This window comes from Microtus pennsylvanicus, chromosome 10 (genome assembly GCF_037038515.1).
Source record: "Microtus pennsylvanicus isolate mMicPen1 chromosome 10, mMicPen1.hap1, whole genome shotgun sequence".
Lineage (NCBI taxonomy): Eukaryota > Metazoa > Chordata > Mammalia > Rodentia > Cricetidae > Microtus > Microtus pennsylvanicus.
In genome coordinates, this window is record NC_134588.1 from 59,196,460 (window position 1) to 59,268,548 (window position 72,089).

Sequence of the window (72,089 nt, forward strand, 5' to 3'; positions counted from 1 at the left end):
AGTAACAACAAAGGTAGCTGATAGGAGCAGACAGCTCCCTCCCGACTTCCCATTTCTCCTGTCCCTCCTCCCAACTCCTGAGATGGTCTTGTCCTAACTAGCAGGTGTAATAAACTTAAAGGCACAGGTAACCTGACTAGTCTAAGAATTATACCGAATGTACTTTATTTCATTTTAATTTTTAAGTACTTTGACAGCTGTAGCTCATCAGTTTTCTTTCATGAGCTGGCAAACCGTGGGGGTGAGATTCAGGTGCTGGACATCTATAGGAAAAAAATAGGCTTGGAGTTTTCCAATGGGAACAGGTTTGCTAAGAAAAAAAAAAGTGACTTTTATTTAGCCACTTAAAATAGAAGAAAAATTATACAATCTAGTTCCTCTATACATGTTAGGCTAGTGGTGGATATCTTAAGATCTATCATTGACTTCATTGTTTCCCCTGCAATGAAGTTGAAGAGATGGTTTGGGGAAGACAGATTTATATTTATATTTTTCTTCAATATATGGGACAGCCAAGGGACATTTATTACCAAGTGGTTTCCTTTAATATTAACCCTAGACTGAAGGTACAGAGAAGAATAGAAGGCAGATGGAGCCGTGTCTATGGATTACGAATCCTAGAATTCACTCTTCCAATAAAATAACCGACTCTCCCTGAGACTCAGGAACTGTCATCCATCACCCTCTGTGAGCAAGGGCAGGGAATAAACAGTGAAAATGGGACACAGCATTGAAGTTAACTAGGAATATGTATATTATATATAATGTATATGATGTAATAGAATATGAATAATACTATACAAATGGAACAGGTTATATATATATTTCTAGTTCATTTTAGTTCTGTGTTTTATTATATATATATATATATGCATTACAATAAAATTGTTATTCATTATGGTTTGCATGTAAAATATCTACAGAATCTCCTGAACTTGTTTCCCAGATAGTGGCGCTGTTTGGGGAGGTTGTGGGGTCTTTGGAGGAAGTGAATCTCTGTGGGTAGGCATGAGGTGGGAATGTAGTGAGGGTAGGGATGGCCGGGAGGCATACCCTCCTCCTGGACCTCTCTCTGCTTCCTGACCTTTCCAGATGTGATCCAGCAGCCTTGTGCCGTTGCTAATTCGGTTTTGGTTTTTGATCCTTGGTTTTAGATGTATTTGCTTTTCTTAGTGCTTGTGGATGTTTTGACAACACGCACGCATGTGCACAGTGTGCATTCCTGTTGGATCACCATGTAGGTTCTGGGAGTCACACCTGGGTCTCCTGCAAGAGCAATGAGTACCCCTAACCTCTAAGCCATCTTTCCTGCTCCCAGCCTCATGCTGCACCAGTGAGAGCTATTCTAGCCACCATGCCTTCCCCCTGAAGAGTGAATGCAGATAAACCGTCTGTCCCTTGAGTTACTTCTCATGAAATCCCTTACTGTAAGGATGAGGCCAGTGAGTCTTAGAGTGAATTTCTCAGCATTTGTGGTGAAGTGAGTATCTTAGTCTGCAATAATGCAGTGTGGTATCGTGTCCTGATACATCAGGTATCCTCTAAGCTCTAGGAGGGATGGTGGGACGAGGAAAGTAAACCACATCCTGACAACTCAGCAAGGATAGTCTACTGCCTCCTCTGCAGACAACAAGGTCTGATGTCATTAGTCCACTCGCTTGTGAAGAGCTTGCCCTCTCCTTCAGGGGTGGTGCCACATCAAAGCCGAGGTTGGCCTCTGTTCCCAGCACACTGAGCTTCCAGCAGGAGAGGAACTAGACCTGTGTGTACAGAAGGGGCGCCATTATTAGTTAGGTGGATGGGTAGCACCCAAGCCTGGCTCAATATTCATCGCAGATTCATTGTAATAACAAAAGGGTGGATGAGGAAGGAGACTACCCAGTGTGTGTGGCGGGGGAGGGGGGATGCACACATACCTAGTTTGTCAGCATGGTTATTAGAACTTAGCTTTTTCATCATACTATGGGTGTAAAGTGGACTCCATGAGGAGGCAGAGGAATAGAGGGGCTACAAATGAACATGCCAGACTGAATGGAGAAAAGTCCACGAGGCCTCAACACTACACAAAGAGCTAGGCAACTGAAGAACTCTGGGAGCAGGAGAGTGGTCCTCCCCAGGGAAGAGCACACCAATTTGTTGTCCAGTGCCAAACAGTCAGCTCTGAATATATATATATATATATATATATATATATATATATATTAGTATACAAATGGAACAGGTTATATTTATATATACATATATGCATGTGATAGCAACTAGTGAAGAAAGGAGGTCATGAACTTGAAGGAGAATAGGAAGGGGCTGTATGATAGTGTTAGGAGGGAGGAAATAGAATAGAAAAATGTAATCAAATTATAACCTCAAAAAGAAAAAAAAGGATGGTTATGAAATACCCTTACCAGGGGAAAAATCAGACAGATTGTAACAATATTACAACCCACCGCATTCCTGGAGCTTTCTTCCACCCTTCCCCCATCGTTATCTTTTTCAACATTACCTGCCTTCTACAATGTACAATTTGCTGCATAATTATAGTTTTTATACTATTTGATTTTATATATACATTTCTCTTTCCAGTACACTGAAAATATGATGCTTTATATTTCCCTTAAAATTCTAGCACAGTGCTAAAAGTTTAATAAGTGACTAAATGATTGAAACATCTGCATGATAGAATCACTAGCCACAGCTTTCATCTGCATGATAGAATCACTAGCCACAGCTTCCATCGGCAGCTCCATGACGCCTGCAGATGTGGATAGAACACGTTTGCCCATTATCATTTTATTGACATGAGAAGCTGCCCTTTTTTGTTGTTGTTTTGAGAATGTTTTATAGCCCAGACTGTCCTTGAACCCCATGGTCTTCCTAATGGTGCCTCTGAGTGTTGAGATTATGCACAAACATCACCATGCTTCTACTGAGCGAGTTAGTAAGTTCAGAGAACAGTTAGTTCTTAGAAGATCAAAGAAGGCTCCTTGATGCATTCAGCACATATCTGTGACATGCATACAGACACCCCTCCTGCCAGAGTGCACACAAATCCTGGGGTGTATTTTAATTATCAGAGAAAAGACTTAGCTATGATCTCGGTTTGGGGAAATCGCATGGTAGGAAGGCTACCACAAGCATATATCATCTGATTCTGTCATAATATTGGGGTGGAAAGTTAGCTTAGGTTTAGTCACACGGTGTCAAGATGCTGTATTCAGACTTTGCGTTTATCAAAACATCCCAGTCAGTGGTGACCAACATGTGCTTGGCAAATGAGACCACCAGGAGATAATTCCATTGTTTTTCCACCACTGGGCACCGTGTTTTTTTCTTTTGTTTTGCAAAGTGCATTCATGAAAGACTAGTTTTTTGATATAGTTATTAGAACTCAGCTTTCTATTATGCCAGCTTGTAAAACAGCCTGTAGTCAGATGCCAATGTTGGGTTCACTTCTGGTGAAGACGGTCAGGGTTGGGAGCCGCTGAGTTGCTCTGGTGGCCTAGGACCACAGCAGGTACTGCGCATGCTCCCAGAGGGGTTGGCGAGGCCTCTGAGGCCTAAGAGAGGATGCTGGAGTTCTCGGATCAGTCTGACTTGCTCACCGACCTTCAATAGAGACAGAGGAAAGATAAGTGTGTTTCCTTTCTCATTCTCCTCTCTCTAGTTTCGTAACTGACGCCCACATTCACAGCCACGTGTATAAACATGTAGTATGAGCCGGGATCAGATGTGAGAAAGTACATGCAGTACTTGCCTTTCTGAGTCTGGGTTACATTACTTCCTGTAGTAATTCCTAGATCTATCCATTTCCTCAAAGTTTCATAGTTTCATTTTCTTCATGGAGGAATAAAATCCCATGTGTCATGTTTGCATTATCCATTTATCTATAAACTATGATTTCCGAGCTTTGATCTGGCCATCCCTTCCCCACCTATCCAGTCCATATGGAACAGGGTAATAATAACAAAAAGACTTGGAATTGGATCCAGGCCCCTCACCCTTTACTAGATGAAGGGCTTTAGGCAAATTACAGTTTCCTGTCTGCAATATGGTTCAATACCACTTTGACTGCCAAGGGCTGGCCAGTGGCTGAAGTGAAATGCTGTTTGTAACTCTGCTTCCATGTCTGTGAGGACACCACCTTGCAATGACAGGCAGCTGATAGTCCCCTTACTTCTTACACCCCTTGCTTTCCTGGACAGGCCAATCTTCCTGCTGTTCTCAGATATGGTTTCCTCGTTCACACCTTTGGATAGCGAAGGACTTGGAACACATCAAGGAGACCAAATGTCCTTTTCTCGGTCTTCATCTATGAGACCACAGGACACCGGATTATGTCATGGACTTGAAGTGAATACCCCGGTGAATCTAACCCAACACTAGGCATGTGGAGATTCAGAATATTTAAGGATTTGAAGTAGAACTAACTCAGATAATGCGTGTGCATGCACATGCACTCACACACAAAAATTGTTTCAGTTAGCTATAATTATCAACTTGAAAGCCTGGAGTTGTCTGAGAGAAAAGCCTTGGTTGAGGAATTGTCTAGATTAGATTGGCCCATGAACATGTCTCTCTGTGTGTGATTGTCTAATATTTATTTTTTATGTGTATCAATGTTTTGCATGCATGCATGTTTATACACCACATGTATGTCTGATGTTCACAAGATGTCTGAGGCCATAAAAGGGAGTTGGATCTCCTGGGACTGGAATTGCAGACAGATGTGGGCTGCCAGGTGCGTTCTGAGGATGAGCCCAGGAACTCTGAAAGAACAGTCAGTGCTCTTAACTGCTGTTGATCATCTGCCCCTAGATGTTCACTCCAGACCCCACCTTGGTTATTAATTCACACAGGAGGTCCTAGCCCACTATGGGCAGCAGCATCCCTAGGCAAGTGGTCCTGGTAGCTAGGTAACCATGAGCCTGTGAATGAATGAACCAGAGAGAAGACAGCGAGCAATATTCCTTCGTGGTTCCTGCCTTGAGTTTCTGCTCTGACGTCCCCAAATGATGGATTGAGAATTGGAAGTCTAAGCCTTTTCCTCCACAAGCTGCTTTTGGTTAGAATGTTTTATCACAGCAACAGAGAGGGAACCAGAGTATACACACAACAAATAAATAGACGAGTAATAAAAGCACAATGCATGTCAAACAGAATTTGACAAGGCAGATTTTTTTCTTTCTTTTGTATGTGTTTATCTCTTTTATGGTTTTTGAGACAAGGTCTTGCTCTATAGCTCAGGGAGCCTGGAATTCACTATGTAGTCTAGGCTGGCCTTGACCTCCTAATGATTCTGCCTCAGCTTCCTAAGGGCTGGGATTCCAGATGAAGTCATCACCACCATGCCTGGCTTATACAATGTTTCCTATAAATCATTTGATTTATTTTAGCCATTAGAATACACTCAGTGGGCTTTCATTATGCTTTTTGAGGTGGTTCAGTTTGTTCCATTTTCAGCCATGATCTCGTGTGTCGGAGAATAGATACTCAGAGGCAGCAGACACCACTACTGGCCAGAACTAGCGAAGCTTACCAGCCTAGAGCTGCCAAGGGGGATTCTAAAATAGACTATCTGCTGTGCACCCTGGTGTCGCTTCTTCTGGTGTCCTTCCTCCTCTCACCAGGTCTCAGTGATATTTCCTCAAAATGGTGAAGCGCGTTGAGATACTTATTCAGGATCCTAAAATCAGGAAGATTTGAACACCTCCTGGATATTCCAATATCCGTTTACCGTGACATTGAATTTCGCAATGGCCACACCATGAGCAGCATCTGTCTGCCCAGCTATGACGACCGAGTGAGCCATTCTTAGCTTGCTCTCAGAGGAAAGAGGAACAGCTGTGCAGATCTGACTCCCTGGCCAGCCTAACATCCCTAAACGACAACAAAATGGGTCGACATGCCACGCTACATGGAGCATGTTAGAAATTTCTGAACTCGAAAAGCTGCGGTGCAGTAATATGTTAGCAACACATTCTTTTTCTCTGCATCTTTGTAACCTGTCTCTCTCTTTCTGTCTTTCTTCAAAGTTTTATAACTCTCAGAAAAATTTAAGTCTGGCACCTGCTGATTTAAACTGAATGGCGTTTATTGCTTTCTGACACTAGGTTTCAAAACTTGATCTAATGTTAAAAATGAAGCATTGCCATTCAAGTAAAATCAATACCACTTGCATTTAGGTAACTGTTTCAAAATAAAATTTCCTTCAAATGTCAGGTCTTGGCATAACAGATATATGGATAGATAGAAATGGACCAATATGTCTCTTATGTGTATATGCACATCTATATAAAACATAAAATGCTTTGATTATATTTTATGTGGTTTATTTTTATGATTTTAACATACACACACACACTGTGGTTTGAATGTATTCTCTTTGCAAAAATTCAGCTGTTGCTTAGGTGATAATGTTCAGAATTGAGACTTTTTAAGAGTCTATTGAAGCCGTACAGTCTTTTTTCTAGTTAATGGGGCAAAAGCCCATGGCAAAGACACTTCATTTAACATTTGTCTGGTTGGCCCTTCTGCCTACCACCATACGAAGGCACAATATCAAGACACTATCTTGGACGGGGGAGAGGCTATCTCCAGACAACTGTATCTGTCCACATCTTACCTTGGACTTCTCACCCTTCAGAACCATGAGCAATAAAACTCTGCTGTTTATGAATGTTTCAGCCCATGGCACTTCTGTTAGAGGAGCCTGGGCTAAGACAATACATGTATGATAGTCTTTAGTCATGGCATTCCATAGCCAGTGAGCTGAATGTGCCACTGGCTCTTCCCCACCGGGCACAGAACTCATTATTGGAGATGTCATCATCTGTGGTCTTAGTTTTGTTCATAATGCAGAGGGATCCATAGAAAGAATGCTTAGGGCTTTGTGGTCAGACAGCTCTGTTCATAATGCTGACTCTGCCTCTTACTAAAAGCCTTGTTTTTCCTGTTAGGAATGAAATGAACTTAGCACTCCCTATCTGTTGCACTGTTGTGCGGACTAAATGAAATATTCATGCAGAACGTTCGGTGCAGGACCCGTCACCTCTGGTAGTAATTATTGGTAGCATTACATCACTGTATCTTTGTCTTTCCTTTCAGATAATGTGTCTTACAATTTGGTGATGGATTTTCTATTCATCTTTTCCATAATTATTGTGCCCTTTCTTGCCTTTTGTCCATTAGGCAGTTTTCTGATATTCCATTTTCTCTTCTCTGTCATATTTTGGTCAAATAGGTCTACATTATTATCTTAGTAATTGCAGTTGAGATCACAACTTCCATTCTTGAATTTTATAGTTTACCCTCTGTGTCTGCATGTCGTGTCATGTGTGTGTATCTATGTTCTAATGTATGTGTGTGTATACATGTATGTGTATGCGCGTGGAGGTCCAAATTTGATGTTAGATGTCTTTCTATATTGCTTTCTATTTTGTTTATTGAGGCAAAGTTTCTCGATGCACCTGGAGCTCACCAATTCTGTCTATTCCTGGTAGTGAGCTTGTTCCAGGTATTCCGTCTCTACCTGCTGAGTGCTGGGGTGGTTAACTTCTCTGCCTGCCCGACTTTTACATAGGTCCCGAGGATCCGATTCCTGGTGCACATGCCTGCACAGCATCATTTTATCCAGTGAGCCATCTCCCCAGCTCCATTCTACCTTAAATTAGACATTTGTCACTTTCTAAACAAAGGGATGATTCTATAGTAGTTGATCTGTTTCTTTCCCTTCCACAGTTTGTGTTACTTTTTCCTTGTCTCACTTCTGTCCTTTTTATTTAATGCCACAAGAAATAGTTACTCTAACCGCTTTCCACGGTATATTACTTACTTTTCTGAGGATGTAACAAAATACCATGACCAAAAGCAACTTATTAAAGAAAGCGTTTGTTTTGGTTTACAGTTAGAGAAGATAAGAGGAGGAATGACACCAAGCGGCAGGCGTGGTGACAGGAGAAGGGAGCTGAGGGATGGCATCTTCAGTCACAGACGTGGAGTGCAGAGAGAACTGGAAGTAGGGCAAGGCTGTAAACTCTCAAAAGCCACAACATACTTTCTCCAGCAGGGCCCTAGCTAGATTCCTATCCTCCGCAGACAGTGCCACCTGCTGGGGACCAAGTGTTTACTACACCTGCCGGTGGTGGACGGTTCTCTTTCAAACCCTCACAGGCTTCAATCAGAATAGCATTGCTAAACTAATGAAATGCAGAGCAAATACTAGGATCCAGCTGATCCTCCATCAGGCCAGACATTAAGGGGTTTCGCAAAGATGTAAATCAATGCTAATCTTTTCATCAAAGTTTCTTTGTTCTGAACAGGAAAGTGTTTTCCTAAAGTATGTTATTTATGCCCACATACATTGCACTATTATTTTTTAAATGAGCAAGTACTAGAAAATCTTTAAAATGTCCACTTAACTTCCAATTATAGTACATATCAATGGGCATAAGTCACATAAAGAATGTTCTTTCATGGTCTTTGACAGCTTCAGGAGCATGAAGGAGTTGGAGAGATGTTGTTTACTAGATGGCTAAAAGTTCAAATTGGTTTTTATGTCATTTAGAAACCTTATATAGGTACATATATGTATATAGATAATGTACATTTCCTTTGTGCAGTAAATTGCTCTTTAATTAGTTTTGTAAGAAATATTACTCACTAGGGATAGCTTCTTAAGAATATGTTTAAATATTGATAGCGAATCACTACAAAACAAAACACACCAAAGCTAGGAAGGAAATAAAGTAATCTTCTCCATTTAAGACAAAAGGGAAAATAGACGCACAACATCCATTACCAAATTCCCAAAGGCAGAAATTCGGATTTCGATGACTGCAAGGCAGAAAATGCTAAGAGGGAATGTATGTGTTTTATATGAAGTGAACCTCTGTGCTCATTGAATGAAATCTGGGTCATTAACAACAGCCGTTTTACTGATTGTAATTGCTGCGATGGCAGAAACTAGGAATTTCTCGTCGTAAATATTCATGCTGTAATGTGTTACCTGCAGTTCAACTGTGCCAACTGCTCTCATCTGAACTGTAAAACTGGATTCCAGTTAGGGAATGCTAATGGGAGTAGCACCTTAAACTGGAGCTCAGTGGGCCCTCTAACATCCCAGGAGTCCAACTGCTGTTGTTACCATCCTTATGAGTCATTAATTAATAATAACTAGGTGACGGGGAAGGTTTTGATCTTCCTTTATTGCAATGCCATAAAGCAAACACATTTACGATGTGAACTGTAAGTTACACATTTACTGCCTTTACCACATTATCTACTTTTAGATTTTTAACACAATTTTATTTTTATTTTTATGACGTGTGTGTGTGTGTGTGTGTGTGTGTGTGTGTGTGTGTGTATGGGTTGTGACTGCAGGTCCTGTGGAAACCAGAAGAGGGCACTAGACACCCTAGAGCTGGAGTTAGAGGCATCTGTGAGCCGGCTGATGTGGGTGCTGGGAACTGAGCTTAGTTCTCTGCAAGAGCAGCATGCTCTCTTAACTGCGGAACTGCCTCTCTACTAACCCACACATATAGATTTAAAAAATCATGTGTGTGTGTGTGTGTGTGTGACAGTGTGAGTGTAGCAGTCAGAGGAGAACTTTCAGGTTTCAGTTCTCTCCTTCTACCATGTAGGTCCTGGGATGAGACTCAGGCTCTTTCTTGGCGGCCGGTGCTTTTACTACTGAATCATCTTGTCGACCCTATTTTTATATTTTAGAATGAACCCAAACCGATTTGGGGGTGACTTTGTGAATGTAATTCATCTAAAATTTCCAAAACCTTTTGGAAACATGTCTACACAAAGCTCATTTTACACCAAGGGCATCATGCAATTAATCTTGACTAGAAGAGAAATGTACTCCATTGTATTCTATTGATAAAGAATTGATAGGAATCGGAAACAAAGGGGTGAGGAAATGAACCGCGTCCATTGGATGGTGGCATGTGTGAAAATCGTTTAAATGGGCATTGGAAAGTTACTATTCACAGAGGACAGTGTGGCTGGAGGTAAGAGAATGTACCCAATTTTAAGAAATCTTCCTCTCCCTTGCAATGTACAAATCATCTGTCACAAACTAAGTAGGAAGGATATTATACAACTTGAAACAAATTATATCCAGTGTGTGATATATTACCCTTCCATGTTTATAGCTAAAGATACTGAGACATAGTGTGTTTCATGGCTTCTTCGAGGGAGCTGCTCGGATGGGGTTGAGTAGGGTTGGTTTTGGAAACTTATGTTCCAGAGTTTCTCCCTGGGAACGTCTTTCTTGATATATTACTCACACAGCTCTGTGATAGGGAGCTTCTGGAGAATTAACTACACGTCAGGGTAGATGCCCAGAAAGAGGATGAATGTGTGGTCCTCAGCTGACGGGACAAGAGGTGGTTAGATGGAGTTCATGTATTCAGTGTCACGGTCTCTCTGTAATGAGTGATGGAACCCACAGAGAAGATGGCTGTTTTTTTTCCCATTAGGTATTTTCTCTTTTATTATATTTTTATTTTTAAAATTTAAATATATGTTGATTATATTCTTTCCCTACCCCAACAAATAGCCCAGGAACCTATTGGAAAACTAAATAATACTAGCCTAAAAACATATTAATAAAATGACTTCTAATGATATTTCAATATACACATAGATCAGTGCCTTGTACAGCCATCATCAGAGAAGCTTCCTCCTGCAGCAGATGGGAACAGATACAGAGACCCACAGCCAAATAATATGCAGAGAGTGAAAGACCTTGGAACACTCAGCCCTAAATGAGATGTCTCCATGAAATTCATGCCCTCAGAGCTCAGGGAACCCCATAGAAAAGGAGGTGGGAAATAGTGTAAGAGCTTGAGGGGCTGGAGGACGCCAAGAAAACAAGGGGAGGACTGCTTTTAAATAAGGATGTAGACAACGCTCTGGCTATATAAATAGAAATTTATTCAAATAACAGATGTGTAGTTTTTGCCATATTTTCTCATTTGTTACTGGAAGTGTAGTTAGCTTTATCTGAAAGAATTGAGATTTTTATTTAAAACGACATCTATGATTTTGGATGGTTAATAACAAGAACTTTGAATTATTTGCTGGTCTTTGTGCATACTCTAGGACCGGGTTGTGTGCCCTTTGTTGTCTCTCAGCATCCCTTGAACACCTTAATTGCACCAAATGAACTTTCACTAAATGAGCATCCAGGTACGGGGCTAGGTGCTGGAAACAGAAAGAAGATGGTGATTCATTCTCTCCCATTTGTAATGGCGTGGCTATTTGGCTGTCTTATAGTTGCCCAAGGGAGGAGACAAATACGTCCGCGAGAAAGGGTTTATTTTATCTCAATTCTGTCAAAGCAAAAAAGTCAAGGTGGAAGGGACGTAAGAGAGCTAGCTTAATCACAGGCATGGTTAACAGCGGAATGAGTGCTTGCATGCTTCCGAGTCAGCTCGCTTTTTCTTTTCTTGCGCAGTTTAGGGATTAGTGTCACCCAGTGAGGCCTGGTTTTCCCCACCTTAACTAAGACAATCAAAACAATCCCCTACAGACACACCAACAGGCCAGCCTGGGCTAGGCAGTCCTACACTGAGATTTCCTTATCTTTTACTTTCTGTCAAGTTGAGAGTTGGAAGGAACATCACAAGAGACTAGCTCTAAAGAGCAAACTGTCTTGCTTGAGAGAAGCTCTGACACTGGAGGACAGCCTGACTACTGACAGGTTCCCGTGTCGTTAAGACACTCAGACCACGTCGGAGGAAAAACCGAAGGCTGCACAGAGAGACAAAACAAAGGACAGCCCTGTTCCTCCCCAGCTCTGCCCACCCTCTGACTGTAATCTAATAAGAAACTTTAGCCAGAGCCTTCTATTGAAATGAGGAGAGGTAACACAATTGTTTTCAGGTGCTAGGCCCTGGGTTGATTTATTATATAATAGCAGCTAACTCAAATAAGCTCTACTCATTTTTCAAACCTTGAATTATTTGTTTTTGTTTTTAGTCCACTGGACTAAAGATCATTTAGGAGAATAATTTTGGTTTCCGTGTCTTTTCCTTCCCTTTTTATTTATTTACTTTTACTGTACCTGAAGAGAGGGTGCCACATGGAGGGGAGAACTGTTGGATGCCCCACATAATTTGTCCTTATTGTCTCCGCCATCGACATGTAGAAGTGACTAGTTGGCTGCTGTCCCCGTCCTGAGGCTGACATGATGAGTCTGTTATGGTGAGAACGTGATATTAATCCCTGTGCAGCTGTGAGTCATTGTGGCTCCTGAGGCCAAACTACTCAATAGGTTAGTTTTATTGCTTCTGAGATGAGAAACAGATACCAGAGCTTGTCGGCATGTGAGGTCTATGATACAGGACAGTCCCTGGCACATATATAACTACCTCACGCATAGGAGCAGACTCTTTGGCAGAGAGGGAAAAACCACAAACTCACATTAGATCCAATGAGAAGGTTAGTTCCTCTAGGCACACTAGTCCAGCTAGGACTCATCTGGGCTCTTGGTGTTGTGGTGGGACATATGGTATCGTTACTGTGTACAGAACAAGGGACCCGTAGTTCTGAGTGGCCAGCTTGGAGAAGAAATCTCAGCACCCTCTTATGGAAATAATAATCACGGTAAAGACTATCTCTATGACTTCACAGTGTCTGGTGGGGTGAGGCCCCTTCCACAGCAGGGGAACACAAAGGAGAGGACTTGAAGGTAGGAGGGGGACTCTTAAAGAGAGGCCTTTTTTTCTCACTCTTGTTTCCTGTCAGCATGAGGTGAGCAGCCTCTGCCTCTAACCCTGCTGCTGTGGTGTGCTCACCATGGGACCAGGGCTAGTGGAGCTGAGGACCATGGGCTGAAACCACCAGTGAACACATGTCTTTCCGCTTTAGTTGTTTGTGTTAGGTCTTCTGTCAGAGGGACTCAGTCTGACTAATACCTCTGCCTTTTTCGAAAGTGTTCTTTTCCCAAGGCAGTGCTAGCCTCTCTGAGCACACAGAATGCTGTAGGTCAGCAGGTATGCAAGTAGAAATTTGGTCTTTGTACACCTGTCAGTTTTACCTAAGTAAGCTCCCAACAATCATTTTTCTTTTCACGCCAGATTTTACTTAAACATTGTAGTTTCCAGATCTTTCTTGTGTGGCTAAAATTGTATTTTCTTTTGTTTTCTACTTACCATGCCCTTTTGTGGTTGTATTTTCCTACCTTAGGATGGTTAATCTTTTAAAAAATTTAAACAAATAAAATACAGGTTTTTTTTATTATTTGAGAATTTCACGTATGAATACGATATATTTTTATCATACCTCTGACATCCTCTGTCTTCTCTCAGACCACTCAACATCCTGCTTCCAACTTCATACCATCTTTAAAAGCAGTAAACTATTGATTCTGGTTAGAGCTATCCACCTAGACACTGCCGTATCGTCATCCATGAAGAGTGGATAATCTAGAAGAGTCCACGCCCTAAAGAAAACTGACTCTCCCAGAAGTGTGATGCTTAAATTTGTCAGGTGGACTTTGAACCACCTAGAAACCATACCTATGAGCATTTCCTTGAGAGTAGGCATGTGTGTGTTTTTAAGAATATTTATTTATTTTTAGAGTACTGGTGTTTGGCCGGAATGCGTGTCTGTGTACCGTGTGCACACAGTGCCATGGAGGCCAGAAGCCATCACTGAATCCTTTGTAACTGGAGTTACAGATGGTGTTTAGCCAGCATGGCTGCTGGGAACCAAACCTGGGTCCTTTGGAAGAGCGATACGTGCTCTTAGCCTCTGAATCTTCTCTCCAGACCATTAAGAGTGTTGTTCAACAGGTTTAACTGAGAAGATCCACCTTGATTTTGTGTGGTTTATCCATGGTTTGGGGCTCCCAGGATGAATAAAAATGGAGAAAGGAGAAAAAGGCACAGATCAGTGTAGTGATGAGGCGAGCAGGTCTGCTTTTCATCCTGCTCAGCTCCCGCATGGCTCACTTTACACCCGAAATAACAACACACAAATTGTATTCACTTAAACACTGCCTGGCCCATTAGCTCTAGCCTCTTACTGGCTAACTCTTACATCTTGATTAACCCATATCTAGTAATCTGTGTATCACCACGGGGTCGTGGCTTACTGGGAAGATTCTAACCTAACCTATGTCCGTCTTGGGCCGGAGCTTCATGGCATCTGTCTGACTCTGCTTTCTTTCTCCCAGAATTCTGTTTGGTCTACTCCGCCTATCTAAGCTGCTGTCCTACCAAAAGGCCAAGGCAGTTTCTTTAGTTAACCAATGAAATCAACACAAAACAGAAGACCCTCCTACATCAGATCAGGGGTGTTCTCCTTTCTTTGCTTTGGGATCTATGTACAGGTGAGCAAGCTCTCATCACCACAGGTTCACATCATCAGCCCTCTGCCATGTGTTTTCTGTCAGAGTGGACCATACCCCTAAATCATCAGACAAGACAAATTCTTTTTTTTTAAAATATTTATTTATTATGTATACAATATTCTGTCTGTGTGTATGCCTGCAGGCCAGAAGAGGGCACCAGACCTTGTTACAGATGGTTTTGAGCCACCATGTGGTTGCTGGGAATTGAACTCAGGACCTTAGGAAGAGCAGGCAGTGCTCTTAACCTCTGAGCCATCTCTCCAGCCCCAAGACAAATTCTTCATCTCTAATGTTTTATGACAGGCATTTTCTTACAATAATTAGAAAAATAATTAATATAGAAAAAAATTGGTTTTGGGGGTAGGGCTATTGCAAGGGCAAATTGTCCGTAGAGTTTTTAGGTCTTTAGATCCAAAAATAGGAACTGTCATCTTGGCTTGGTCTATGATCAGTATATCAAGTGCCTGATCAGATCTACTTGCATTTCAGATATATATGTTTTGTACCTAAGATTAAACAAGAACAAACAACTAATTTCTATCCCAATAAAATTTTAATAATATTAAAAATAATATTAAAATTTGTCTTTATAAGAAGTACTATCATACTAAGAACTTACATGTTTATTTTTTGTAGGCATGTACGTGCATACAGGTGTGTTTATGTGCACATGTGTGTACTGATGTGAATGCACATGTATTTATTGTGGAGGCGAGAGAACTACTTTGGGTGTCATTTCTTAGGCATCATCCATCTTCTAAAAATACTATTTTTTTTGTCAGAGCCTCAATATGTAGCCCAGGCTGGCCTGGAACATGCTCTGTAGACCAGGCTGGCCTAGAACTCACAGATATCTACCTGCCTCTGTTTCCTGAGTGTTGGGATTAAAAACACACACACCAGACCTGTAATAGCCATCTTCTATTTTTGAAACCGGGTCTTTAATTGGCAAGCAGTCTAGGGTGAAAAGCTATCCCTTGGGATCTCCTGGCATGCATTTCCCCAGCACTCTGATCACAAACATGTTCTTGATTCCAGACCAGCATGGACTACATCATGAAGTCCTGTCTCAAAAACCATTTTTGAAAGATTGATAGTGTCCAAGAAATGACACCCAAAGTAGTCCTCTGAACTCCATGTACACATATGCACATTCACATCAATAGTCCATGTGTGCATAATTTGCACATGCCTGCACGTTAGCCTCAGGCTCTTAACCAACTGAGCCACCCCCAGACCCACACTGATTACATCATGACTCCTTTGAGACGGGAGACAGCTTAGATGAGGGGACTGATGACTTGGGGGACGTTAAATAAGGTATCACAATAAACATGGATTCAGAGGGCCATGATTAGGGCTTTTTTCTTTATCACATTCTCGCTGTGTGTCCTTAGGTCAACCAATGAATCACTCTGATTCATTGATCATGGCTTATCACTCTGGGGAACAGAGGCCCTCATGGGCTTGTCATTTTCCCTCGACCCAGAGGATTTTGTGGGTGACGGACACAGTAGGATGTAGACTTTGTGTTTCCTTCTGTTATCCTGCAGTGACTAAACTGCCTTTCAAGGGGATAGGAAAGCCTTCCTCCCACTACATCATAATGCTTTGTCTCCTTTAAGTTCAATGTGTGTTGCAATATATTTATTCCCAGTAGTAAGACGGGTTTTGTTCTCTTTTCCTCTTGGAACCACTGAAAAAGTGAAACATTTACCCTCTACGCTACCAGCTGGGCTTTCCCCTAGTTTCTGTGGATAATAGCTCCTGTCAACAGGGTCCTCTGAAGTAGAAAAAAACTGTTGGAGCAGCTGCCTGAGGAGCTCAGGGTCTGGTCATGGATAAAACCCTGTGATGGGTTCCTACCATCCCTGGACCCTGTGTCTGCTCTCTGTCTGGTCAGATTGTCCTATACCCACGGGAAATAGCCTAAAGCCTGTGGCATGGATGAGGACATTATTTTCATGGAATCTTGATGCTGCTTTTTTTTTTCCAGGCTAAAGGTCACTAGTACTGCCAATGTTGGAAGAGAACAAACAGCTTTCCCAATTTTAATCTTTTAAAGTAGTGTGGGAAAAAGGATTCGCATATCCATAATCCTGATTCAAAATGTCCTGGGCTTCAAATGATCAGTAGTGTCTTGGGATATAAGAATAATTAATAATTCCAAGCAAAGAACACCAACACAGAAACATTTTAATTGGTACACGGAAGGGCGGTTGAATATATAAAGGAACTAAAAGCCCAGGGGGATTACTTGTACAAAAAGAGGATGGTTCTGAAGACATGGTTTTGTGGATTGGATTTCAGGGATAGATCTACTTTTACAAGGCCTGGATCCTTGATGGTGAGAACAGAAATGTGGAGAATATAAAAAAAATGAAAACAAATTATGGTCAAGACAGTTCTGATTTTGTAGCTTGGGAGTGGATATATTATTCGATATTTATTTATTCATTCAAAAACTGTTATACATATGATGCATGTAATTGAAACTGACTCATTTTTAGAGCTGTTTGAGGTTCACAGCAGGTGCAGAGATTTCCACATATTTCTTGTCTCTACACATGGTTAACCTCCCTGATTGTGAAAAGCTCCCACTAGATATTGGATTTATGTATAAAACTGATGGACCACTATTCAACTCTGGAAGTTAAAACCATAGTATCAACGTACTGTAGCTATTGCCATACTTAGGGTAGTGCCATGGCAGGTGCTGTGTAAATATTGCATGTGACCACTTTCAAAGGACCAGTGGTTCTTGATATTTCACTCGTGATATGTAAAACAGTGATATCCTGAGGTGTCAACATTTTCCTGGCCCACTCATCCTCAACATGTAATTTACAATAATAATAAACAATTGACTTCTTGTCTCCCCATATGTAGAATAAAGCCTTGGGTTTCAGATATATATATATATATGTTCTCAACTTGAAATATTCTTATTATTGCATTTTTTTATTTTGTTTGAAACATTCTGAAGGCTAATTCTTTAAAGTATTTGACGTATTTCCAATGTAAGTTTTGGTCAATGGTTGTCTTCTAAGAATTCTGGTCATTTCTGTTTCCCCTGGATTATAACTATTAGTTAAGATTTCACGTATACTTGCTAGTAGAATCAATGCATAATAGTAGCTGTATAACTTTACAATCTATTCTGTTTCTATTCTAATATGATTCTCCCTAAACTTTGTGTATGTATAAAGGTATCTTATTCTTAACGTTTTCACTATCCTGTCAACTGATCACTGTGGCAAGATTGAGAGACTGTGGAATGCTCAGCCTTCAATGGGGCATCTGTCTCACACCCCTTCTACCGAAGAACCAGAGATTATAGCAGGACAGGTGGATGGAGAGATTTTTAAGAACCAGATGTTGGGGGGGGGCTGCTGCAAAGCTATTTCTGGACATGATGGGGCTGTTGCACATAGGAACTCATAATAATAGGGACCTGTACTGATGTAGGTGGGTCTTCTATCTATCTGTTGTTTCATTGGTTGATTAGTAAAGAAAACTTCTTGGCCTGATAAGTCAGAACATAGGTGGGTGGAGTAGTCAGAACAGAATGCTGGGAAGAAGGGAAGTGAGGCAGACGCTATGAAGCTCCAACCCAAGATGGACATAGGTTAGAATCTTCCCGGTAAGCCACCAACTCATGGTGCTATACACACTGATAGAAATGGGTTAATCAAGATGTGAGAATTAGCCGATAAGAAGCTAGAACTAATGGGCCAGGCAGTGTTTAAAAGAATACAATTTGTGTGTTGTTATTTCGGGTGTAAAGCTAGCCGTGCGGAAGCCGGGCAGGACGAAAAGCAGGCCTGTCTGCACCTCCTTCTACACTGTACAAGATTAAACCAGCCAAAAGTCCTCACTGTGGGTGATTTGGGATCTTCTGAAGGCCCACCTACCCCTAGCTGAAGAACCTATGGGCAATCGGTTGCAGCTGGTGAGGAAGGGTTTCTTTCAACTTGCTTCAGGGACGCCGCTCCTGATAATTTGCTCACGCTCTTGCGGATGGCATCTTGCACATCCTGGCAGCACTGAATGGACTCGGTGGGCTGAAATGTGTACAGGAAGTCGGGAGGGAAAGTGGTAGGAGGTGTGGGCGGATTTGACCCAAACATTCTATGCATATGTGAAATTCTCAAATAATAAATAAAAAGGAAAAACATTCAATACCTTGCTTACTGCTTAAGATTCTACACTTAAATTCCCTACGTGTAGGGCTATTTGCGTCGGAAGCTTAGAAGCAATACTTGGATGTGTTTCTTTCTCTCACTCCACCCTGTCTTGACCACTGTGCTAGAGCTATCGCGATACCGTGGGTACAATAGCGCTGACAGGCTTCCTTTCGTCTCTGCCAGCATCCACACCCTCAGAGCAGGCAGGTGTTGCTCGGGGCTCTGTTGGGAGGCAGCTGAGAGAAGATTAAGCGACACCCCGCTGTAGGAAGATTTCTTGAGGTTTTGTTTTGTTTAGGTAACCAGAAGAGACCAGTTTGGGATGTTATCTCGCCTGGTGATCTCAAGAGTCTGTGCAAGGATGCCCTTCAGGAATATCTTCAAGATAAAACATGCCTTCCGTTCTTAAAAAGCCACAGCTCCTATTTATTTTCAAGTTAGTTATTCTTCGAGCCAATTGAGAACTTATCAAGTGCTCTTTTAATTAAAATATGGTAAGTATAGATATTTCTCAGACCTTCTTATTCAGTGTGTGGGTCACTTTAGCTAAATCCCAAAATAGGCTTCCTTACAGAGATTCTTAAAGAAACACTCCCATATTTAATGTAGTTTCTTGGAAGGATGTGGCTTTTTTTTTCTAGTTAGAAGCATTTTATTTAAATGTGCCAAATAAAAACCCATATCTTCAGACCAAAAGATGTTAATACTTTCAACAAAAACAGTTACTTAACTGCTATGAATTTTACAGGGCAATAATCCAGATCCATTTTGATTAGATGGTTGATGATCCTTCCTAGGTTACATCTTACAGACATAACAAATCCCTTATAATAATGTAAACAAAATAACTTTTCCCTAAAGGGTGAACTTGAGAACTTCAGTACATTTTTTCAGGACTTGCACTTCTTCGTGGATTCCCTGATGAGGAACGGCTTCTTTTAGGTGACGGAGATCTGGATTTTGATCGGCTGCTTCTTGGCCATGAAATAGACCTGGATCTTGATCTCGACCTTGAACGGGATCTCGAACCTTTTATAGAACCAGACCTAGATCTTCTGAGTGAAGCTGATCTTGACCTACGAAGAGACACAGACCTTGATCTTCGAGGAGATGCTGATCTTGACCTCCTTCCCCGACTCCTGCTGCGTGAGCGAGAGTATCGCCTTCCCCTGGAACGGGAATGTGATCTAGACCGTGACCTGCTTTTTCTTTGAGGGCTATAGCAATGACAGTCATAAGCATAGCATCCCTTTTCACCACACTCATAGCATCTATCGTTAGGATCAAAGGGACGTCTTGCAGGTAGCCTATCAAAACGAGATCTCCGAGGCATGCCTGTTGATAATTCAACCCTCACTCGAGAACCACAAATCACCTTCCCATCCAATCCTGTAACTGCATCTTCTGCATCTGTAGGATCTTCAAATTCCAGCACCAATTCCCAGGTTACCAACATACACCTTGGTTTCTCCTCCATACTGCCCATAGCCCATAGCGTGCCATGATGGCGGGTTCGTGTACTCGGCTCTCGCTCGCAGTGCCTGCAGCTCCAGTAGTAGCATGGACGCGGCTGCACTGCTTCCCTGGTCGACACTCCCGGCGGCGCTACCGAAGTATGTGTCTTTTTGCTTTATATTTTGACAAAGCTATTTGAGTGACTTTTATTATCTTTTGGTTGAGAAGAAGCCAAGAGCTTTGGTCTCACCTATGGCCTATTTTCTAATGTCCTAGAAACTTCAGGGCAGATAATGCACAAACATACATAGTCTTCATATCGTCATTATTATCACTGGTGGATCTGAAAACATTTCGCCAGTGTTCTCTGACTTCAGGAAAAAAAGCCACCAATCTTTAAAACATTTAAACTCTGTGCCAGGTGGGAGCCTGCTGTCTCAAGTTAAGCTGCATCTCAGCTTCCAATAGGTACAGTGTGAAGGAGAACTGTTTTCATGGAAGGATTTTCCCGTTGACTTCATGCACATTTGTTATAGTGCTTGATTATGTTTTAACTATTCATTTATACATATCTTTCCATTGTTAGTCATTTGATTAGCCACAGCCCTGCTTAACTTTAGAGGGGATAATGCAAAGTGAAATTTTATTGATGTTTCAGTTGAAGCTATATAAAGGTTCTAAATTCAATGTTTGAATCCTGATGGCTGTTTAGGTTTTGATTTTGGTTTATCATCCCAGTGTAGATGTGTGTGGTCACGGATCAGAGGGTTCTGGTCCTCGGAAAGTAGCCTTCAGTGCCTTTGAAGACTTGTGCTCCTGAAACAGTCTTTTGTCTTACCTTTTGGAGCCAGGGATATTTTAAGCAGCTGGAAATTAAAGTGGGCGAATTTTCAGTACTCACTGGAATTCCCTCCCGATACTCTCCTGTATGTTTCTATGTTTTATTGTTTTCATCCTTGTCTTCATATTTACTATATTTCTAATCTCCATGCCTTTACCCTGGTGAAAGGTATTTTTGTCAAAGCTGGTCCCCGACAGCAGCTACCACTAATCTCTCTAGTTTATAAGACAGGTATGGCCAAGCACTCTGTGATGGCAGCGAGGATGGGCTACAGGTTGGTCCTGTGCGCCCTGGGCTCACAGAAGTTCTAAGCTAAGGCCTCTTCTCCACCCTCATGTTTATACACAGCTGGTTTTTTCCTCCTACCGCAGTTCTACCCACAGCTTCCTCAATGTGTTCCTCTGTGTGGATTGCACTTCCCCATCCAAGCATATCTGTGTCTGTGAATTCCAGTTCAAGTGAGGACCAGGTTCTGAGTCCACTCTGAACCCCAGGGTGGCACCCCTGTCCAGCATAGGAGATGAAGTCTTTGGGGTTTAAAGATGTAAAAACACATATCTTTCGTTGGCCCAAGTTTTGACTATAAGACTCTTAAACGGATCCCCATGTAGGGCGCCAGTAGCAAGCTAGGAAGTACAGGGCCATCCTTCTCCAGTTTCTGTTGGCTGCTTGGGAGGACTTCTAGGTCCTCATGTATTCTGGGATGACTTCACACTAGATAGTCAGTAAGGAGAGCCTGGTACACATGAGCTTGCTTGAATGTTCCAAGTGTTAGGACCACAGGCATACGCCACTATGACTGGCCACATCCTGTCTCAAACTTTACTTTTTCAATGTGTCAGCGTGGGTCGAAGTGCCTTGGGGCTTTCCTTTTCCCTTTTGCTTGAAGCCATGCTGAGAGTTATTCTTCTCTTCCCTTAATGTTTTGCTCAGTGCTTTGCTAGTGCCTGTAGTTTCTCTGCTAAAGGCAACCTGGTTTCTATTTCCTGTTGACTCTTTGTCTCCAGACTGTATGCGTCTCAGGTATAGTGATGCCTTGCTTCAGACTCATGGAGGTATAGGAAAGTAATGTTGTCTCTAATCCACTATCTAGTCCCTTGTTCTTGTTAATATTTTTACATCTTCATTTTTTTCCACCTCCATGCTTCTTTTATTTTGTCCATTTTCTGTGTAACAGCTGAATTATAATATGGCATGTCCCTGTTTGAACCTCTTCAAAAAGTTTCCATCACAATTCAAAGTGTGCCTATGTGATCCTTCTGTCTGTTTGTTATTACCTCATGTAGCTACAAAGTCCACTCCTTATTTTAAGTCTTAGCAGGGAGGCCTTTTCTATTAGATGACTCTGCTATTTTGAACCATATGCTTTATCTCTTAGTCCAACCAGTTTGGTGATGGTATCACATGGACTCACCTAGCCTCAGGTTGACAGAGTCTGCCTTAAATCCATCCATGGAGTCTCACTTTATCCCCAGGTTCTTCCTAGGACTCTCAGCTGACTCTCAGCTTTAGACAATGTGGGTGTAGGATTTGACACCCCCGTGGATGACTCTCATCTAGAAACAGATGAGAACCAATAGCTAATCTAGTGTCTCATGCTTGGTGAAGGTAATTACAGTTACACAAAACAGGTGACTGGAAGCCCTGGTACCCTGTAGCAATAATATACACTTACATTGGCATCTTCTGCCATCTTTTGTCACTTCGGTTGCCTTACTTCCTTCTCTTTTTCCTATTTATAAACTAATTAACTAAGAGTATATGAATGTGTGCATGCATGTGTGTGTGTGTCTGTGTGCATGTGTGTGTGCATGCATGTGTGTGTCTGTGTGCATGTGTGTGCATGCACATGTGTGTCTGTGTGTGCATGTGTGTGCATGCATATGTATGTCTTTGTGCATGTGTGTGCATGCACATGTGCCTGTGTGCGCATGTGTGTGCATGCATGTGTGTGTCTGTGTGCTTGTGTGTGTGCATGCATGTGTGTGTCTGTGTGCATGCACATGTGTGTCTGTGTGCTTGTGTGTGTGCATGCATGTGTGTGTGTCTGTGTGCTTGTGTGTGTGCATGTGTGTGCATGCATGTGTGTGTCTGTGTGCGTGTGTGTGCATGCATGTGTGTGTGTCTGTGTGCGTGTGTGTGCATGCAGATGTGTGTCTGTGTGTGTGCATGTGTGTGTGTCTGTGTGTATGCATGCATGTATGTGCATGTGGGTGCATGTTGGGGGCAGAGGTTGCTGTTGGGCATCTTCCTATACTGATTTTTTTGAGACAGGCTCTCTCACTGAACCTAGAGCTCACTGCTAGGTGAATGGCTGGATGCTGGTCAGAGAGCTCTAGGGATCTGCATGCTCACTGTTAGGTTTGCAGTCCTGTACCATGGCCCTTAGCTCTTATGTGTGTGAGAGATCTGAGTTCAAGTCCTCATGCTTGCACGGCAGGCATGTTACCAAATGAGCCATCTCTCCAGCCCTCCTGTTCCTCCCTAATTAACCACCTGCATACAAACCCTTGTTTTAGCCTCTGCTTTTGAGTGGATTTAAAGTGAGGTATCTTCCATAACCACCTCATGTAAATTATACTTAATTCTGTTTGCCCTTACATTGATTTGTTTTTAATCTAAAGTTAATGCACATTGCTGCTTGATAATATTTTTATTTCACACTTCAGCGGTGCTTCTCCTGTGAATAGCCCTTCATTTTGTCTGGCAAAGGCAATTTCTGAATTAACTCTAATTTAGTCACTGATGTATGACAACACAATGCACTTACATGGACAGTGACACTGGTTGGTTAGTTTGACAGTGTAGATGGCAGATCCAGTTAGTGGAGACCTTGAATAAAAAACTACTTCATGTTCAGATTCCCTGATTGAACCCCCTCCCGTAGATCAACTGTATTTGTGTAGTCTTTCATAAGTGGCTGTTCCTAAAAGCTAGACTTATCACTGGAGTGCTTAATTTGAGTGTGAAGTATTTTGCTATGTGAGCAAAAGCTCAGCTTAAAAAAAAATTGGGGGGGGGGGGAGACCAGCGCGCAGATGCGGCCGACGCAGGATGGTCCAAGCATGAAACAGTGAAGTCCACACTGAGAGCAGATCATCCCACTACAATTAAACCAAGTAGGTTTTTGGGGGGCTGACCTGCAGAGTAGTAGACCTTTTATTGGCGAGGTCCCTGGCTAACGGGGAGCCTGGTCTGGTCCCTGAAGACAATCGTGAGTGGTGAAAGTGTTCTTGGCCCATGGCAGGACCCAGGAAATAAAGCGGGGGGAGGGCATTCCCCGACCCCCTTGACTCTCTGGTCAGTCTGTGAGGGCTGCTCCCCTCTGCTGAGGCTGCTCCTCCTCTGCTGCGACCTCTCTATCCCAGGCCCATCCCAGCTTGCGCCCAGGGGCTTCCTTCCTTCTCCATACCTTCCGCAGGGCCGGGGGATCACCTAGTTCAGCCTGTTTGGGCACTGGGTCTAGTGCTCGGAGCAGAGTGCAGTGGGAATTTCTTTGTTTTGGTGGCTGTCCTGCAGAGTGGTAGGCCTTTTGTTGGCGAGATCCCTGGCGATCGGGGAGCCTGCTCCTGTTCCTGAAGACCCTTCTGAGTGGTGAGAGGGATCTTGGCCTGCGGCAGGAGCCAGGAAATGGAGCGGTGGCATTTTGTCAGTGAGGCCCCTGGCCAGCAGGGAAACCTGATCCTGTTTTGGAAGACCCATTAGATAGCATCGATAGGAGGAGATGGGCAGGCGCCAAGGCAAGAATTCACCCAATAATCTGAAAAACAACATGAAAACACCAGAACCCAATGATCTTACATCAGAAGGACTTGAACACCCTAACACAGAAGAAGTGGAAAAAATTGACTTTATGAAAGCAATAGAGTCCCTTAAACAACATGTAAAAAATGCCCTTATAGAAATGGATGAGAAGTATAACAAAAAGTTTGAAGAAATGAGTAAATACATAAATGATACCCTGGGAAACCAAGAAAAAGCAATCAAACGGGTAATGGAAACAGTTCAAGAATTGAAAACTGAAATGGAAGCAAGGAAGAAAACACAAACTGAAGACTGGCTGGATATGGAAAATCTAGGTCAATGAGCAGAGAGTACAGAAACAAGCATAATCAATAGAATACAAGAGATAGAAGAGAATCTCAGATTCTGAGGACACCATAGAGAAAATAAACGCACTGATCAAAGAAAACAGCAAAGCCAACAAAATCTCATCACAAAACATTCAGGAAATATGGGACACAATAAAAAGACCAAACCTAAGAATAATAGGGATAGAAGAAGGAGAAGAGTCACAGCTCAAAGGCCCAGAAAATATTTTTAACAAAATTATGGAAGAAAACTTTCCCAACATAAAGAAAGATATTCCTTTGAATATTCAAGAAGCATACAGAACACCAAATAGACTGGATAAATAAAAAAACCATCCCCTCGCCATATAATAATCAAAACACAAAATATACAGACTAAAGAAAGAATATTAAGAGCTGCAAAGGAAAAAGGCCAAGTAACTTATAAAGGTAAACCGATCAGACTTACACCTGACTTCTCTATGGAAACCATGAAAGCTAGAAGGTCCTGGATAGAGGTACTGCAGAAACTAAGAGACCATGGATGCAAGCCCAGACTACTATACCCAGCCAAGCTTTCATGATCCTAGAGAAGCTAAATAAGAAGGTGAACCCAAAGAAAAACATATAGGCATCCTCCTGAATATTAACCTTCATCAGGCGATGAAAGGAGACAGAGACAGAGACCCACATTGGAGCACCAGACTGAAATCTCAAGGTCCAAATCAGGAGCAGAAGGAGAGAGAGCACGAGCAAGGAACTCAGGACCGCGAGGGATGCACACTGAGACAATGGGGATGTTCTATCGGGAACTCACCAAGGCCAGCTGGCCTGGGTCTGAAAAAGCATGGGATAAAACTGGACTCTCTGAACATAGCGGACAATGAGGACTACTGAGAACTCAAGAACAATGGCACTGGGTTTTGATCCCACTGCACGTACTGGCTTTGTGGGAGCCTAGGCAGTTTGGATGCTCACCTTACTAGACCTGGATGCAGGTGGGTGGTCCTTGGACTTCCCACAGGGCAGGGAACCCTGATTGCTCTTCGGGCTGATGAGGGAAGGAGACTTGACCGGGGGAAGGGGAGGGAAATGGGAGGCGGTGGCGGGGAGGAGGCAGAAATCTTATAAATAAATAAAGAAAGAAATAAAAAAGAAAAAAAATTGGTTGGAGAGATGGCTCAGTATGTAAAATTCACACAAGCCTGGGAACCCAACAGTTTTTACTTTTAGATATTAAGTGTAAAGAAAGAGTTAAGGATGGTATCATTAAAACTTTATTCAATGAAGTCTAGAACAGAGTAGCCAAAAACATTTCAAGATATGCCACATACTGCATTTACTTTTGCTATAACATTTAAATATTAAAACATTGACTTTTGGATGACTAAAGACATTAAAATGAATAATATGAATTTAATTTAAATAAATTATATTACAAGGAATGAGAAATTAATAACTTGCCCAAGGCCTCTTGGAATTTGATGCTGGAGTTGAATTCCTGCTCTTACTCAGAGCTTACTCATTCTCCTTTTTGACGCACTGGCCCAGAGGCCTGGACACCCCAGCAGCCCTGACCTTGTGTCTTTGAGACACACTTTCCTTTGTCTATACTGAGTCATCAACAGTCGTCCTTGAAACTGGTCCCTGGGGTGTGTGAAGGTGTGATGTCAACTGGAATGGGGATGGTAAAGGGTCCACATAACTCAACAGCATGGGAAAACAGAAAGTAATGTAGGCATTGAGGCTCAGCTCATCAAGGAACTAGATACAGAGGTGTAAGCTCCTCGAGCCATGTGGCCAGGTCCCTCCTCCATGACTTCTGACTGCCAGGTCCCACCTATAGAATGCTCTAACTGCCATCACTGCTGGACCCTACCCCCACCCTGTACACTATTGCCCAATTGTGTGTGAGACCCAATGTAATATTGCCCAACTGATGGACTTGAAATCCCACCAGTCTCCATCCTGAAAAGGTCCATCCCCTTCCCAAGAAACTCTGTTTAAGCCCTGTATCCTGTTCAAAGGAAGCCACCCACCACCCCGTTTTTCCCCTACCAATAATTCTCTTGTTTGTTGAGTGTTGCAACTGATATTCCTTGGCTCTTGGCTGCCAGGATGTCTTTCCATTCGATCTGTAATGTTTACAGGAGGTAGAAGCAATGTGTCAAAGCAACCTGAAGTATAGGATGATAGCCAGAAGCTGGACCACTAACAGGAAACTGTAAACCTGGAAACTGTTTCTCAATTCTTCAGTAGGGCTGGAGCCCCACTCTGATATATATTGAGATAGGGAGACCAACATTTAAAACAGCAACCACAGGGCTGTAAGTATCTCTATTCCAGAGATTATGAGACTATGATCCTCTGTTCATTAAAATTTATGTTGGTTAAAAAAGATATATTGAAGGGTGCGTTTGTATTGGCCCACTATCCTAAAAACATTGATCATAATTAAGTTCACTGTAAGATGAGAAATCAGGTCACAATGGATGTGAGTGGCTTCATATGTCTTCAAGACATTCTTGCTAGACAGAATGGCTCATGAACCTCATCACTTATCTGCCTAGGTTTCCTTTTTACAGTTTGGCTAATAAAAACAGATGCTGAATTTGTGGCCTACGTGTGGCACACACATACATCATCACACGGGAATGCCTTTTATCTTAAAATGGCTTTAATTTTGAAATTCTCAAATTTACGAAAGAGCTGAAGGGATAATACAGTGAACATTTTAATAACCTAGGATCACCAGAATCACCATATATTTCCATTTTTACTTCCCTTTCACACCCCACAAAGACGTTTTAAAAATTAATCAACCATAATGGCCGACTTGTTTGGCCCATGGCGTCTTCTGCATATGAGAATCTTCACCTATAATCTTAGCACTCATCAACATGATCATCAATCCAGTATGATCACGTAAAACAGTGCCCATGAAGATCTGCCCAGTTGTCCTAAAACCAGCCGCCCACATTTAAACCATGCAGGTGGTCTACGCCTCCTTAGTCTCCTCTATTACAGAGTCACTGATATCTTTATTGAATGGCACCGACTTTCTCCTGGATGCCCAGTGAGATGCTCTGAGACTGCTTTGCTCTCTTTGTCTCTCTGATTATCTTTCCTGATCACATTCAAGTCTGTAAGACCACGCAGTGTTGACCTCTTATTGGATGGCAGTGAGGTGGAAAACGACAGACTGACTTTTCAGCTTTGTTTGACCAGGCAAAGTGACCGGTCAGATTTTCTGCTGGAAAGACACATTTCACCATGGACAGAGGTACACTGAGGCCATGGAACACACTTCTGAGTGTTACACCTGGCCTAGCCTTTCCCGAGCCGTCGTTTATTTATTGGACCGCACTAATTATTCTCCATACCATCTTGTTTTGGGTAAACATATAAGGCCTATCCTTTCACCTCTGAAATAAAGCAGAAATAAGCTATGATATATATAATCAAGAAAATAGGTTACCTTCAAACCTCTTACCTATAAAGCTCTTGGGAGATTCATAGCAGAGTAACTTGGTTTCATTTAAATCTTCGTGTGTTCCCTAGTTAGTCTAATGAACATTTTACATGCGTGTCAAATAACAATGATTGGTTCTCTCAAGCGCTTACCTCTCTCTAGGTCAGTGTGAGCTTAGGAATATATCACTTTCATGATAACTAACAAGGGAACAAAGAGAAAAATGACAATACAGATACATCTGACCCAAAATAGACTAGAGGGTGATGCCTCAGATTGTTTGAGAACCCGGGTTCTTAGGGGTTTGAGGATCCGGTCTCTCTGAGTGAGGATGGCTGCCCGAGCCCCAGCCCATTTCCCTGGCCCCTGGAGACGGTACTGGTATGGGGTGCAGGGTCCCCAGAAAATCTCCTTGGCCAGCTTTGTATCCCAGAGGAAGAGAGAGAGCAGGTTGGGTTTGACCCCTATCTCCGAAGCAATTTCGTCCATGTAGTCGATGAACTGCACTCGATGTACGCCTCTGGGACTCTCCACGAGCCTGGAACGAGAAGAAAATGCTCAAATGCCTGTGGTAGATTTCACCCCCGAGTTTCCGGCGAGTTTTTCCCTTACTTGGTGGCATGTTAATTCTCTTCTGTTCACAAATCATCTTCATTTTGTACATCTATACGCTTTACTACAGGTTTTGAGGAGAAGTCATATATTATTGACCTCTTTAACCTTCCCACAGGGCCCAGTAGAGTGACATAAGTATAGAAATTGTTGAATGAGTGATTAGATTAATTTTTGAAGAGAATGGGTCCTTTTTCCAGACAGAGTCCAGTTCTGTTATAGAAAAGTCATAGGCAAGAACCCCGAGCTGGGGAGAACGCTATGATAAACTCCACTGCCCATTTAACGCTTCCTAGCTATACACAGTATCTTGACACATAGTAATTTCTGGACACAAATTATGCCCTGGAATACTCTTAGGCATTGGCAACTTGTTCCATAGTCTTGGCTAAATTTTTCTTGAGTAAAAGAGAAACAAAGCCAATATTTTTTTTTTTTTTTTGGTTTTTCGAGACAGGGTTTCTCTGTGGTTTTGGAGCCTGTCCTGGAACTAGCTCTTGTAGACCAGGCTGGTCTCGAACTCACAAAGATCCGCCTGCCTCTGCCTCCCGAGTGCTGGGATTAAAGGCGTGCACCACCAACGCCCGGCACAAAGCCAATATTATAGACAATTTATAGACTATAAAAACTTTTCAAAATGTTTAGAAGACACTAATGAGTATTTTAAAAATGCCATAAAACGTGAACGAGGCATCTAACTAAAGGAAAAAGTAGTTGGGAACATGAAACAAGGCTTAGGAGAGCTGCCATAACCCATTAATTAAGGCAAAAATTAAATTCATGAAATCAGAAAAAGGGGAATTGATATATAATAAAGGTAGTTTCTTGAAAAAGAAAATCAAACAGTAAAATAAGTACATTTCTTAAAGTTATGAAGTTGTGATAAGAATATTTTATCACATATCCTGGTTTTCCTCAGGGTGCTCTTGAGGGACGTGCCCAGAGAAGCCGATAAAAAAATTCAAAATAACAGTGCATCTAGCTACCAGCTATTGAGTTAAAGTGTTTGTTTTCCCCCTAGGTTTTGAATTTAGCTATTTATTAAATATTCTGTTTGACCATAGTTCTTACTAGGAGTCAGTGACTGCTTCCTGGTTTTTGTTTGTTTGTTTGTTTGGACACTGCTATAGACTAGGGTGTTCCGGGGTGGTTCAGTTACTGTGGGAGCTCATGATCCATTGGCTGGGCATTTTTACACATGCACCCTGTATGTCGCTGAGCAAAAGCAATTAGACCAGATCATAGGCAGAAAGCCCGTGAAGAGAAAACTGAGTAATTCCCTCCAGACAGATTTCACTGTCTTTAACAACAGCAACCCAAGCCCCCCAAGCCCCCAACCAGGCTCCTTACTCCTTCTGCATTTTCTGCTTCCTTCTGTTGATGGCTGCCATCATGTCGCTCTGTGAGGGTAACTTTTTTAGTCCTGAGGAAACAAGACAGGCTTTGAAAGACCATCAGGAGGGCTGGGTAAGAGAAGCAAACAGGAAGGATGGCGTGGAGGTAGAACGGGTATAGCCGTAGAACCTCCATGGAATGCACAGTGCAAGCATGGTTAGAAAACTTCTCAGAAGGCCTTTCTCTCACCATCAGTTTTAGGCTGTCAGCAAGGGGAGTCAGTTTTCTCTTAAGAAAAATATTTTTTGGAGGGGTTGTTATTTTTTAGTTTAAAGCTATGCTTAAAATTCATGACTATAAACACTCATCTTAATATGGCTTTTTGAAAAAAATACATAATATTTGCATATATTTATTAAATATGGTATGATACTTTGATTCATGTATATATGGGGTAATAATAAGCTTGGAATAATGAACTTATCCATTACCTTAAACCTTTTCATTCCTTTAAAAAGTTTTTAGTTAACTTACAGAGTAGCAGGTTTTCCTTATGGCAGAACATCAGAGAGAAAGTAAAGTTGGGCTCATGGTGCCATAGTGATCATGGGGCAGACATGCAAGTGAAAGCCAGAAGAGGAGATGAAAGGTAGCTCAACAGTTAAGAACACTTTCTTCTCTTCGAGAAGATCCAGGTTCAGCTCCTAGCATCTACATTTGGCCACTTGTGGCCATCTATAATTCCAATTTCAGGGATTCCACGACACTCCTCTGGGTTCTGTGAGCACCCTCATGTACCTGGCACACATCCACACACTCAGGCACTCACACATACATATAATAAAAGAAAACAAAACATTAAAATAAAAAAGCCACACATAAAATAGTTTGCCACTATGAATAAGATACATGGCTCACAGGAGGGACACCTAGGATGTTCCTTAAAGTAAAGGGACACTCCCATGAAAAATTGTTAACCCCCAGCGCCCCTTTTCCAATAGAACAGGGCTATTAGCCATTCTGACAACAGAATCCCAAGTCAGCTGAGGGATTTAAAAGCTAAAGATCAACCAGAACTAGAATCACGGGGAACCAGGCAAGTGCTCTACCCCTGAGCTACACCTCTGGCCTTGGCAGAATAGGGAGGAGGTAGAAGAGAAAACCATGTGCCCTCACTACCTGAGTGTGTGGTCGGGGGCACAGTTGCTCCTAGGAGGACCACCGTACCTGTGAACACACGCACAACCCATCGGCTTTGGAGCTCTGACGTGGGAATGGTGGCTCCCACTGGCTGGAGGATGCCAATGAAAGCTAGTGTCGGCTTCTCTAACTGAGGAGGGAAGACAAATTTAAACATTGTGTGTTTGCTGTCCAGGATTTCAGAGTTGTCATCCAAGAAAGGGAAGGAGAAGGTGTAGCCTGTGGCAAAGACAACAACATCCACGGGCTCCTCAGTACCATCCTCAAAGATGGCGGATGTCGAGGTGAACTCTTTGACGTTTGTCTTGATCACCACTTTCCCGGTAATGATGCGATTTGGCAGGTCGTCACCGAAGATAGACTGATGGCTGAGAAATCTGTGTGTTCAGGAGCATAATAGTGCAGAATGAGAGTGAATATTTCCATAAGGAAGCTGAGGTTGTAAGCAATTAGAAAACCACAGCAGTATTTCAATCATTTTAATATCATTTATTACCCTCCCTGGATACCTATAGTGTTTATCGGTGAAGAACCAGATTTTGGAGGCAGAATGGACTTTATACTTATTCTGCTATTCCTTGCTGTGACTTTCTGGACAGGTCATAAAAACACCTTATCATCAGTTTCCAAATTTGTCAGATGGTCATAATGACTTAATCAAATCAGACCTCACTAATCAAATCATGATAACACTATATTTAGATAATGGGATTTTTACCAGAAGTAAAGTTCTTCAATGTTGGCTTTGGGCATTTGTGATTGGGATCATGTAAAAGCTGACATAAATTGGTTATCAGTCTCCTTCAAGGGTCTGCAAAGTATAACAACTGACTGGCATGGTGATTTTTTAAAAAAATAATTTGTTTTAAATTGTGTGTGTTTGTGTGTTGAGGGTTTGGGGGGTAGGGGGTTGCAGTGTCCTTGGGGACCACAAGAAGGCATCATATCCCCAGGACCTGGGGCTATAGGCAGTTGTCAGCCTCTAGATGTGGGTGCTTGAAACTGAATTCTGGTCTTCTGTAAGAGCATCAATGGCTACTAACTGCTGGACCATCTCCTCAGCCCTGCTGTAGCAGCTTAAAAAATATTTGCTTGTCTTAAATGCTGTCTGGATCTTACCTGTGTTTAGCCTGCAGTCCATAATTGGCATGGTTAAATCTTGCATTTAATTTATTCTCTGCCCATCTGTTTATCAAGAATGTGGGATAGAGCCTTCCCATGATTCTGTTATAACGAGTGAAGAGGGTGGTGTCCAGAGGATTTCCATTATCCCAAACTCGGTTCCATATCCACGTCCCTCGTCTTGTGCTGAGGAAAACCTGCATAGAGGGGTGGTCGCCTAGTAAGCCTCTTGTTTCTAATCATATTGATCTGTATTGATAATTTTGCTTTTTAATTACCAAGGAGGTAGGGTTAACTGCCCACATCACCTCACCCGGCCTACCTACTTCTCTCCTCTCACACTGTGAACAGGCCCAGGAACTCAGCCCCTTTTCAGTTCACTTACAGCTCGTCACGGGTCTTTCTTCCCCTACCTGTGCCCGATGTCTGAAATGTGTTAGGCCCCAGATGTGAAGACTTTATTCCCAACAACTGATTACCCTGGGAGTTAAAAGTTCACCCACCTGCTCCCTGTGTCATTCTGTAATCCACAGCGATGGAGAGAAAGAATACAAAGCACATAGTAACAACAGCAGTAAAATGGGGAAATTAGCACTGCAGATGCTCTCCTATTTGCAGATGGACAATTCATGTAAATAGTAAAAGGTCACAAGCCCAGAATTATGAGAATGAGCTCTGCTCCCTACTTTGAGTCATTTAACTGAAGAAGGCTGCAGCTTTTTAGCGAAGACACAATCACTCTCTTGCAAGGTCATAATCACAGAGATTTATGATTCATGGCTCGTATTATATATACAAAGCTTGGTGTGAGTCAGTAGACCACAGAGTAGGTGATTACAGTCTATGTGGGCAGAAAGCATCCGCTGTTTGAAAACTCACATGTTCCTGGTGGCTATCTTGAATGAATCTCAAAGACTCATTTTGAATGACAGGAAGCGACCTTCCACACTCTTCAGAAGTCAGCAGCATTTGCACTCGAGAGGGCTGCTTGCTTCTTCTTCCTCTTAGTTAGTAAGATCTCATGGGCTTGCTGCTCTGTGCTTAGCTATTCATTCATAAATCAGCAGAGTACTTTATTCATGCCCATGCATACCATTCTCTGTAAAATCATGTCCACTAGGAACACTTGAGATTTTTCTGTAGATTTAATTTTAGTTTTTAAATGCTTTTCTCCCTAGTGTAGCTACATGCAGATAATGCTGGTAATTGACCCTAGTTTGTTATCTTTTGCAGCTCATTTATTTTGTAGAAAGATATCATTATTTAGGTACTTTTTAAATTATTTCCTTCATATATATCCAGAAGAAAATAATGCATAATTGCCTTTCTCAGCTTTCAGCCCAAATGGGAACACCACCACAAAAGCCAGAGAGAAAGCCTAGACTCACGTTTCTCTGCAGGTATCAATGTTACACCCAGGAGCGGAAGCAGGGTAGGACACCAAACCTGTTCAGCAACATGACTGATCTCGCCTGCCACATCTGCTCCAGAGTTCCCAATGCCAATCACGACCACTCTCTTCCCCATGAAACTGTCTGGGTTCTTGTATTCCCAGCTGTGAATATAGCTGCCTTGGAACTGGGTGATTCCTGTGAAGGAAGAGCCAAATCCCCCAAGTCACAAGCAGAAGTGGTAAATGGACACGGGAGAAAATTTTATTCCTACACTTTAAGTTCCTATTTATGTAACCCCCTTCTCCGTTCTTGGCCATTTATTACCAATATTACAGCATAAGGTTATCCAAGGAAAGAAATATTCATTAGCAGCAACTCTGACCAAGTTCAGAATCAAAGCACAGGAATGCTTCGCTTAGAATGTCCGATTTTAAGTTTGCCCAATACGATCCTCACGTAGCAAGAGGAAGCCGTTGACTTTTCATTTCTCTCTGTCTCTGTATATGCAACTGTTCATCACTCTTCTGTGACTCTGATTATGCATTTCACAAATAAGTCAGACCCTTCCCATATGCAACAAAAACTGTTGTTCCAAAGAAACTAAATGCAAATCACATAATCGACTTTGTAACAGTCACTTACAATAGATAGAAATGATAATTTCTATTATTATTTTTAAGTTTTATTGTGTGTGTGTGTGTGTGTGTGTGCGCACATGTGAATATATGCAGATAAGTTCAGCTGCCCGGGGAATTCAGAAAATTGTGTTGGATCCCAAGGCGCTGGAGTTACAGACAGTTATGAGCCACCTGACATGAGTTCTCTATATTTATAATATAAAAATATGATCAGGTATCTTCTCCACACACAGGCAGTCAGTGAGACTGACAGACGACAGACCGACCGACACGCATCACTTTCTATCTCCCTCAATCGTTTTCCACAGGCCTTCCATACTCTTCTTGGCGAGCCACCTCAAACGTGTGTCATTCTCTAAGTTCATAGTCTCCCACCCACTGCTTCTCATATGGTTTCTTTTCCAGAACACCCCTTCTCCAGGCTTCGCTTGCTGGAGGAACTCTAGTTCCCAGTTTCATTGTTGTTTCTATTGCCAGATCTTTCCTGATTTTTAAGAAAGTGCCTTCCTCAATAACCATTCTGCATAAAAACAAAACAAAGCCAAACCCCCAAAACCAAAACAAAACCCCATTCGCCAATGTTTGTGACCATGTAGGCAATGCAACGCTTGCAATATCCTTGTACCTCATTCACTTAGATACCTGCAAAATCCTGTAAGGGCAGATGCTTCTCAGTGTAGTGACCACTGCAGACCATGACCCCATCAAAGATGTAAGCTTTCTGCTTCCCATCAGCTTCCACCACAATGTCCCATTGGCCAGAGGATGAAAAATCAGGGCGCTTCCTCACTGTGCACACCTTTGTCTAGGAAACGAGAAGCAAGCGGAACAGCTAATCCTACAACACTGCTTCCTGTCTTCTGCTTCTTTCTTATAACCCTGACTTTTTGTGTTTTGATAAATAAAACCATTATTACTTCTGCTCAAAGTTCCTGGTTCTTTGGGATTTTAATACAAAATCAATAAAAGTATTCTTTCTCAAGAGTTGGGAAATGTTGAGAAAATATTACACTACCTCCCCATCCCCCAATCCATCTCACATTTTACTTTTTGTAAAATTAATTGGAAACAAGACTTTAGGGACAACCCTTGCAGCAAGGCTTCTATGTAAGGAAAAGTTAATACTGAGATATATCTTCACTCATCGTGTGGGTGACAGAGACATGGATGGAAAATGCAGATGAAGCTGTGCCCCAGCTGGTTCTGGCAGTGCAGACTCTGCCTTGACCATTGAGCAGGCTATCGGTGGGGTTTCATGTCTTACCTGGAACTGGATGTGTTTTAAGAGCCCGAAGTGCTTGGCGTACATCCTGAGATACTCCATCATTTTGGAGTTGTGCATGTAGTTGGGGTAATGGTCGGGGATGGGGTAGTCGCTGAAGGCTGTCATCTCCTTGGATGTATTGCAGGTCAAAGATTTGTATATCCCAGGCTTTCCACTTTCTGGTATCTCCTAAAGGAAACACACCAACCCTTGGCTTCCAGAAATTGAGGAAACAGTGCACACTGAGTTTGGGGATGATGACAGTTGGGATGTTGGGTTTATATGCTATTGAAAATTCTTGTCATTGTTGGGTTTTGTAATACTGCTCAATTGTATGGCGGCATCAGATCCAAAGTGATACCAGTAATTCAGTCATTCTAAAGCTAAGATAATCAATTCTTGAAACACAAAAAAATAAAATGAAAACTGTAGAAGGGATTTGTGGTGAGAAACTTGCAAAGGATGAAATGAGTTTGATTGGCTTAGGAAGAACCTAGGAAACATCTCTGGTTTCACATGTGAAGGCATATCCAGAGAAGTTTAGCCAAGGGGAAGGCCTACCATGGATATGAGTGGACCTATTTAATAGGCTGGTGGCCTGATTGGAAGAAAGGCGGAAAGAGCAGAAAGCCCTTCCATGCAAGCATTCCTTTTGCTTTCTGCCTGCCTTGATGTGAGCTGCTCAACTCAGTCATGGCATCCCTGCCCTGATGGACCACAGTACAGGAAATCATGAGCCAAAGTGCATCTGTGCTCCTAAGTTGCTTTCCTCGGTTATGTTGTTGCGCGGACTAGAAAGCCACGGGAAATGGAGAACAATTCTTCATGTGCTGGAGAAGTTTCAAGTTTATCTGAATAGACGAAAATGCTACTTTGTAAAGAATAGTTACATTGTTTAAAATTTCTGTGGCCTAATTTGTGTTAGAAATTATCTTTCTCTCTCTGTCTCATGCACAAATATCATTATACTTCATGAGAATATAACCTATAAAATTACCTCGTATCTCCATAGTCCTCCAATATCACTGCTCTGTTCAAAGCATGTAGGCTCAAGTCCCTCCTCCAAGCAGCTCTTAATGGCGCCCAGTCCGCTGACTCCGGCACCAATGACTGCAATTTGTTTTACTTTCATGGTCTCTGGATGAAGAAGAGTTCTTTCAGTTTTGACTGAGGAGCAAAATCATGTTATTGACAGGTCAGTTCTCTCGTTAGTTTTAGCAACATTACCATTTGTTTTGATAGAGGTTTTATTTTTTGTTCTACCATGGCTTCTATTGTCTTGATTTGAAACACACACACACACACACACACACACACACACACACACACACACACCCTCACACAAATACTCCTCTAACACCAGATTGTTTGGTCATTTTATTCTCTGGATTTCTTCAGTGTCTGTTGTTATGCCCCATTTCTGAAGTTTGTGAATTTGGAGGTTCTCTCTCTGCCTTTTAGTTATTTTGGATAAGGATTTGTCTGTCTTGTTGATTTTCTCAAAGAATCAACTCTTTGCTTCATTGATTCTTTTTTTTTTCTTCCCCAAGACAGGGTTTCTCTGTAGCTTTCGTGCCTGTCCCGGAACTAGCTCTTGTAGACCAGGCTGGCCTCAAACTCCCAGAGATCTGCCTGCTTCTGCCTCCCGAGTGCTGGGATTAAAGGCGTGCGCCACCACCGCCCGGCTCATTGATTCTTTGTATTGTTCTTTTTGTTCCAGTGAGTTTGATTATTTCCTTCTGTCTGCCCCTCCTGGGTGAGTTTGCTTCTTTTTGTTCTAGATCTTTCAGGTGTGCTGTTAAGTCACTGGTATGAGAATTCTCTAATTTCTTTATGTAGGCACTCAGTGCTACGAACTTTCTGTATCACGATTGATAAAAACCCAGAGCCAGATATTGGGGTTCAGTCTGAAGACTAGAAGAGCAAAGCAGCCGGCCACTGACTCTTACCTCTACCTCAGCCCAAAAATGGTGATCCTTCCTCAAGGAATTCTTAGAATGAGACTGAGCCTGAGAGCTGTCTCCTCCCACCTTATATTCCTCTCTAGTGCTGGGATTAAAGGTGTGCACCACTAACTCCTGGTTTCTATGGCAAACTACTGTGACAACTAGGATTAAAGGTATGTGTCACCACTGCCTGGTCTGTAAGGCTGACCAGGGTGGCTGTTTTACTCTCTGATCTTCAGACAAGCTTTATTTATTAGAATACAAATGAGATATCACTGCACTTTCCTCTTAGCATAACTTTCATAATGTCCCATAAGTTTGGATATGTTGTGCATTAATTTTCACTGAATTCTAGAAAATCTTCAATTCCTTTCTTGTTTCTTTCTTGACTCAGGGGTAACTCCATAGAGAGTTGTTCATTTTCCATGAATTTGTAGGCATTCTGCTGTTATTGAAAAGGTCATTTTATTCTTATAAATTTTTTCTAATTTAAACAAAATAGAACTGCATGTAATTACAGATCACTGAAAAATACCTTCAATAATAGATATATGCAAGGTGTTTTATATTGCATTACATTTTGTCTTAAAAGATTTTATGCTGGGAGGTGGTGGCACATGCCTTTAATCCCAGCACTCAGGAGGCAGAGGTGGAGGATCTCTGTGAGTCGGAGCATAGCTTGGTCCACAGAACAGAACAGCTAGGGATTTTATGCAGAGAAACCCTGTTTTGAAAAACAAACAAAATAAAAAAATTATGTATATAATGAAAGTGACTATGGTATGACTTGCTTACTCAGGGCTGGCAGAAGGGTACATGGGGACACTGTAATTTGTCTCAAGAGGAATATATATATATATATATATATATATATATCTCACATATATACATATATATATGGATGTTATATATACTGAAGGAATATTTTGGAGAGTGATCTCTTAGTTTTGATGATATGGGGAGTAATGGTAGAAAAAACATTTATTTCTTATTTAGTCAGATCTCTGGGCTAACAAGATGTCTCCAACGGTAAAGGAACTTTCCAGACAAGCCCAGTGACCTAAATTCTGTCCTGGGAATCTACATAAAAGTGGAACAAGAAAACTGGCTCCATAAAGCTGTCCTCTGACCCCCACATGGTGCTGTGACATATGGCTAATACTAACAGGTTAAAACAATGAAACCAGCCCCCATGTGTCTGTCTCGCTTTCAGAGCCCTCCAGGAGCCAAGCTCCACCCCGCCATGTTTCTCTCACTTTACCTCTTCCTCTTGCATGCTCTTATTGCCTGCACAGAAGATGGTGACCTCCCTAGTCTGGAATTTCCTTGCTCCTTCCTCCTTTCTTCAGAATGTTTTCTCTTTCCCAGTGTATCCAAGTATATCATCAAGACTTAGTTCTGAGAGAAATATTGTCACTGGCCACCTTTTATCCCCTCTTTGACATCCTTTAGCTAGCTAACTGTAAAATCGACGGGACTGTGACATTTTATGTACACACGAAACATACTTTGTTCGTATTTGTCCCCATTACCCTCTTTTATTTCCCTGATCTCATCTGGATCCCCCTCATCTTTCCTAACAGTTGCCCCCACACTTTTTTATCTCCTAGATTGCACATTTGAGAGAAAACATGCAATGCTTGACTGAGTCTGGCTTCTTAGCTTAAGATGATAGTCTCAATTTCCTTCCAGATTTGGACAAATGACCCGATGTTGCTCTTCCTTGTGACTGAATAAAGCAGTATAGGACCCTTATCTACCCGTCCATCTATTGACCAGCCAGAGGGCTGACTTCATGACTTGGCTACTGTGAATGAATCCGGCTGTTCTTTGTGCTTCTCTCACCCACCCTCCGTTGTCACATTTAGGCTTTCATTTTCTCTGGCACTCCGTTTTGTCGGACACATCACATTCTTCTGCAGTTAGATGGTGAGGCATGATGGGGACATCACATTCCCTGCATCCCAGTGCCACGGGACAGCATAGAACTCAATGGCCAAAATGTGCTCAGTTCTTTTAGGACTAAGTCTTCCTTATCTATCTTGGTTCAATGGGAGTGGGGTTCCAGATTTACTCCCACCCTGGGGCTTTGCTTCTCGTTTTTCTATCCACTACACTGACGTTATGACTCACGTGGAAGGGGAAATGCCTCCTCTGGAGGAGCAGATTCTGGTACCTAGGACAGGCACTATAGCAAGCCTGGGACTCTGCCCTCTCTCTGAAGTTCTTTCTTCTGTCCTGGAATTGTGCAACATGAATTGTGGTCACCCATGCCTGCAACATAATGTGGTCTCTGAGAAACCCATCCTCCCAGGCAGTTTCCTGTCTAGACTCGAGAAGAAGAAATAGGAATTCTATTCAGGCTGCTGGGTAAGCTGCATTCTCCAACACAGCTTGAATGGGAAGCCTTGCACTTTGGGCAACAATCCCACACTGTTTTAATGCCTGGTTTCCTACAATGTTTTCTCTTCACTTGTAAGAATCAGTAAGTGAGACATATATTTAAATTTTAAGTTCCTCCATGTTCAAAACAATTGCATAAAATCCATTCTTTCATTTCTCAAAATACAGATTCTATGATTATGTCAAAGCAGTGTTTAGAATTCATTTAATACCATAATAAATGAACTCATACTATTTAAATTTTTATATCCATTTACCATCTAGAATGTTCATAGACAGCTATTATAGTTATGAACTGTTACATAGACTCAAGAATTTTGTTTATTCCATTTTCTATCTTACAATTAACTTTAACATGTTAATTTTGAAAAAAATTATGAGATATATAACAAAAAACAGAGTTACAAGTCCTATCAAGAAGTTATCCAGTATACTGCACATGGGTTTAGACTGCTATATTATGAATATGCTCATATCTAAGCATTGATACTCCCAAACTTTAATATGCTACATGCCACCTAATTTTCAGTAAAGAATATTGTAAATGTATTTCTATAAATATATTTTGGAGGTTTTCAGGAAATATTTGGTAAATGAATTGGTGAATTTTAATAGGTATAGGATTTTTCAATTGTGTAATATTCTGTTGCAGTTTAGAATCTTCTTGTTTGCCACTGTTGCAAAGAAACAAAGGCTACCTTACTTTTCAAAAGTTTTTTTCTGGTTGCAAAATTTGTTACTTTATTTTCTTTCAATGAAACTGGAACTGCTTAATAACCAGGTTATGAGACATAATTGCCTCTCTTGGATAGCGCCTGGAAGGTAGTACTTTCTCAGTACATGGGAGTTGGCATTTTAATGAGTACTTGGAATTTTCCATTATATAAAAAATATAATGGAAATGTAACAGTCTAGAGGAGAGGGTATATCTGTTAAATTCTTGTACAGTTATTGGTGGTTCCCTACCTAGTTTTGTGCAGTGTTACTTCATTTTCTCTAGTTTCTGCCTTTCCCTATATTTTAAAGTCACATGCCTATGGAATTTTGATTCCAGAGGAGCAGTGTTTTATAGGGAATAAGATTTGAATCTTCCCAGGAATTTTGTGTACACTGAGAGGACAAAACCAGTATAGTGAAGATATGACTCATGATTCCACGTGAGTCCTTAGATTATAATTAGGATCTTTCTGAATATAAAATCTGCATTTATTCTATTTATGTTTCAGTCTATGACAAACTATTTAAAATAAAACATCCCTGCACAAGCTCAGTCAAACCATTTGTCCACAGTGCCGTGAATATTTAAGGTCTGGTTCAGGACCACGATGCTACCCCTTGCCTTTAGCTTCTTTAGGGGCTCACAGCTAAATGGCCTCAGACAAGTTGCTTGATATGCTAATTATTCCTGTGGAAACCTTAAAAAAACCCAACAAAATAAAGCTAAACCCAATTAGAATGGAACTGTACATTCTCCCTTGGTCAGATACAAATATTTTTTTTCCAAATATGACCAAAATGGGTCCCTAAAAATGAGGTCAATGTAGTCTATCCATCCTTGACTTCTATTAACTGGATTCCACATCCACTTTACTGTTTATTGTTTGTAACCATCATTTCCAAATCGGCTTGTAGTAGCAACTTTAAGTTTATGGAATAATATGAGATATATAGTTCTTCAATGTATTATGCTAAGAAATGTCTTACCTTAGGCAATCTATTGTAAATTGCTTCAATATCCACTATATTATGTGTTTCATATGGTTTAGACTCCTTTTTTTTTTTTAGAGGCTTGGTCTCTTGGAAAATTAGAAAAAAAGAAAGAGAAAGAAGGGAAGAAAGAAAGAAAGAATGGGAGGGAGGAAAAGAGGGAGGAAGAAGGAATAAGGTAAGGAAGGAAGGGAGGGAGGGAAGTAGAAGGAAGAAATCCTCGTACTTTGGGGTTGTATTTCTAACTGCTAGAAAAGGGTGGTTGCAACCAACGAAACAGAAGTTTAGGAAGGGAAGACAGAAGGAAGCAGAAGGGGCAATTGCTTTTGCGAGCCACAATTTTTGCATGTCCCTGGGGACACCAGAAGCCAGAGGAAGGGCACGCCAACTCACAGTCTTTGAAAGGAAGTGTCCTCCTATTCCTGGAGTGAGCCGTGACCCCTGTGCTGCTGGTTCTCTGCGTTTGAGTCCTCAGGCAGAGTCGCTTATCACCAAGAAAGGAGATGCAGCCACCGTTTTATCTGCCGGGGTTTTCGGTGGATGATCTTCCCCTTAGATCCTGTTGCTCCCTAGAGGAGCTACAGTGCTGCTTCTCCCTGATCTCTTTTATAAGCATTTGGTCTCCCCTTGCCTGCCCCCCCCCCCATGGCCCAATTGGAGAGCTGCATCTTCACCTGCCACTAGAAGGACCCACCCATACTTCTTAAAATGTGTGATCACTGCAGTTAGAAGCAAAGTGTTTCCACACAATCACCACAAATCCCTTCTGAGGCTATAAGTCTTCAGCTTCCTGCCTTGGGCTCTCAAGCACAGAAAGTTGCCTTTTACAGATAATATCAGTACTTTTTCCAGTGACAATCTAGTTCTCACATTTCCAAAGCAATGCGTTCCATACTTCATGGATTATTTAGGGTTCTTCAGAGAAACACAATCCATATATCATCAATACATACAAATATAAATATGGTAGAAGAAATTTATTAGAGAAATTGAATGACAACCAAGAAGTCCTCAGGGCATCGGTAAGTCTGAGATTCTGTAGTGCAGCCAAGGTCTGATGGCTTCAGAAACAGGGACACTGATGGGAAGGAGGCCTCTGCATGAGGCCAAAGGACAAGAACTGAGGGAGCTGCAGGCTTACGTCCTGAAGTCCAGGCCCTCTGGACATCGGCATTCTCACGTACAGAGGTAGAAGAGGATCCTAGTTGCATAAGCGAGAGGAAAAGCTGCATTTCTTGTCTCTGTGCTCTGCTCACACACCAGCCCGCTGGATGGTGTCTGTCCATACTAACTGTGATTTTTTCCTTGCTCACCTTCTTGAATTGCAGCTTGATCTTTGGACACATTCTTACATACCTGGGTCACGACAAGTGTTCTAACTAAACATCAAGGTGCCTGGGTTTCCATCCAGGAAAAGAGGAATGGGCTCAGGGCCCACTAGATTTAAGTATAATGAATGTTTTCCTAGTCCTTCATCCAGTGAAGTTGACTTTTACAAAGAAGCATCACAAGTCCACCCTTGTTAACATGGCACCCATGCCCATCTCCTTGAAGCACACTTGATCTCCTACTGAAGAGCCACTAACTTGATGCAGGTATCTGGCATACAACTCAAAGGTCTAGCCCCTTTCCCACAGAGGAAATAAAAGTCCCAGGTGATGCTTTCCATCTTTCAATATGCTAAAACTCAAATATCATGGTGGAAAGTTAATAATACTTATATACCAATGTAAATTGAGTCTTTTTTATATGATTAAAAAATAATAACTGTGAAACATATATATTACACACATGCATACAAGACCAAGAAAGAGTACAGAGAAAATAATATTCTACCATAGCCATTATAACATAGTCTCAATGAAATAAGTAGGAAATATTGTTAACGATTAGGATATTAATTTCTGTAATTAGCCACATGTTTAAAACTGGTAGGAATTGATGGGTGGCCTGAGACAGGCTGGACTTGACTTCACACCGCTTTTCTTGTATCTGTCTCCTAAGCGCGGGCTGACAGGCATGTGCCATCATGCCTGGGTAAAGCTGGTAGTTAAAACTACTTTTTTGTTAATGGGGTCTTTCATTTGCCAGAGAAAACATCCTAAGTATTTAAAGATAAGTTTCAGATCCAAGCCCTAGTTACTCTAACCTGTGTGAGGCTGGTTTGGACGTGTTCAGACTTTCACAATCTTCTTGTATTTTCATAAGCTCCACTCTCGCCAAAAAAAAGACAGGGATGCATCTGTCACTCAAAGCAACAAAGATGGAGTTGTCTTACTGAATAAATCGTTCCTAATTTGGAAGAATCAACCTCAGATGATGTTAATTCAAAGAGAACTGGCAAAATGACGTCATGTTTCAGAGTTCAGTTGTTAGAGACACTGACAGAAGTGTGGTTTCAGGCATGGGCAAGCCCAAGTATTTCCCTGTGATTTTGGTTAGAGGATGGTATTTATAGAGCATTCAGGACAGAAGTGACCAAGCTTGAATGTAGAGCCATTTTATGTCACGCTAATGACAAAGAGTCAGGTGCATTTCCAGCGCCACAATCAACTCATAAAACTCCACACACCACGGTTCATAGTCTGCTGGGTAACTCTGCAGAGACAACTGATTAGGTTGGTTACTCAAGGGCTGGTGGGGCAACCACAGTGGTCATATATCAAGATGGCCACAAAGCCGAGTCAATGCTGGCAACTAGCTCTTAAAATCGTACAGTGTCACTCCCTACCACACACAGCTTTTGCAATACTCCCCAGGCCTGGAAGGGGTTTTACCTCAGTGTAGTAGAGTTCTGGGAGACCATTCATCTGGCCTGTCATCAGAGTCCATGTCAACAGGAGAGGCTCACGCACCAAAACACACAAGAACCCTAATGCAAGGGAAAATATCAACCTTCGCTTTCCCACGGGTAACAAATCAATGATCAACAACACCTTCCCTTTTTTAAGGAACAAGATCAGACAAGGAATCAATTCGAGTTGGACGGGTTCCAGAAAAAGTAGTATGAGAATATGTATATATGCATAGATATATATAAATGTAAAAATATTTAATAGGGATCCCATAAGATACTATTGGCAGCATTCTCAATATGCTAGCCATTAAGTGAGGCTGGTTCCTTGAGGTGAAAACCTCTATTTTAATGCACCGTCAAATGTCCTTTCCTCTTGTTTTTAGCCAGAACATTTTTGGGGGAAAACTGAATTCACCCCGAGGCATTTCTGTGTATCCTCTATGAAACAAGATGAATATTTCCTAAGGAGTTCCTGTCTGTCATTTCAACCTTCTGAACGTGTGCTCCATCATTCTAAGCAGAGCAGACCTCACAAAGGTACCCACCGTCTCCTCCTGAATTATGTCCTGAAACTGAGAATGCTCACAAATGTGTCCATTCCTAATGTGCTTCCCTACAAGAGTACAGATAATATATCTAAAACACTTCTTTTGTTTGGAGAGGTTGCTGCCCCAGAGAGATCACCTATGCTCGCCTTCCTTGCTGCAGTATATGTGTTTAAAATACTGTCCAATCTTAAGAACAACTGTCTAGTGGCCTGGATCTTATGATAATCATAGCCTATCAACTGATCTGTGTTGAGAGGAGCTGCTGGCCGCTTCCCACCGCTCAGCTCCTGGCCACCGGCTAGCTTTACCCAAAATAATTACACGGAAACTGTATTCTTTTAAACACTGCCTGGCCCATAAGCTCTAGCCTCTTACTGGCTAACTCTCACATCTTGCTTAACCCATTTCTATTAATGTGTGTAGCACCACGAGGTCGTGGCTTACTGGGAAGGATTCTAGCCTGCTTCCATCTTGGAGAAGAGAGCTATGGCAACTGACCTCACTGCCTTCTTCCTAGCATCCTGTTCTGTTTACTCCTCCTACCTAATTTTCTGTCCTATTAAAGGGCCAAGGCAGTTTCTTTATTTAACCAATGAAATCAACACAAAACAGAAGACTCTCCCATATCAGATCTGGTTGCTTTCCACTTCAGAACGGCATAAATAACAGATCATGCTGCAGTAGTGGTCCAGACATGTAGCCTACCCTCCTCAATGGATCCATGTATTCACCATATATTTTCACGTATGGAGACCACCTTTTCTTGTAGTTGTAGAGACAAAGATACTACACAACATCCCGTGCTGTGGGATAGTTTCATAGGTAACCAGGAACTGTCACATCCCCTAGCGCAGGAGTCAATGTGTTACATGGTTGTAGAGCTTATACCACTGATTAGAGTAGGGCTATACACCATGGTGGATTGTATTGACAAAATAAAATATCCACACCTCCCTTTATAGACTGGCTAGTTCCTACTGTCACTGTGTAAGTACTGGCCAATGGTTCTAATTGAGGCAGGACATTGCATACCAGTAGGAGCTGGTGTTCTAGGGAGGTCGTCTAGCTTCAGTGGCTTATAAAGTTTTGGCTAAAATTTTAGTCATTAGGCTATCTTTTTGTTGTTATTCTTGCCAGAGAGTCCACCTCATGCCATCTGTTATGCTGGTGGCATCTAACTGCACAGCATTCCTGATATCCCAGCTACCCCAATCCTTGACTTTTAGATGCTCCTTTCTGGGAGAAATCCTGTGTGCCTCCATCTTTAGTTGACAGTGTACTGGGTGTTGACATTGGGCTGACTAAGGAATAAAGGTCACCACTAACACAGAGGGTCCTACAAACCCATGCACATCATTCATCACATGCATATGGGGATATTTTGCTGTTGTTGTTGTTGTTTTAACCTAATGCTACATCTGGAATCAACTATGTCTTCACACAGACACTTCTAGGTACTTTTCGTGTAGTCCGCAGTCTGGGACCTCGTTGGGATTGAAAGCCCATTCTTGCAAGCATGGGTGAGTGAGCTGATGCTCTGCTCAGTCAGGTAAGAGAGTCTAATTCTCACAAATTACCATGCATCTGGATAATTGGACTAGAAAATCAATAGAGAATAAGAGCAGAGAAGGACCCGGGCAACCACGACACGACAAATATTGGCGATGTGTAGAGAACTGGTATACCCATTGTTTTTTCTCTCAAATAAAGGCAACTCGTTTTGTAATTTTGGCTGGAAAAGAATGCTTAAAGAGGCATTCGCTGAATCTAGAACAAACAGAGTTAGCAAAGTCAAGGGAGGCCGTTACAAATATCTGAGTGATGTTAGGCACTGTGGGATGACAGAGCCTTCCTACTCATCCTAATTTGGCAACCTGTAGTCAAAAGTCAACAGCTTTTGCAAAGCTCACCAAGGAGTTACAGACAGGTAGAATTACAAAATGTTCTTACTTCTGCGTACTGTCTCATGTCTCAATATGCCCATCTGGCAGCTTGCATGGCTTGAGGTTCACTCATGCAGGGCCCGGATGGCCAGCAGGGTGCTACACACCCCTTTAACTTTACCCTTGCTATTCAAACATTGAGTCTATATTTTTTCCTCAGGAGTCTGTAGTGTTTCTGAGTGGAGCAACCTTGCCCAGAAAGTTAAAGAAGGCCCAGAAATCAGTATCAAATATTGACTAGGGGGTCCTTTGTCTTTCCCCGCATTTTTTTCTTAGTTCTTTGGGAATCTCGTTCAATGTATTTGATCATCATCCTGGTCACTCCTCCCCAAACTCTCCTAGATTTGGCTTCTCTTCCCGACCCATCCAACTTTGTGCCCTCTTCTTTTGTTTTGTTAGACATGTCTTTAGATTTATTTATCTATCTTAAATGTATTAGTGTTTTGTGATGGAGGAAGGTTAAAATAAAAGAAGCTGCTTGGCTCTCATTGGTTAGGAGATAGGTGGGAGGAGTAAACAGAACAGAATGCCGGGAGGAAGAGGAAGTGAGGTCAGACTCCACAGCTCTCCTCTCCCGAGCAGATGCAAGAGAGACGCCATGCTACCTGCTCCAGGGAAGACACACGCTATGAAGCTCCGACCCAGGATGGACTTAGGCTAGAATCTTCCCGGTAAGACCGGTGCTGTACAGATGATAAGAAATGGGTTGATTGGGATATCAGAATTAGCCAGTAAGGGCCAGAGCTAAGGGCCAAGCAGTGATGAAAAGAATACAGTGTCTGTGCGATTATTTCGGGGCATAAGCTAGCCGGGCAGGTGGCTGGGGTTTTGGGGACGCAGCCCCGCCGCCCCTTATTACTACAGTTTTGCCTGCGTGAGTGTGGGTGTCCCGTAAGTGCTCATGGTGCCTGTGGAGGTTAGAAGAGGGTGTCAAAACCCCTGCAACTGGAGTTACTGATGGTTGTGAGCCACCAAGTGGGTGCTGGGAACTGAACCTGAGTCCTCTGCAAGAGCAGTCTGTGCTCTTAACTGATGACCCATCCATCTCTCCAGTCTTCTCTTTTTACATTTTACTTTAAGCATATCAAGTCCAATCAGTGCAGCCTATACACTCTTCGGTGTATGACCTTTCATGGGACTGTGGTCAACTCACCTGGGGCCACCCCTGTAGAATAAAGTGATTATCCTTCTAGAAGCTGTTAATTGTTGATAGCTCCTTAGCTAGGGGTGGGACTTGCTGCCCACCTTCCCTCTCAGTGCTGGGGTTTGGTCTGCCTGGAGCCTGCTCAGGTCTTCTGCCTGCATCTCAATTGCTGTGAGTTCCTGTGTGTTCTTTGTGTCTGTTCTTTGTGTCCAGAAGACAATTTTTTTCTACTCACTGACACCCTCTGGCTCTTACAGCCATTCCACTCCCTCCTCCAAAAGGACCCCCGAGCTTTGAAAGGAGGGGGTGGGCTACAGTTCTTTCCCAGTTCTGGAGGGGGCAATTCTGGCTTCACTTTGTTGGTCTCATAGTTCTGGGAAAACTAGTACAGTTTTTTGCTCTGATGGTCTTTTTGTTCTTGAAGGATCAGTAGCAGTGATTCTCCAGAGAGACTTCTCTTAAGCCCCTGTGTCCCTCATTCTGATGTGACGCTGGCCCCACCTTAAATAGGAGCAGTGGGGAGAAGCTGTTCTTCACAGCTGTGGAGGCCAGCTTCCAAGCTCTTCCTCTAAGAGGCCCGTACGGGAAGGGCTAAACTGTTGCTTAAGCCAAGGCGCCTTCCAGGAGTCTACCAAACTTGCATAAATAAGGCTTTTTTTTTTTTTTAGTTTTTCTGAGACAGGGTTTCTCTGTAGCTTTGGAGCCTGTCCTGGCACTAGCTCTTGTAGAACAGGCTGGTCTCGAACTCACAGAGATCCACCTGCCTCTGCATCCCGAGTGCTGGGATTAAAGGCATGTGCCACCACCGCCCGGCCATAAATAAGGCTTTTAATCTGACTTTCCTTCAGAGGGCCAGCACGAAGCAGGCCATGCCATGCACCTGCTTCTTATCTTAACCATCTTCTAATTTCTTTCGTTCCCCACTTTAAATTTGTTTCTTTCTCTTATCAGGTTTCGTGACAAGATACTTCCTAGCCCAAACATGCAACAGCCTCACCCATGTGATCAACATGATCTCCAACATTTTAACTGAGGAAGGAGAGAACAGGTCATATTATTCTTCAGGGGTGTTTCATCATAATAGTTTATTCTTATTATCTATCTATCATCTATCTATCTATCTATCTATCTATCTATCTATCTATCTATCTATCTATCTATCTATCATAAGGTTGCTTGTTTTGTGCCAGCCATGAAACCAGTCTTTTCACCTCCTGGAAATACTTGGGGATAAATGGCCTCTCACATGCCTCCAGAATACTCTGCCTGTTTTTTATTTTCTATGGAGTCCCTGTTCTGGTGGACTGCCAATGTCAATGTAGAGTTCAAGAGATATAGAGTTTAGTGTTAGAATATCTAAGGGCACAGTTTGAGAGAGGGGAAGAAGAGAGAGAGAGAGAAAAGGAGAAGAGGAGGGGAATAGAGTGGAAGGAAGGGGGGAAAGGAGATTATCTTCTGTCTGCTCTAAGTATCAAGGTGCCTGGAGAATGCCTCCTCTTTCTGAGTGTGGTTCTTCCCCACTCCATCTGCCTACTAACACCAGTTTCCTCGGGAAACATCTCTGCAGACCCACTGAGAAATCCTGCCCCACCAATCCTCTCAGATGCTTCCATATCACAGTCAGGTTGATATTCCAAATTAACCACTGTAACTGTAAGGATGAAACTGAAAACTCTCACAATCACCATGGACAAGGTTGTTTTACTGATTCCGGGAGTAGAAACACGCTCTAAAATAAACATGCTAGGTATTTCTCTTTCCCACATGCACAAATGGCCAGGTGATTGTGATGAAGAAGGCTGTCCACGACACTGAAGAGACTCCGCAGCCCCCAGCCACACTCATCCGAGAATGCTGTTTTCTCTTCTCCTTCTACTTCTTTCAATCATTATATTGCTGTTTTAAGACGGGAACACAGGTGGTTACATTACTTAATGTTTGTGTACAGATAGCCCACCTTTTAATTTTCTGCTGGCTATGAAACTATAATCAATATCACTTTTTTTTTTCTGAGAAAGGATTTCATGTTACCCATGTGGTGCAGGCTGGTTTCAAACTCCTCAGTTACCTGAGGATGACTTGAACAACATCATTTTCTCCTTCCTCCACTGCCTGAGTGTTTGGGATTGCAGGCACGCACCATCACGCCAGTTTTACACAGTGCTGGGGATCACACCCAGGGCCTTGCGTGTGCTTGATAAGTACTTTGCCAACTGAAACACACCTCTTACTCTCATGTCAACTTCTTGAGAGTAACATACTGTTGCTTCTGTCTTATTAAAAACTGTGGTTATGCAGAAATTTGGAGAATTTTATAGCTTATGGAATTAATAAATGATCTTTTCCCCTTGACTCTTCCAATGTGAACTAAACATTTTACTTGTGTATCTTACTAAAGGGGTCTGTGCTGGTTTATTTTTGTTAATTCAAAGTGGAGGAGGAGGAAATGCCTCCCTGAAATTGCAGGCTTGACTCTGGCCATTTTCTTGATTGTTGATTGATGTGGGAGGGCCCAGACCACTGTGGACAGCAACACCGGAGGACCTGGTTGTTATAAGAAAGGATAGAAAACGAGTCCTGGAAAGCAAACCAGTCAGTAGCATTCCTCTGTGGTTTCTGCTTTGTTCCTGCCTAAGCTCCTGGCCTGGTTTAACTCAATGATGGACCTCTAAGCTGGAGTTGGGGTAGTGTTTAGTCATGGAAACAGAAAGGAAATGAGGGCAGGGTCACTTCTAATTTACCATTAGTTACAATTCTCTCACTGGCATTGCTATGCAAAGAGCAAATCTTTTAGTGTGAATGGCTTGTGACCTCCCTTGCTTTCAGCCTTTGAGGTGAACAGGGCTTTAAGCTTTAGGAACTTCGGTTGCTTCTGAGAATGTAAATGGTTGATTTAGAAGTAAGAGGAGGCAGAGGCAGGCGGATCTCTGTGAGTTTGAAGCCAGCCTGGTTTATAAGAGCTAGTTCCAGGACAGGCTCCAAAGCTACAGAGAAACCTTGTGTCAAAACAAAAAACGAACAAAAAAATTAAGAAAAAAAAAAAAGAGAAAAGAGTGAAGGTGGCAGAGCTGCAAGTGTTTACAAGGTAAAGAGAGAATGGTTTTTATGACACCTTAATTCTGTTCACAGCAGGAGGGAATTCCTAACGCAGTAACCCAGACGGACAATGTTAAGGAAGAGAATCGATGTGGGGCTTCAAGTAGCAGGAGGAGATGGACGCCACAGCTTCCACAGAGATGTTGCTTTTGACCCTGAGGGGAAGATGGGAGGGAAGGACTTTGTGAAGGAAGGTTAGTCAGCAGTTTGAATCAGCTTATATCTCACTGCTTTAATTATCTGAATGATGTAGGAGACAAGGCTGTGTTCTGTGGGAGCTGAGGTTGGGGTCAATCTGGGATGTGAGAAAAATTTGAATGACTAGTCATTGAGAGCAATGTCACAAGGGGAAGGTCTGGAATGGGGCTGGTCCTGATAACACTAAGGAGTGTGCAGTATCCTCTGTATCTGCCTCCAGCTTTATCTTTTCCAATCTATTTGTCTGTCTATCTATCTATCTATCTATCTATCTATCTATCTATCTATCTATCTATCTATTTCTCCATCCCTCCATCTATTTCTCCATCCATCTATCCATCATCCATCCATCCATCCATCCATCCATCCATCCACCCATCTATCTATCTATCTATCCATCCATTTCTCCATCCATCCATCTATTTCTCTATCTATCTATCTATCTATCTATCTATCTATCTATCTATCTATCTATCTATCTATCTATCTATCTATTTCTCCATCCCTCCATCTATTTCTCCATCCATCTATCCATCCATCCACCCATCTATCTATCTATCCATCCATTTCTCCATCCATCCATCTATTTCTCCATCTATTTATCTATCTATCTATCTATCTATCTATCTATCTATCTATCTATCTATCTATCTATCTATCTGATATGTATATATATATGTGTGTGTGTGTGTGTGTGTGTGTATGATGTGAGATGTCCTTCTTTATATGTGTTGCTTTTATTGGTTGATGAATAAAGCTGTTTTGGCCAGTGGCTTAGTAGAGTAAAACTAGGCGGGAAGCCCAAACAAATAGAGAGAGTAAGAGAGAAGAGAGAGAGAGAGAGAGAGAGAGAGAGAGAGAGAGAGAGAGAGAGAGAAGGTAGAGTCAGAGAGACTAGCCACCTAAGAAGCAAGATGTGAGGTAATAAGCCACGAGCCTCATGGTGAAATATAAACTATAGAAATGGATTAATTTATAGTTAGAGCTAGCCAGCAAAAAGCCTAAGACACTGACCAAACAATTGTAACTGATAAGCTTCAGAGTGGTTATTTTATAAGCAGCTTTGGGAACAGGCGGGGGAGGGGGGAGAAAAACTGGTCCAGGGGACCAGTGGGACAGAAACTCTTCATTTACATGTGTATACATGTATGTATGTATACATGTATATGTATGTGGTATGTATGTATGTATGTATATGCATGCACAGTTTTTATCACATTGTGTTTAACATCCTATTCATTTCATTCTGACACTCATCTTCCTCTCTTAGAACTTAAACTCCACACTGTTCTGATTTCTGATGCGGTCCTGCTGCAGACGGGTACAGAATAGGCCCAGGTGCTCTTTTGCTCAATACATGACCTGCTAAGTAGCGGTGAGAGTGAAAATGGGAGCCTCTCAGAGGTCCCAGAATCCAGAGATGTGGCTTCACTCATCAGTACTTAAAGAAGAAAGTGAAGACTGATCTGAGTCCTGGGTAAAGAATTTACTAAGTGGATACTGCAGGAAAACAGGGCCTGGGATGATATTGGAGTTGTTAGGGTCAAACCTGGGCCCTGGTGGCCTTAACAGGCTATGCTTATAGTTTCTCATCCTCAATAGGCCAATGAAAGAGACAAATGATAGTGAAAAGCAGAATGGAGATTTAGTCAGTGCAGACACTTTAGAAATGGGACAAAGTAAAGAGGCCCATTGACCTTTCAAGTCTATCCTCAGGACCTGGCATGAAGATGAGGTTTAAATAGAGGGCAAGCACTGGGTCTAAACCAGAAGCGCTGGTCAGTGCTTTGTCTGGCTCATCACTGTCTGCTCTCCAGTCTCCCCCACGAAGTGGTCAGGACTGTAAAAATGTCTCTGTGGCACTTTACTGACTTACCCACTTCCCAACCCCAGATCTTAAAATAAGACAACTAAACTCTAAAGCAGCTTGAGGAAAATAGAGAGGAAATACTTCAATACGCATGGATAGACAAGAAGACTTTCTGAGAACCCCAGTGACTCAGGAAACAATCTTAAGAATTGACCCGTGGAGTTGCATGAAATTGGAAAGCTTCCGTATAGCAAAGAAAAGAACTAAGAGAGGTAGGAGCCAGAGTGCAGAATGGGAGAGCGCTTTTGTACATCTGAGGGCGGCTAGTATCTAAATATTCAAAATAATAAAAAGGTAATATCAACAAGAACAAATAATCCAATTGACATGTGGGAAAATAAAATTACAGGTCCTACTTAAAAGATAAAGAACAGAGAACCAATCGACAAATTAAAAGCCTCACCATCAGGCACAAGTGACATGCAAGTAAAAGCTCTATCGAGATGCCATCTTGTCTCTGTCAGAATGGCTGTCATTGCAAACAAACAGCAGCTGGCAAGGCTGTCAGAGATACAGCACTGATTAGAATGTAAAGGAGTGCACACCCCACGGAAACCAGCTTAGAGCTTCCTCAAAAAGTTAAAAATAAAACTACTGTTTGATTATGCACACCACTTCTGGGAATCTACTGAGAACCACCTAAGTCAGCAAACTACAGAGACAACTGGTTATTCATGTTAATTGAAGCAATGCTCACGAAAGCCAAGTCACAGCATTAGCATTAAGTGTGCATTAAACCATGAACAGGCAAGAAAAATGTAGCATGTGTACACAACGGAGTTTTGTTTAGTCATAAAGAAGAAAATTATGTCATTTTTAGGAAAGTAGACAGAAGTTGGTACCGTATCAAGGTAATTAGATCAAATCCAAAAAGACACATAGCATATATTTTCCTTCATACATGGTAGCCAGGTTTTACATACATACACAGACAAAGACACACACACAGACATACACACACAGACACACATACAATGGAAGTATAAAGAAGAGAATTTGAGAAGAGTTAGGAGTGCTAGGTAGGTATACAGGCACTAGCAAGTTTTGGGTGCCACTGAAGATGGACTCCCTCTTGCCAAGAAGTGCCCTTTTTGTGCCCCATGTGCCGCCCCCTTTTTTGATAATACAACAATTTTAAGAAATCAGGGAAGGTGAAACACAAATGCCCTTCTCTGAAATTTAACACATGTTATCAAGGGGAGGAAGATGGGGCTTTATTAAGCCCCACCAGGAGAAAACCATTGCCTCATGGTAACATACGGTTATTTGATAGACTTATTTTTGATTTTTAAAAATTCTCTTTAGTATGTTGTTCTATTTCATGAGTTTTGAATAAAAGAATGAGATCTGAGGGTTTTTTTTCTCAGACTGAGTGGAGATATATTTTTAATTGCCCACAATCTAAGATTTCAAATACATATATTTCCTTTCCTTAAGAGTTCATCCATCTGGACCTGTTAATCACACAGCCAGAAGACCGCTGCTCAGGAAAGCTGGTGCTGCTGAAGACTGGTCAAGAAAGTGAGAGGAATAATCATCCCCTAGTGAGATAATGCAGTCAGGCCCCCCAGAGGCTCCTCTCTCAATGCACTTGCTTACAAGTCTCCACTGCTAAATATTTCTCCTTCCTGAGTTCTAACTCAGGAAATAGATATTTTTTTTCCTTTACTCCCAGACTTCTCTTCTTTGGATACCTGCCAAAATCCTAAGCATGCTTGCCTTGACGTTCTGGGCAGTCTCGCTGTATAGAGACACCTCCCACCATGTTGCTGTTACCATTTTCATCTCTAATTCCAAGAGCATGGCCTTCTCTATTCCCCTTCATTCTCTTCCTCTTCCTATGGAACTGCTGAGACTTATGGTTTCTTTGCTTTGCTATTTTTCTCTTAAACTTCTTGACCTTCTTTTTGAGTTAATTTTTTTAAAAAATAATTCCACTTATTTATTTATTTCTAATCCCAGGTCCCCCCTCCTCTCCTCCTGTTCCCCCTTTCCTTCACTCCACTTCCCATCTGCTCCTCAGAGAGAGTAAGATCTCCCCTGGGAAGACAACTAAGTCTGGCCCATCACCTCACTGAGGCAGGACTAAGCCCCCCACCCTCTACCTCATTCTGTTTGGTAGGCCGAGCAAAGTTATCGCCCCATAGAGAATGTGCTTCCTAAAGTCAGTTCATGCATTAGAATTATATCCTGGCCCCACTGCCAGTGGCACCATATACTGCCCAAGCTACACCGAGTTCATTTTTAAATTTTATTTTACCTATGAGACTGAGCCTGGAAAAGGAGACCCATGTCCCCCAGTGATACAGGGAAAGGAGGCGGGCAGGCAAGGGTAATGGCGAATGAACATGGTCAGTGTACTTTATACACCTTGAAAAAATTCTCATGAAACTCACTACCTTGTATTATACACTCACTACTTTATATTATATGCACAAGAATGAATTAAAGAAAGAATAATAGAGAAATGAAGTTTTGAAACAGTGAAATCCTAGCCAGGCAGTGGTGGCATATGCCTTTAATCCCAGCACTCGGGAGGCAGAGGCAGGAGGATCTCTGTGAGTTCAAGGCCAGTTTGGACTACAAGAGCTAGTTCCAGGACAGGCTCCAAAGCTATAGTGAAACCTTGTCTTGAAAAAAAAAATCCAAAAAACAGCAACAATAAAAGCAAAAGCAAACAAATGACAACAAAAACTGGTGAAATACTATTATATCACCTGTCAATATTCTTTCCTTGTTGGGATGGGTGACAGCTCTCCTACCCCCGAGTTATCATTTTCAACTCACTCTGCTGGTGGAGGAGCAATCACGTGTATCTCTGAAGTTCAAAAGTATTGACCAGATAAGACTATGCCAGGCTGCCTTCTCTCTTCCTTGCTGTCATGAATCACTGAGCAGGAACAAGCATCAATATATTCTTCTGTATTGGATAGAGGTCTCTCTCATTCTCAGCATAGGGTTTTTCCAAAGTGGAAGATGCCCACTGTGCCAGCTACTATCTTCCATATGTTCTGGGTGAGGATGGTGTTTTACCGTCTGTGGATTTTAGTATCTGAGGTGCTGACCTCATTTTGTATTTGCACCTACCTCCTTAACATGTTTTCATGTGCTTGTTGTTACTTTGCAGCTGGATATTGCCTTACCAGGGCTCAGCTGCTCTTCTGCCAGTGGCAGTAGTCTTTGCCTGGGGATATTTGCTTCCACTTGGTTGAGGGTAGTTCTGTGATTCTCAGGGTTGCCACATGCTTTGTCAGTGCAGGGGGTGGGGCTCTGAGGTTGTAGCTGTAGTAGTACTGAACTGAACTGTCTACACTTTCTGGCAAAGTGATTTTTGGGATTTCTTCTTCTTTTTCTTTTTCTTCTTCTTCTTCTTCTTCTTCTTCTTCTTCTTCTTCTTCTTCTTCTTCTTCTTCTTCTTCTTCTTCTTCTTCTTCTTCTTCTTTGTCTAATCCTCCTCCTCCTCTTCTTCTTTTCTTCTTCGTCTTCTCCTCCTCTTCTTCTTCTTCTTCCTCTTCCTCTTCTCCGTCTCCTTCTTCTTCATCTCCTCCTCCTCTTCCTCTTCCTCTTCTTCTTCTCCTTCTTCTCCTCCTCCTCCTCCTTTTCCTCTTCTCCTTTTTCTCTTTCTCCTTCTTTTCCTTCTCCTACTCCTTCTCCTCTTTTTCCTTCTCCTCCTCTTCCTGTTTCTCTTCTACTTCTTTTTCTGATATAGAGGGAGAGAGATATATTTAGGACAAGATATAAACCTCAAGGACACGTCCCCAGTAACTGACACCTATCAACAATGTCCCACATCTTAAAGTTTCTATCATCCTCTCACAATAGTCCCAAGAACTCTGTCCTATATCCTCAAAACATGAGTCTACCCTAGACATATTAAAATCTAACAATATACTTCAAAAACCTTAAAAACTCCTCTCGAAGACTCAGGTTTGATAAGCAAATTTGGTAAAGTAACTGAAAGTTATAACAATCAAGCCAGCACTAAGAGAGATTTTAAAAGAATATTACACAGAAAGGGAGAAGAAAGACAACCTCCTCCATAAGAACACATGGAAGTGTCTACTCTATGGTGGGAACAGATGAACAAAGAAGAGCCAGGAAATAATCAACCGTCTCTAACATAGCAAATAAGGGAAAAGAAGAAAGGAAATAACAACCAGCAAACTGGAACATAAATGATCACATCGCAAAGAGCAAACCCCTTTCAATGATGACATTAAATGTAAATTGCTTTTACTTACCAATAAGAAGTTATAGTCTAACCAACAAGCTTAAAACACAAGAACTATCCCAAACCAACACTAATCAAAAGAGGTAAAATTGGACACAATATATTAATAAAGGAAGCAATTCATCAAGAAGATGTAAAAACTGTAAACATTTATGTACTAGTGAAGCCTTCAATTTAATAAAAGAGACATTGACTCCACCCAAGCCAAAATCATTTGTTTCCTTTTAGTTTGGAAGACATTTCAAAATATGGGAGTGGGGATATGATTTTGGCACAGGTAACTTGTCAGGGCAGAAATGATTATAGGGTTTGTATTAAAGAAAATAATCGGGGGCTGGAGAGATGACTCAGCGGTTAAGAGCATTGCCTGCTCTTCCAAAGGTCCTGAGTTCAATTCCCAGCAACCACATGGTGGCTCACAACCATCTGTAATGAGGTCTGGTGCCCTCTTCTGGCCTTCAGGCATACACCCAGAAAGAATATTGTATACATAATAAATAAATAAATAAATATTTTAATAAAAAAGAAAATAATCTTGGAATTAGAAGCTTAATATTACTGTACAAATTGAAACATACAGTGCAGATCTGAGGACTGTCCCTGCTCCTGTGCTGTCCTCAATTACTCTGGTCTGGTTCACAGCAAACCCCATTGCTGCTTCCCACACTTAATAAAAGTGTTCTCTGAGCCTGTGGCTCCTCATTCCTTTGGGCAGTTTATGTTTCTGCAGTACATTTTCTTTCCTTGCTCTGTTAATGTGTGATACGACAAAGTGACACAGGAATAGAACACAACCATAAGGTTATATTCCAATTTTATTTCCTATATTTTGTGTCTGTCTCTCTGCATCTGCCTCCATTTCTCCCCACTCTCTTTTTATATCTGTGTATGTTCTACAAATATTTATATATGGATATTATATTCTTTCATTTCTATATGTTCTACATATATTTTTACATATGGATATTATATTCTATTTCTTTTCCATGTGTTTTACATATATTTATCTGCATATTATAATCTATTTCATTTATATATGTTCTACATATTTTATATACATGGATATTATATTCTATTTCCTTTCTTGAAAGATGACGTTCTGAAGTATAGAAGGTATATTATTCATCTATGTTATAGTGATATAGGTGATGAAGTAGAAGTCAAGAAAAAGAATGGTAAGCAAAGTATTATGGCATGACAGTTGGAGTTTAGAAGAACTAAGCCAGTATCCAGTCGGCACACATTCTAATCAAATTTCCCTATATCATAAGCATGATGTAGTGTGTTTGGTTTCTTGGTGGAAAATAGGCCCACTTGGTCTGAAAAAACCTGGGATAAAACCGGACTCGCTGAACATAGCGGACAATGAGGACTCCTGAGAACTCAAGAACAATGGCAATGGGTTTTTGATCCTACTGCACGTACTGGCTTTGTGGGAGCCTAGGCAGTTTGAATGCTCACCTTACTAGACCTGGATGGAGGTGGGTGGTCCTTGGACTTCCCACTGGGTAGGGAACCCTGATAGTTCTATGGGCTGACAAGGGAGGGGAACTTGATTGGGGGAGGGGGAGGGAAATGGGAAGAGGTGGCGGGGAAGAGACAGAAATCTTTAATAAATAAATAAACGGAAAAAAAGGGAAAAAAGAGAAATGAGTGAAACATGTATTAGAAAAGCAGAGCTAGCTCCAAGTCTTTGCATGCCAGGGTTTTTGGACTAGTGCCTACCCTGTGTTCGTTCGTGCTATCATATGTTACACAGTAAGGGGGCTCTTCACAATCAGTTTAGGCAAAACTCTGCACTTCTGCGGTTAAGGGTTGCAAGCACAAACGACACTTACAGCTTCATCATGCTCAGGAAGACATCGCATTACCATCCTGCTTCTATCTCACCTACTTCTCTTGAGAATTTTCTACTGAGGACTGTGAGGGGTATGGGTTCTCTTCCAATCAGCCTTTCAGCCAGGCAGAGGCACACACAAGTATACAAAGCAATAGAGAGCAGGGCTTCTCAGCTGCTTCCACAGGGCAATGGAGGGTGGGTGTGTTACGCCTGTGCTGCTGGAGGACAGAGTCCTGGAGCCGCTACCTCACTGGCTGCACTAACTGACAAGTTTCCTCGCTGCTCACTCACTGAGCCAGAGATATGTCGTTCAACTTGTTAATGTGTCTTTAAGTCAAACTAGTTTGGAAGCACTAGTGTGGGATGCCAGGAGACACACTAGCCAAGTAAAGTACCAGCCAGAGCTCGCTGCTCTTCTCACCCCATCCTTCCTTCTTTCTGTTCCCCCAGCACCACTCTCCTGGAGGTGGGCTCCATCTCCTTGGGCATGTGTAGTGGTGTGATTGCACAGGGAGATATGTGTACTTCATGTTTTGCATTATGGAATACCTCTTAGTTTTGCCTATACTATGTAGTTATTTTTCAAAAGCTAGTTTCTAATTAGGTAACAATTTTTTGTAACTGAAGTTTGATTTAGGAGGAGGAGGAGGAAGAGGAGGAGGAGGAGGAGGAGGAGGAGGAGGAGGAGGAGAGAAAGAGAGAGAGGGGGGGGCCTTGCTTGGAACATGCAACTCTAAATGGGATGTCTCCATCAAATCCTCACCCCTCTCAGAACTCAGGGAACTTCATGGAAGAAAAGAAAAGAGTGTAAGAGCCAGAGGGAAGAGGGCACCAGGAGAACAAGCCCACCTAAATCAACTGAGCAAAGCTCATATGAACCCACAGAGAATGAAGGAGCAAACAGAGCTTCTGAATGAGAGTGCATCAGGTTGTCTGCATGTGTGTGTATATATATATGTGTGTGTGTGTGTGTATGTATATATATGTGTGTGTGTGTGTGTATGTATATATATATGTGTGTGTGTATGTATGTATATATGTGTGTGTATATGTATGTATATGTGTGTGTATATATGTATATAAAGCTTTCAGTTTAGTATTTTTATGGGATTCCTGAGTGCTTGAATGAGTGGGTCTTGGGGCTCTTTTCCTTCTGTTGGTTTGCCTTGTCCAGGTTGGTGGTTAGTTTTCTCCTTTGTTGGTATGCAAAGCACCTTCCTTCTATTACCATGAACACTAGTCCATGGGGCAAAGGCTCTAGGTAGGCATCTGCTCAATTTCTCCATGTTTTGTGAGTTGTGTAGGTGTTGTTTTCCATAATAGGACCTTGCTGTCAGTTTGTGGAGAGCAATCGGTAGCCCTAGCAATAGCCTGGGTTGTTTAAGGGAGTTCCATGGTCCCCTGGTCAACAATTCAATTAGGTGTAACAATTCCCAGCACTGGAAATTCCATTTGGTGATGGCAGATGTCCAGCTGGGGCTCTGTTTCCCCTTATTTGGCATCCCATTTAGATTACTTTCATACATGTATGTATTTTATGAATCTTCTACTGTATTGTTTCTATATGGCCCCTCAAATAGCCCTTAGTTTTATTAGTTTCTCCCCATAACAAGGTAAGGAGCTGGGTACTTTGTGGAATATTATTTTAAGATGTATTACATTTATTTATGCTATGGAATATTTGTTTAGCGATGCAAAGGTATGTTGCATTCTTTTATGTTGCATTTGTTTAACTCTGTGAAGCTGAGTTACTTTGCCTGTCTAAAACACCTGATTGGTCTAATAAAGAGCTGAACAGCCAATAGCAAGGCAGGGGAAAGGATAGGCAGGGCTGGCAGGCAGAGAGAATAAATAGTAAGAGAAATCTGGGAGGAAAAGATCAAGGAGCTATAAAAGAAGGGGCCAACCACCCAGCCACACAGTCAGACATGGAATAAGAAAGGAAAAAAAAAGATATACAGAAATAGTGAAAGGTAAAAGCCCAGAGGCAAAAGGTAGATGGGATAATTTAAGTTAAGGAAAGTTGGCTAGAAACAAGACAAGCTAAAGCCAGGCATTTATAAGTAACAATACGCCTCCATGTGTAATTTATTTGGGAGCTAGATGGTGTGCCTCCCAGAAGAGCCAAAAGAGTAAATGAACAACTACTTCAGGGTACCCTTTTAATTTTCACTTACTGAATTTTCCATTTTCTGCCTTTTTATTTTCATCTACTAAAAGTTGTTTATTTTCTACAGTTCTATAGACTTACTGCTTTTAGTTATATCTCATATCCTTTTGTTCCTGTCTTTGCTAAACTTCTTCTCTGAAGCCTGTGCCTTAGACTTTTTTCTATGAGGTCTGAGAAACCATAAATTCCATCTTTGTAAAAACCAACAACTTCATCACCCAACAAAATTATTTTGTCTTTATCAAATTACTCTAGCTTTTTAACACTAAAGATATTTTCCCCCAGTAGAGATGTTTAACTCCTTTATATTTTTTTCTGATAAAAGATGTTAATGTAATCATTGCTTCTTTAAGGATCATTTTCCTTGATGTGTACTTAATAATTTTGCTTTATCCTTGGTATTTCAAATTTTCATTATATCTTAAAACTTACTCTGCTCAAAATTATGCATGAACCTGCAGAATCAGGTTTAGAATAATGTATGTAAAATACTCAATCACGCTGTTTGATTACTGTTCCAGGTTGCATCCTCCATCAGGATCTCCCATCACCTGTGTGGTGATCACTCACCCTCTTAGGAAGCTCTCTAGGATGTGGGATTGCACAGCTTCCCAAGCCAACCTATTTGATTATGGACGCTCCAATCACTGGGATGCTCTTCAAGGCTCAGAGCAGAGCTCAATTTCTCTAGAATCCTCTCTCATAAACCCTAATTTTGTCTTCTTAGATGACATGGGATTAGTACATTTCTTTAAGTGACAATTTCCAGATGTTTGAATAGCCAATGTTGAGTTTTCTTTTCTTGGTGAAAATCTGAAGTAAAAGCAGGAATAAGTTCAATGTGTATCTTTAAGAAATTCTCTTGGCAACAACACAGACCATACGATAATCGATTATCATGCCTCGTGACAAAGATGCTCCGCAGAGATTACAGGGGTCTTGGAAGGTGGTGCTTCTGGTGGCTGAGAAAGGAAGATGGTGAATTCTTATTGAGACATGACTAAATTTAGTCACACAAAGGTAGGAATCAGCTTCATATGATTTTATGCGACAAAAGTTGGTAAATTTGCTGAGGGAAAATATATTGAAAAGTTAAATGAGTGGGTATTTAAGAAAAGTGTTGACAAAGTACTTTAACCATATTACTTTTTATGCAGATATACATTTCTTGTAATGTTATGTTACAAGACAATGAAAATGTAGAGCAGGCCAGAGGCAGAAGCATCACACTGTGAACACTCCCAAAGACGACAATAAGGATTAATGCATGTCATTCCCTTCAGAACAGGATCAGGGTTCGGGTCATGCTACACCTGCAGGTGCCATTTCTTAGTGACTGCTGCTGACTTGAGAAAGCAGGACAGAGGAGAGCAAGAAAGAGCTTCCGGCAAGTTCTAATTAGTACAGCTTAGAATGGAAGATTATCTGTGATTTGATGTTGGGGTTGGCCTTAAGTATTGTCTACTTGTATGTCAGGTTTCTGATCTTCAAAGAAGGGGCCAATGTGCTGTGGGATAATGTTTTTGTACGATGTAAAAGTTTGTCACTCTTCAGTTTAATAAAATGCTGATTGGCTGGTAGCCAGACAGGAAGGATCCATGGGGCAACCAGACTAGGAGAATTCTGCGAAGAGGAAAGGCAGAGAGTCAGATGCCAGCCAGTCACTGAGGAAACAAGACATGTAGAAAATGAGGTAACGCCATAGCCATGTGGCAATACACAGACTAATAGAAATGGTTAATTTAAGATGTAGGAGCTAGCTAGAACTGTACCTGAGCCACTGGCGACAGAGTGCTGTAAATTAATACAGTTTCTGTGTGATTATTTGGGTCTGGGCAGCCAGTGAACGAATGTGCAGACTCTGTTTATGCCAATGAGTAAGGCTGTTCATGGAGGGGAAGGAGACGGTATTGACTTGCACTAAAGTTTTGTTCTGAATCTAAAGAGTAAGCAATGCATTGTGTTTCAATTTACTTAATATATGTTGTGATGTTGACACAGGTCCAGTGTCAAAGGTCCAAGGCAGAAGCCATTTGTTGTGGCTCTAAGAAATGATGTTTGGACTGAATACTCCGTTCAATTTTTCCTCAGTGCATACCTAGGCTGGGGTAGATTTACATCCTCAGTGCATACCTAGGCTGGCTTAGATTACTGTAGCTCAGTAAAATGATTTGCTGCAAGAGGTATATGTGACTTCAAGATCATTGCCTTGAAATCCTTAACTAAAGGCATTGATAATGAAACACAGGCAAGAAGGAAGTCTGAGAAGACACTTTTCTGGTTCTCAGTGTGAGTTCAGTGACAGAATTAGATATAAACAGAATTTGGCAATCCCCTATGTAGTACTTTCCCCCACTGCTATAAGCCAGGTACATCGAATTTCTACCAGTCCTGAATCTGAGATACATTTGAGGCTTCACCAAACAAAAGTCTATCCTAGTACTGTTGATGCGTCTCTGGAGCTTTCTGCCCAGCTTGCAAGTATTTCCACTGGGGTTTCCTTTGTAAAGCTCTTGTTTATGGCCTTTCCAGCCAGGACCAGGGCCTGCCTGGTGAGTGCCATTCTTTGCAGGAGCTTCCTAATCTTGCAAGTTTTACCATCTCCATATTCTCCTTGTGGCGTTCCCTTCCCTCCTCCCCTCAGGAAGGAATTTTTCAGTGTGCAGGAAATAGCTGCACAACAAAAGGACTAAAGAATGATGGGAAATGGTTTCATAGGGAATGGTCTTCTGCAATCTTCGTGTCCCAGAGCATCAAGACCAAGGCTGTCATGGGAGATATTTTCACTACTGTGTATGGTCACTGATTAGAATTTCCCATAGAAACCTCTTCCTCATTTTAGTACATAAATTATTGCAGAAGATTTTTTAAATTATTATTTTTTATTTTCAATTTCTTAAGTCTACATAAGGGCTGAAAGATTACAGCTATGAACAGCTGCACAACTTTTAACCAGAATCACAAGTGGTGGCAGTTCCGCCCCTAGCATTTTCCTTCTGTGTCCCTTGCTCTGTCCCTGTCCGTCCCTTACATGCAGATAAACTTATACATCTATTGCAAATAAAATGTACATACCACGGTACTTAACTCCTACTTTTGCCTACCTCTTAGAAATAAGAATATTCTGCTACATAAATATAATATTATTATACCACACAATATTATCAGTAATTCAATAAGACCATATAATAGTATATCTTAAAATCCCCTCATTGGTATTAGAATCGTCATCCAGGGTTCCGATACTTTCATCTGATCATTATGGCACTGCAGTTCAGCTTTCCTTTGGAATGGAGCTAAGATTTATTGGGAATGTCGGCCTTTCTTCGTTTTCTCAGGTTCTTCTTCAGTTTCCTTCAAGCCCAACCTTCCGGCAGCAATGCTAGACAGTGGCGCCGGCCTTCCTAGTGCACCAAACCAGGAGCTGCAGTGCCGCAGGTTGATCTGCAGCACGTTTGCAAGTAGAGCAGTTTGATTACGTGACGAGTTGATGAATTTCCTATTTCTCTATTGAAGATTCTTTGTCAAGAGGGTCCAGTGCCGGGCACTGGCTTATAATCCCCACACATTGTAGTAAATTGCATGGATATGAGGCCATTCCAGACGACATGCACATTGAGACCCCGTCTTAAAACTAACAACCACGCAACCCAACACAGCTCGAAACAGCTACGATTTTCGGGGTGGGGGAGGTCAGACTGTTTTGAGACCATAAGATGTACTTTTAAGGTTTATTCCTGGTTACATAGTCTGCTCTTTTATTAAGTAAGGTTTACTCCTGGTTAAATAGTCTCTCTGATCTTTTATTAAATCAAATTCATCTCACTTTTAATTATTATTCATGGCCACGTTATAGATAAACTTCTCCAAGTACTTTTGGAATGAAACGGTAACAATCTGCACCTTTTCACACCTCCCCTCATGAAGTCATTATTGAAAGAATCTTGTTCTGCGTCTGAAAATTCATTTGTGAACTAGTCTAACAGACACGTTTCTCCATATTTAATAGACCCTATGACATACAGTTTAAATAGCAATAGTTTACTCTCTGGCTTCATAAATATCTATGTCAATACGAGGTTAACGACTTGTGATTTGCACGATAGCTAACAGGGAAACAAAGAAAAAGAAGACAACACCGATACTTTTGACCCAGAAAAGACGAGAGAGGGAGGCCTGAGAGGGTTTGAGAGCCCGGGTTCTCAGGGGTTTGAGCATTCTTTCTCTCTGAGTGAGGATGGCTGCCCGAGCCCCAGCCCATTTCCCGGGGCCCTGGAGACGGTACTGGTAGGAGGTGCAGGGACCGCAGAAAATCTCCTTGGCCAGCTTTGTATCCCAGAGGAAGAGAGAGAGCAGGTTGGGTTTGACCCCTAACTCCGAAGCAATTTCATCCATGTAGTCGATGAACTGAACGTGACGAAAGTCTTTGGGGCTTTTCCTAAAGCTGAGGTGAGAAGAGAAACATAGAAGCATCAGGTCTCAGTCACGGGGCTGTTCCCTGACTTTTCAGTAGAATTTGCTTTTACTGGCTTGTTGATTTCACTATTTTTCACTCATTAAATCTTAATTTCATACATTTGCCTCCACTCCCTTAGCATACTATGGCCTCCCAATACCTGATGTAAAATCCCTGACGGCTTTAAAGTTCCCAAGTGTTCAGGAGAGTGACTGACATATATAAAAAGAAAACACTTAATGAGTGGATTCCCCTCCTAGTCACAGAATCCAGATCCATGGTACAAATCAAATTAACAAAGAATATATAAATCACAGTGTATGTGACTCCATTGGTCAATTTATGTTTTTAAGTTACATAAACTATCTTCTCCATATACTGATTCTGTGCACAAATTCTTTTTTAAAAAGTATTTATTTATTTATTTGTTATGTATACAATATTCTGTCTGTATGTATGCCTGCAGGCCAGAAGAGGGCGCCAGACTCCATTACAGATGGCTGTGAGCCACCATGTGGTTGCTGGTAGTTGAACTCAGGACCTTGGAAAGAGTAGGCAGCACTCTTAACCACTGAGCCATCTCTCCAGCCCCAAATTCTTCTTTTGAATATCCCTAGATAGTCATGAGTTACTATTTTCAGAGAACCAAAGGCTTGAAGACTAAAACCCTCTCTACAAGCAGGCACAGTGGCACACATTTGTAGTCACAGGACTCAGGAGGCTGAGGAAGGAGAATCACGAGTTCAAGGTCAGCCTGGGCTACATAGCGAGTAGGGAACCATAGGGAATGCCAACATCTACCTGCCAGGCAAGCTGTGTCCACCGGCCTAATAGCGGCAAGACTTGTGGGGGTGACTAGGGGCCCTCTGAATGGATCTGAGGCCTGCTTCGCAGGAAGACGTTCATACCTCCTGCTATAAACCCGGTAAAAACCCCGCGGCTAAAGAGGCAGCAGGAGAGAATGCGCTGTTGTGTAGTTAAATTTGCGTGACTCCAAACTGCCTTCTAAACATTTACGTTTCCACCATAAACAAAGGCTGCTGCTCTCAGCCTTAATTGGACAGTTTCTGTAACGAGGTGATGAATTCAGGGACGCGTGGTGCTGAGAACCACAGGATGCTCGGTGCTCTGCCCTGAACAGGGCGTTTGCATTATCCCCTCCAAGGTTAGGAGAATATCAAGGGAGAGGGGGCGGAAAGAATGGGAAACCAGCCGATGAAGAGAAGGGCTGCAGAATGCTGTCTTCTGGATCTCATGAACCCTCCTTCGTTTGTTCTGCCATTTTAATTTCTTTAAAATTATCCAGGGTTACATACGTGCCTTTTTTTCTTTTTTTTTGGGGGGGGGGGCGGGTTTCGAGACAGGGTTTCTCTGTGGCTTTGGAGCCTGTCCTGGAACTAGCTCTGTAGACCAGGCTGGTCTCGAACTCACAGAGATCCTCCTGCCTCTGCCTCCCAAGTGCTGGGATTAAAGGCGTGCACCACCATCGCCCGGCCATATGTGCCTTTTCATGCAAATATATAAAGCACTTTGGGCATGACTCCCTGACCTCACTGCCCTTCTCTTTATTCCCTATACTGCACTCAGTCCCCTCAGCCACCAACAGTGTCTTGTTTCTGTTTTCACGTCACCAGCACAGATGATTTTACATATCTATAATATCTAGGACCCACAAATGAGAGAAAAGTACAAAACAATGTCTTTTTCACTTACGTCCGTATTCTTGCCAATGAAATAACTTATTTGTGTTTAAGGCTAAAAACTCCATTGCGAATATAATGCACTTTTCCGCTATCCCCCTGGACACAGGCATTGTTTCCCTAACCTAGCTACTGTGACTAGGGATGCAGTTAATATGCTGTGCAGTTTGGCTCTGTGGTCTGTGGGCCTGGGGTCTTTGGGTTAACACTGAGAAGCGGCATAGCTGGTCGGTCTAGGTTTAGGGAGAATTGCATTCTCCTCATCATGCAGACACAGTGCTCTGTGGTATTTTAATACGTCACATCTGATTTATATTTCACAATAAGACCCATGTTTAGAAAAACCTGAACACGATCTCACTGAACTAAGATTATCTTCTTAGGGCTCAAGTAGGTGCGAACTATAAAAAAAGAAAACAAAATCACATATCTCCCCCGGAACAGGTTTTGTTTGTTTTAACAAAAAATTAAGTTCCTTACTCTTTGGCTATTTTCCGTCTCTTTCTGTTGATGTCAGCCATCATGTCTTTCTTTGAGGGCAACTTTTTCAGTCCTGAGAAAACAAGAGATTGACATGAGGACCGAGGCACACAAATAAAGAAAAAAATGAATTAGAAATAGAATAGAATCATCAGGCCTTTATACAATTTCTATTTCTATTTCCATCCATTTGTATGCAAAATTCAAGAAGTCCTTGTTTTTTACTGCTGAGTAATACTCTAATATGTATATAATCCATACTTTCTTCATCCATTCTTCCGTTGAAGGGCATCTAGGTTGTTTCCAGGTTCTGGCTATTACAAACAATGCTGCCATGAACATAGTTGAGCATATACTTTTGTTGTATGATAGGGCCTCTCTTGGGTATATTCCCAAGAGTGGTATTGCTGGATCCAGGGGTAGGTTGATTCCGAATTTCCTGAGAAACCGAAACACTGCTTTCCAGAGTGGTTGCACAAGTTTGCATTCCCACCAGCAATGGGTGAGTGTCCCCCTTTCTCCACAACCTCTCCAGCAAAGGCTATCATTGGTGTTTTTTATTTTAGCCATTCTGACAGGTGTAAGATGGTATCTTAAAGTTGTCTTAACAATTTCTAATCAAAGTCTTAAGTGTAAAGAATTTCAAAGGAAGAGAATTTCCTCTCCACCGTAATGTCCAGGATGTCAGTTAGGGAGACCAGCTTTCCCTTTAAGATAAATAGCTGTTTAAACTTTTCTTAGTTTAAATGTACACTTAACATCCCTAAATACTATGAAGGATGCTTAACATGTCTTGTAATCTTCCAAAGATGCCCAGGCTATACTGGAACCTGACTCAAAGTTTCTCTTATTTGAATGTTGCTTAGCATTGAGCTTACATCCCAAATGCAATGTTTCTGTCTTTTGAGTTAAGAACATCTCTCAGTTTTCACAGTGCATTCCTGAAAGTAGACACTGATGGAAAATGTCTCCAACAGCAATGACTACATTTTGAAAGGAGAACAAGTAATTGCAGATGGGAATTCTGTATGTGTAAATGTGTCAGGGACAAGGAAGAGTCAGCAAACAGAATGTTACATAACACTAGGGAGGCAGGACAAAGAGTGGTAGGCACGCTGCTTATAAACTATCTGCTTGGTGCCTCACGGATCGCACAAGTACCCTCAAATATTTCAAAATACGTTTCAAACACAAGCATGCAAATCATGAAAGGGGCAGAGCTGAAGAATTGAAATGTCATGTAGGACTTTCAGTCACTGCCAGACACTTATGCACACCTTGTGAAACAGCAATTATTCTCCGACAATATAGGAAATGGAAAGGTGACGCACACTCAATAAAATACACGTGCAAGCTTGTCCAGACGTTACTGCCTATAATAATTGTAAGTGGCCATCAATACAAAAATGCTGTAGATATGTATGTCCATATGTCCGTATGCATATATTGAGTAGAAAAGAGTATGGAGTGCTATGTATTAAGTGAAGAAAATGGCCGTAAAATAAGGGTTCAGTTCACACGATTGTGAGAGAAAGGAGCCACACACTGCACAGGGCACATCTCCCAGCATTCTCCTCCCGTTCTTCCATGTTCTACTGCCACGGTACTATACTTTTCCTTGTGTTGCAGATCACAGGCTCCCATTTAGCTTGTTCCTGCACACTTCATTTCGGCCAACCCTTTCCCCACCCACCCTTTCCTCCCCCGCATCACTCCACTGTCTGCTTGAACTTTCCTGTCCCAAATATTCTCATAATCTACTATTCTATTTGTGCAAAGGAAGAAGACAAAATGGCTTCACTACACTTCCGTGGTCAATGTATATTTCCGTAAACCTCGCCCTAAGTTGGTTTTCTGCTGAGAAGCAGTAAATGAATAGACAGTTGTATTAAAATATAACCCCATTATAATTTTTTTTGCTTTTGTAAATTTTACTGTTTGGGTGTTTTCATTTTTAGTAGAATTTTCTTAAATATGAAATATAAACCTTCAGGAGAACCCAAAATCATTTCATTTATTTATTTGTTTGTGTGTTTATTGGTTTCTCAAGACAGGGTTTCTCTGTTTAGCTCTGGTTGTCCTGAAACTCTCTCTGTAGTCCAGGCTGGCTTAAAATTCACAGGGATCCACCTGCCTCTGCCTCCTGAGTGCTGGGATTAAAGGCGTGCGCCATTACCGCCTGGCTATAGTAGTTCATTTTTAATGGTCAAATTTCAGATAATTTTATCTAATGAGAGAGATCAACGGAATAGAAGACCGCTGAGTGAGTCTTAAATCACAGAGCATTTGGAACACACTGTAGTCGTGGGAGATCAGTACATACCGGTGAAGACTTGCACAACCCATCGGCTTTGGAGCTCTGATGTAGGGATGATGGCGCCAGCTGGCTGGATGATGCCAATGAAAGCTAGAGTCGGCTTCTCTAACCCAGGAGGGAAGACGAATTTAAACATGGAGTACTGGCTGTCCACGACAGTTGGTTCGTCGTGCAAGAAAGGGAAGGACAAAGTGTAGCCCGTGGCAAAGATGACAACGTCTACGGTCTCCTCAGTTCCATCCTCAAAGATGACCGATGTTGAGGTGAACTCTTTCACGTTTGGTTTTATCTGCACTTTTCCAATAATGATGCGATTTGGCAGGTCATCACTAAACACCGTTCGGTGGTCAAGAATTCTGTGTATTGAGAGATGAATATACGACTTCTTAATTAAAATGTAGTATAGGCAAAAGCTCTGGAAAGGGTTGCATAGCTTACACCATTTTTATTCTTCTTTTCAACATCCTCAGAAGGCAACGCAGTTCATTAGGAAAGACCCGATTTTCTGGTTCAGAACTGAACCTCGATATTTGCTCAGTCTCTTACCCCCTACGGGGCCTCGGACAGACCATAAAACAGTTCCATCTCACTTCCCTAGTGCTAGAACACTAATGATGATGCAAGACCATATCAGATTTTACCTTTAGATAATAATATTTTTATAAAGAATCAAATGTGTTACTTGTTTATCGAGACAGAAATGTACTATGCACTCCTGACTGACCTGGAACTCACTTTGTAGCTCGGGTTGCTCTTGTACACACAGATACCACAGAGTTCTGCTTGTCTCTGCCTCCTACGTGATTGAACTAAAGGTGTGCACTACAATGTTAAATTTGATGTATTTATTTATTCTTGATACTATGTAAACTAGGTTGACATTAGTTAGTCATTAATATTTCCTTGCATTTGTTGGTTAATTATATTTATTTGCTTATTTATGTGAGTGTGCATGCGAGGATGTCGAGGTCAGAGGACAACATGTGGAAGTTGAGTCTCTCCTTCTACTACCACGTGGCTTCGAGGTCCAGATTGTCAGGCTTGGTGGCAAGTGTCTTTATTTGCTGAACTCCCTTCTAGCCCCAGTTGCTAATAACGTTAAAGACCTAAGGAATGAATCTTCAATGAGAATGTTGGTGATCAGTGACAGTGAGACCGTTCATAAATTTCAGTTTAAGGTTTGAGCTATGAATTAGCTGTAGGGAATCAGAGTCCTATGGCACATTGACACAAAAAGAAATATTATTAAACATATTTCATAGATTGTAGATACTTTATTTATAAAAAGAAA

The 72,089-nt window shown here is 41.8% G+C and overlaps 2 protein-coding genes and 1 pseudogene across 2 annotated transcripts in view; all 3 read right to left on the minus strand.

Annotated features, from left to right (window-relative positions):
- Window positions 1-19,283: 19,283 nt before the first annotated feature.
- Window positions 19,284-20,111, minus strand: LOC142858129 (serine/arginine-rich splicing factor 7 pseudogene; annotated as a pseudogene).
- An 8,450-nt stretch (window positions 20,112-28,561) lies between these two features.
- LOC142858130 (flavin-containing monooxygenase 5-like) lies at window positions 28,562-37,084 on the minus strand. Its single transcript, XM_075987338.1, has 8 exons — window positions 36,950-37,084; window positions 35,953-36,141; window positions 35,331-35,493; window positions 34,103-34,245; window positions 32,654-32,853; window positions 31,562-31,911; window positions 30,350-30,422; window positions 28,562-28,925 (listed from the first exon to the last, which is right to left on the minus strand). Exons 1-8 carry the CDS (start codon window positions 37,082-37,084, stop codon window positions 28,562-28,564), a joined length of 1,617 nt encoding a protein of 538 aa, XP_075843453.1.
- Window positions 37,085-65,925: 28,841 nt separating this feature from the next.
- The window catches only part of LOC142858131 (flavin-containing monooxygenase 5-like), a 13,457-nt gene continuing 7,293 nt past the window's right edge, over window positions 65,926-72,089 (minus strand). The window contains exons 6-8 of the mRNA XM_075987340.1: window positions 70,805-71,154; window positions 68,482-68,554; window positions 65,926-66,289 (exon numbers count right to left, since the gene is read on the minus strand). Coding sequence (XP_075843455.1) covers window positions 65,926-66,289; window positions 68,482-68,554; window positions 70,805-71,154 — 787 coding nt within the window. The remainder of the gene's footprint in view (window positions 66,290-68,481; window positions 68,555-70,804; window positions 71,155-72,089) is intronic.

Bases quoted from the DNA above. Each gene is read 5' to 3' on its own strand.
- LOC142858130 (XM_075987338.1), bottom strand. From the start codon at position 37,084: ATGAAAGTAAAACAAATTGCAGTCATTGGTGCCGGAGTCAGCGGACTG. The intron at 35,494-35,952 runs GTAAGACATGAA...CTCGTTTCCTAG, and splicing joins TAAAACACATCCAGTTCCAG to ACAAAGGTGTGCACAGTGAG. The intron at 30,423-31,561 runs GTACGGTGGTCC...TTGTTTCCTCAG, and splicing joins GGTTGTGCGTGTGTTCACAG to GACTAAAAAAGTTACCCTCA.